The sequence below is a fragment of the Peromyscus leucopus genome, chromosome X, assembly GCF_004664715.2.
Source record: "Peromyscus leucopus breed LL Stock chromosome X, UCI_PerLeu_2.1, whole genome shotgun sequence".
NCBI lineage: Eukaryota > Metazoa > Chordata > Mammalia > Rodentia > Cricetidae > Peromyscus > Peromyscus leucopus.
The window spans coordinates 80990491-81062579 of NC_051083.1; the positions used below are offsets into that span (position 1 = coordinate 80990491).

At 37.1% G+C, this 72089-nt stretch overlaps 1 protein-coding gene across 1 annotated transcript; it reads left to right on the forward strand.

Annotated features, from left to right (window-relative positions):
- The first annotated feature begins 19473 nt into the window (after positions 1 to 19473).
- Positions 19474 to 45313, forward strand: LOC114685247 (vigilin-like). The gene is made up of 3 exons (XM_037199282.1): positions 19474 to 19511; positions 38758 to 38895; positions 41436 to 45313. The coding sequence occupies exon 3, from the start codon at positions 41532 to 41534 to the stop codon at positions 45264 to 45266; it is 3735 nt and encodes a 1244-aa protein (XP_037055177.1). The 5' UTR covers positions 19474 to 19511; positions 38758 to 38895; positions 41436 to 41531; the 3' UTR covers positions 45267 to 45313.
- The last annotated feature ends 26776 nt before the right edge of the window (positions 45314 to 72089 follow it).

Here is a 72089-nt window from a genome sequence, read left to right on the forward strand (position 1 = left end):
ATTTCTCTGCTTAGTTTGTGGCTGGATGATCTGTCTGTTGTTGAGAGTAGCATATTGAAGTCCCCCACTATCAATGTTTGTGAGAATAACAGGAGAATAATACAAGCATAGAACATAAATTATAGGCTACTTATTGAAACAAATTAATATATTCAAGGGATTTATAAAAACACATATTTTATAAAGGAATATATTTTAAAATGTTCCATGATAATCAAGTAGAAGTTACAAAATAATTTGTAAGCATTCCCGAGATGGCTCAACAACTATGAGCATTTGCTTGAGTTTATACTCAGGTCCCTAAAGGTGACAGAACAAAACCTAGAGGAGTTATTCTCTGCCATTCACCTGTGTTTTGTGACATAGGTGTGCCTGAACTCACTTACATACACAGGAAAAAATATTTTTTTTTTGGAACTGAGGATGCAAGTTAAAGAAATATGCCATACATGAAAGAAGATGATCAAAGCATCAATATTTGGTCACTTTTCTACAAAATTTCAAAAGTCAAAGTTAGAACACAGATATCCCCACCCCATAGAGTAGAGCAACAAGATCAGCTTTCTTCTGTTTGGGCCTAAGGCAATCTGATTTATGTGTCTGTAGCCCATATGCCACATCAGAGATGGGAAAGAAGCTGCAGAGGCATAGACCTAATTTTACCTACAGTGGCACATCGGATATTTTAGGGTTTTTTCACATGTGAAAAAGAAACATTAGGCAACAAGAGTTATAGCAGTGGTTTGCAACATTCCTAGTATGACCCCTTAATACATTTCCTCATGTTGTGGTGACTCCCAACCAGAAAATTATTTTTGTTGCTATTTCATAACTGTAATTTTGCTACCATTATAAATAATAATATAAATATTTTTGGAGATAGAGTTTTGCCAGAAGGATCGCACCCCTCAGGCTGAGAGTTACTGGATTATAGGGAGGCTGGGCCCAAGGAAGTTATGAGTATTGACTTCAGTTAAGGATTAATTAGTGTATTGTAAGGTCACCATTCTTCATATATGGTCAAACCACTGTTCTTCATATATGCCAGTAGGCAAGAGATTGGTATCTCTATTTGTGCATTAAAAGTGCACTATTCATGTAATTTGTGTGGTGTACTGGATGTTGATTTGGATGATTCCAGCTAACAAACTACAGAGGGCCTTATGGGCTTAAAAATCAAAATAACTATTAACTCTTGATAACAGATGTGATCCAGGAGATCTATAATGAGTTTTAAATCTTTCCTGTGACTTGTTTTCCTATTGTCTGATTGTTTAGGTATAAACAGCTACTTTCTTACTACATCTCTGTCCACACTTCACAAAGAAGCAACATTTCTCTTCAAAAAAGAGGCAAAGCGCCCCCCCCCCCCCATTTCTGTTTCCTGGAGATCTAGGCCCTTCTGTTTTGGAGAGTGATTTTTGATAAAGTCTACCTGATCTTGAATTTATATTAGGATTTGTGAAATTTCATCAAGGCTATCTTGTATGTCCTGGGATAAATAATGATAGTAATTTTCTGATGTGGTTAAACTTACTTACTCTTATTCTGGTGCTTACTGTTGTTTCTAGGGCCAGAAGATGGAGAATGAGAATTTTTTTTCTGCATGTGTGGCCAGTTAAGAAGACAAGAAAACTTGTTGTTAGGAGCTACACCTCTGTTTGGGAATAAGTGAATCAGGATCCAGGATCCAGTTTGGTTTGTGAGAATCCATAGGTAAACTGAAGTATCACAAAATCTGATACCCAATTTGAAAACAAAACAAAACCTAGACAGATAAATTTTATATAGAGTGTCTTCGATGCCCATCATCTTCCTTGACATATGTGATGCTTCCAGGAGCAGATATGTCTCATTGTCCAGAAAGTCTAAGTTTTTAAAACATTTAAATGCCATATTCTGTGGCTCTTTGAAGTGTTTGAAGATTACCTACCTAATTGAATTATATCTATATATACCTAGAAAACTTAATATGACTACAAGTTTGATTATCATGGATGACTAATTATTAATCTGTATTTCTTAATTATCCATTACAATTTAAATGAGTTACATAAACATAATACCTCCAAAGAGAGTAGAAATATATTATACAGTATAACAAAATTAAGTTTAAATTTGTATCAATAAACTAAAATCCATAGCAATGTAAAACATTTTAAACAAGTTGCTCTTTAAAAGTAGGTTCAATAATCCACCCTTTTATCCTATCATATTTATATCCTATATTTCCATATCATATTCTCCTTTCTTCTTTTAGAAAGATATTGACTATGATTAATAACAATTTGTAACCAACAACCTAAACAAAGACAAACAACCATAATCCATTTTTTGAGAATGTGGACATTGTTTTCTTGGCTTCTTTCTGTTGATAAAGGGCATTGTATTCTTATGGGGATCCTGAGAAAATTCAAGAAAATGGTCAAGTCCTTACCTGAATAGTCTGTGATATTATATTTTTTGAGCCAGTTGCCTTGAAGCTGTTTAGATGTTGGATCATCTGGGCCATGGTGTCATTGGAGACCTTTCAGAGAGTCTTGGCTGGTCAAACCATATTAGCCTGGAAGCAATCCACAAGTTCTCATCTTATGTGGAAACAACAGCAGAACCTCTTTTCCAAAGAAATGTATCCTTAGATATAGATTTTGAAATCAAGATATCTTTAAGATAGATAGATAGATAGATAGATAGATAGATAGATAGATAGATTTAACTCCACAGCTTTTACAATCAAATGTCTTTCTGTAGTTAAAAAATCCCCAAAACAACACAATTCAGATTCTTTGTGTAATATCCATCTTTACATGGCTTATTTTTTATATTACTTTTACTGTCTCTTTAAAGACTTTATTTTTTAAAACTATTTCTTTATATAACTGCATATGTTACTTTTTTTTCTCTCTTTCAAGCCTATGTATATTTTTCACACATTGTAAACTGTTTAGAGGTTTATCCCATCTGTATCTCTTATTGTGAATCTATTGTCCTGTAGAATGTATGGCAGTTTCCTCTGCAAAGCAGGAACCTGAAGGACCATTTTGCCAAGCAAAGTTCAGTGGTCACCTATGGGTACTTCATGTCCAGTCGATCAAGCCGTCTAGGCAAGAACAGTTTCTTGCCCAAATGGCTATTTTTGCCAAGAAGAAGATAAACTTCATTCTTCAATTGATGGACATTTAAGCTGTTTCTGTTTGCTGGCTCTTGTGAGTAAAGCAGTAATTAACACAGATGAGCAAGTATCTCTATAGGAGAACACAGAATCCTCTGGGTGTATGTGCAAAGAGGTTCAGATTCTCCATACTGAACTTACATATAGGCTGACAGACAATAAAGCATTGAAGAATCAGGTAGTAGAATTGAAACATTAATTAGAAACTTCAAAACATAAATGTCTCTAATAGTAAGGAACTTTCTGAAGTAGTTTTGTAAACAAAGAAAATAAGCTCTTTGAGAATGGAATCTTTGATATAAAAATTTAACAGCCTGGGGAGTCCTAGCTCAGGATTATCACCTAATAATTAAATTAGTGCTTGTATCAGTTACTTTTTTGTTGCATTTACAAAATGTCTAGCAACTTAAGGAAGGAAAGGTTTACTTTGTTTCACCACTTGAGAGTATACATGGCAGAGAAAGAACTGTGTCCCAAATTGAGGCAGCTAGTCATATGGCTTGGGAGTCAGGAAGCAGAGAGAAATGAAAGGTACCTGTCACATTCAGGGTTGTCTTTCTTCTTCAGTTAAATCTTCACATACACCCTCATAGACATATCCAGAGGACTGTTTCAACTTTGATTCTGAGTCTGGTAAAATTAACAACCAATATTAATCATTACAGTTCTGAGAACTGATCTTCAGAAAATAACTCAGCAGATTGTGAAAATACTTGCCTGATAAAGACAAAAAGAGATTTTATGGACTCTGTCAAACAACTCTAGAAGAAATAATTAAAGAAAAATAATTCAAAGTTATATATTATGAGAAAAATCAAGAACACTTTCTTTTAGGAGCTTCTGATTTTAACAAAGGTCAATTGTATGGATATTGAAGCACCGTGGCATGTCTACATATATCCTGTTCTAGTGATAGTGAGTCTAAACTGGAATACTGGAACCAAACCAAAATATTTCAGGCTCTTTTAGAAGACATATTACTAAAATGTTACTGTAGGGAAAATCTACAAGCACTTGAAATAGACAGAGAATATCTTATTAAACATGACTATGAATGGGAGCAGAATATAAAAATATAAAACTCAGGCAAAGCTTTCTCTTGGTGAACAGTCAAGAGCCCCACAACAGCCGTTAGCATCCAGTAGTGTCATTGGCAACATTCCTCATTTAGTGTGTCAATGGATAAAACATCGTTTTTTTTTTCATCTGTACAAAATATACTCATTTATAAATATATGTGTTTCTATGTTTGCAGCATGGGCTTTGTTGAAACTTGTTTTATATGGTTCTATTCAATTGCTTGTCAATGAAGCTAAATATCTTCAGTTGCTACTAGCCACTAAGTGCTAAATATTACTACAAAAGATTTAAAAACCCTTCTCTATAATTATTCTCTAATTTGCTTCTCTTTTACTGTGATAAATACCATAACCAAAAGTAACTTGGATGGGAAAGAGTTTATTTCATTCTATGCTTCCAGGTAACAATCCATCACTGGGGAAAGTCAGGGGAGGCACTTAAGACAGGAACATGAAGACAGAAACTGAAACAAAAAGCATGCATTCTGGCTTGCCAACTCTGGCTTATTCAACGAGCTTTCTTATATAGCCTAGGACTAATTGCCCAGCGTTGATATTGCCTACAGTAGTCTAGGCCCTCCCACATAAATTAATGTTTTAAATGCCCCACAGAGTAATACCCACAGGACAATCTAGTAGAGGTAATTGCTCAATTGAAATTCTCTCTTCAGAGGTGTTTCCAGTTGAAAACAAAACTAACCATGATATCTTCCCTATAAAACATGAGAAAAATTATTCAAGTCTTTAAAATTATGTATGTAACGATAGGTCTCTACCAAGTAGCAATTACTTTGGCAATACTACAAAAAACAAAATAATGGGTTTTGTTTGGGTCTGGGCTGTTGTATATATTTGCATTCTCAGTTACTTAGAATTAAAATAAGAAGATCTCTTCAGTTCATGAGTGAAGTTGGGTCATACCTGAGAATCATAACAATATTTCCCCTTAAATACATTTTTTGGCATTCCCAAATAGCATTTTGTTGTGTTTTAGGATGCTCCTAAGTACTTATATCTTTCAGTTTTAGTTTTAAATATTACCGTTCATTAGTTTTGTTTTTAATTATCATATGAACTACTGGATTTCAGTAAGGTATTTTCATACATACTTTGTTTCTGTTGATCCTTCTATTATGATCCTCTGTCCACCTGCCCTACTCCCACTGGTCTCTTTCCTCATTCTAGTCCCAGTATCTAATATTTTGCTCTCATGTCACATGTATTCTTTTTTTAACCCTTTCTTGCCAAGATCTTGTTTTTCCCCCTTTTATGGTCCACTATTTGTTTTGTGACCTACAATCATTCAATAAATATCCCCAAAGTGATAGAATTAAACTTATCCAGAGAGATAATTGGATCCTACCTCTCATTGTATGGAAAACATCAATATCTGGAGCCCCTATATTTTATGCAGATGCAAACAAACAAGGAAAGGCAGGTTACAAATCAGAAAATTTAAGTAAATTGATTCAAAGTCCTTATAATCCATTTCAAAAATCAGAATTATATGCTATTCTGATGATATTAATAGATTTTTCAGAAAATTTCCACATAATTACTGACCCTCAGTATGCTGAAAGAGTGGTTTTACATATTGAAATAGCAGAATTTATCCCTGATGAGTCATAATTAACTTTGTTATTTATTCAGTTACAAGTTATAATCAGGAATAGTAATCATCCCTTATATTCAACTAACATCTGATCCCATACAGGTCTGCCAGGACCTCTAGCACAAAGTAATGAAGAGATTGATTAACTATTGTAAAGATAAAAAGGTAGATTATTGAATCTACTTTTAGAAGACAACTACTAGTTTTAAATATTTTACATTAGATTGGATTTTTGTATATTGTATACAAATTATGTATATTGATACAAATTTGAGATAGATTTTGTTAGAAAATATTGTATATATATATATGTGTATATATATATATTTCTAATCTTGTTCAAGGTATTGTACCTATACAGTTCATTTAACAATGTAGTGCAATTTGCTAGTCCTTGAAAAGTTATTATTACCAACTATTTAGGATAGTAAAGAAATGCAGGTTAGTAGTTAGTCATTACAATTGGACTTGTAGTGATATTAGATGTGTTTTCAAGATCAAGCAGAGATATAGTTTAGATATACAGGTCATCTTCAAACATTTCAGAGATCTGCAGAATATGTCATTTAATATGCTTTAACAACAGATTTTTTTTTCTTTTTTTTTATGGTTGTGAGACATGTCTACACCTGGCAGCACCAATCTACTTCAGAGAAAATGATAGGCTTTGAAGAAACTCCATAAGTAGTTCACTTTCATTGTGGAAAATGTTAGCCACCGGGCAAAAAAAGTGCTCTCACTTCGACTGCTGACAGTATGAACAAGCAGGACACAAGAATTGGCGATCCTTGTCAAGACAAGGTAGGAAAGCTCTTTAGAAAATACTGCTTAACAGATGAGTCTGTCAGATATGCTAGGTCTATAGGCCAAACAGGGATACCCTAATGTTGTAGAGAAACCTCAGGTGACTGTCCAGGTAGCTAGCTGATTCTGTCATTTCCCAATTTTTTTGGAAGTCACTTGTTTGTACTTCGTGTTTTACTAAGTAGTATTACTTTTAGATTGTATCTGAGGCCCACTCAAAAGAAGGCATTTCATGCATGATATGGTAATGCTGCTGAAAAGCCTGTGGCTAGAGAGATCATAAGCCTTAGCACAGATCTGCTGCTGTTGTTTTGCTAAATAGTCATTCTGTCAAACTGCCTTCTACATATTTATATTTATACCCATATATTTGTTCTGTTCTCAGTTTTGGTAAGAGAAGATTCTTTCTATAATATGTAAAATTCATAACATTTCAATATGCTGAGGATAAGTATCTGTGAGTGCTGAGATATAGATGAGTTACATAAGTCTCCTCCCATGAAAGACTGGGTAAATATTGTAGAAGAGGAGGCAGAAAGAATGCAAGAGCCAGTAGATTGGGAGGAGGGCTGTGAAATTCCATCCTCTAGACTTGACACATTAACTCAAAGCAGATGTGGTTTACTGCACATGATTAAGCCAGGTAATATCTCAGAGGCCCAATTATGGCAAAGGTGTTATTGAAAATTGATGGTAGCTTGGTGGGGGGGGAATCACTCTCCTTTGGAGATGTGTTTGCTGTTAGATTGCCCATGCTCTACTGGATAGACACACACTTATGCACATGGAGGCCTAATTTGACTAGGGAATATTGATAACAAAAAATATAAAAAGACATGAATCTTGAGAGAATAGTTGGGGACCACTAAGGGGAGTTGGAGAGGAATAGGGAGGGATATATGCTGTGGATATCGTTCTATATAAATAAAACAATGATGGCCAGTGACCAGGCAGGAAGTAGGTGGCCAGGCAGGAAGTAGGTGGGACAAGGAGAGAGGAGAATTCTGGAAAGCAGAAGGCTGAGGAGGGAGACACTGCAGCCACCGCCAGGATAAACAGCATTTAAAGACTCTGGTAAGCCACCAGCCACGTGGCAAGGTATAGATTTATAAAAATGGGTTAATTTAAGATATAAGAACAGTTAGCAAGAAGCCTGCCACGGCCATACAGTTTATAAGTGATATAAGCGTCTGAGTGATTATTTTATAAGTGGATTGTGGGACTGCGGGGCTTGGGGAACCTGGAGAGAAGCCCTCCAGCAACAAATGGTGCCCAACGGCTCGAGTTTCCACCTTAAACCTGAGAATGTTTAATAACCAATTCTAAACAGAGCCAAAAACAGGTTCCTGCTTCTTGTCTCATATGGGCAGCTAGAGGCCTCAAAATGCACGTTTGAACACTGGCGGGTTCCTAGCGTGTGCGTTTGACCGGCAGTATGGCAGGAATGAGGCGTCTGCCAGCGGCACATTACGCTGTGTGGTAGATTTAGTCCTTACTAGTATTAAAAAAAAAAAAAAAAAAAAAAAAAGAGGTTTCTGGGCTACACGCTGCTTTGATAAGAAGCATAGACCCACTATTTCTGAGAATTGATGGCTCCCAGACCTGGTGGAAAACGTACCACTGCCATGTTGGGAAGCTGAAGTGGGCGGAGCCAGCAGCCAGAGCGCCGTTTCAGTCTTAGAATGGTACAGTTTAAAACAATAGGCTCAAGGTAATATAAAAAATAAGCCATGTAAAGATGGCTACCACACAGAGAATCTGGATTATGTTGTCTTTGATATTCGTAACTAAAGAACAACATTTGATTGCAAAAGCTGTTGATTTATGCCAAAATGTATATTTTAAAGGTACCTTGACTTCAAAATTTGGATTTAAAGATATGTTGCTTTGGAAAAGAGGTTCTGCTTTTGTTTCCACAGAAAGCCAGAGGCTGTGGATTTGTTCCAGATTAAGATACATCAGGTTTCACCAGCCAAGACCCCCTGAAAGGTCTCCAATGACACCATGGCCCAGATGATCCAACATCCAGAGTGGTTTCAAGGCAACTGGTTCACACAATACAGCTTCACGGACTACCCCATAGGCCTAAAATTTTCTTTGCATCCCCATAAGATACAGCACCCCTGTCCAGCAGGAAGTAGTAAGAGATGCTACGCCCAAATTCCCAAATATACCAAGCTGGCTTTGGAGGTGGAATTGGCTCACTCCCCCTCTAAACCCAGACATATTGCTTTAAAAAAATGGTTAAGAGATTCTTGTGTCCCAAATCAGAAGAGCCCTCTGGTGTGGGACAGAGAAAAACCAATATTTTTATTTAAAACAGGTTGATTATAAATGTGATCTCTTTCTAAAAAAGAAAAGGGGATATGATATAGATATATAGGAGGATATGGAGATGATAAGATAAAAGGGTAGATTAATGAACCTACTTTTAAAGAACAACTTGTTTAAAATGTTTTACATTGGTATAGATTTTAGTTTATGTTTAAAATGTTTTACATTGGTATAAATTTTAGTTTATTGATACAAACTTGAAGTTAATTTTGTTATACTGTATATATATTCTTTTTTGAGGTAGTATGTTTATGTAACTCATTTAAAATTGTAATGGATAATTAAAAATAGATTAATAATTAGTCATCTATGATAATCATATCTGTAGCCATGTTAGTTAAGTCTTCTAGGTATACATAGATATATTTCAGATAGATAGGTAATCTTCAAACACTTCATAGACCTAGAGAATATGGCATTTAAATAACTTAAAATTCTGTTGATGTGAGACACAATTGCTCCTGGCTGCACCAATTGATCCCGAGAGAATGTTGGGCTTCTAAGACATTTCCATTTGGAAGTTTGTCTTTTTGGCACAAAATGGCCTACTGGGCAAAGAACTGCCCTTGCCTTGATGGCCGACAGTACAAAGATAATGCTGTCCTTTCTGGACAAGTGGGACACAAGGAAAGCGACCACTGTACTCTGCCAAGATAGGGTAAGATGGTCTGTCAGAATTCCTGCTTCTAAAAATGGTCTGTCAGATACTCTAGGCCTGTAGCTAATTTAAATGCACCAACAATGCTGAGAAACATTAGGTGACTGTCCAGGCTGCCAGCTGTCTTGGTCTACTTTTGCAAGATTCCCGAAAGTTGCTTGCATCCATCTACCATTTCTCAGGTACCATTATGTTCCTTCTCAGGTCTTTGATGTGGTTGAAAACTAGATAGTTGTATGCTGTGGGATGATTTGTATGTCCTGTGGGAGCCCTTCCTGGGTTCTTTGTGGCGTTACCCAGCAGGTCCGTATAGAGGATGATTAGGACCATGGGCCTGAGTGCAGGTGTTTGAGATGGTCTGCACTTGGCTGTGCTGGGGGATGGTCTGTATGTCAAGTTGTTCTGATTGGTCAATAAATAAAACCTGATCGGCTGTGGCTAGGCAGGAAGGACAGGCGGGACTAACAGAGAGGAGAAATAAAAGGACAGGAAGGCAGAAGGACTGGCTGCAGCCGCCGCCATGACCAGCAGCATGTGAAGATGCCGGTATGCCACCAGCCACGTGGCAAGGTATAGATTTATGGAAATGGACTAATTTAAGCTATAAGCACAGTTAGCAAGAAGCCTGCCACGGCCATACAGTTTGTAAGCTATATAAGTCTCTGTGTTTGCTTGGTTGGGTCTGAGCGGCTGTGGGACTGGCGGGTGACAAGGATTTGTCCTGACTGTGGGCAAGGCAGGAAGACTCTGGCAACAGTTGTAATTTCCTCAGTTATGATAAAAGATAAGTTAGATATAAAACCTTAAACTCACAAATATAAGATAGATAGGACATCTTCTTTAATATTGTAACTGTAACTCTTGCTCGATAAGTTTTGTTATATGTAATTTTACCATGTTAAAGTTAAAACCTTACTTTTTAAAAAAAAGAAGAAAAGGGGAAATGCTGTGGATATCGTTCTATGTAAATAAAACACTGATGGCCAGTGACCAGGCAGGAAGTAGATGGCCAGGCAGGAAGTAGTTGGGACAAGGAGAGAGGAGAATTCTGGAAAGCAGAAGGCTGAGGAGGGAGACACTGCAGCCACCGCCAGGACAAGCAGCATGTAAAGACTCTGGTAAGCCACCAGCCACGTGGCAAGGTATAGATTTATAAAAATGGGTTAATTTAAGATATAAGAACAGTTAGCAAGAAGCCTGCCACGGCCATACAGTTTATAAGTGATATAAGCGTCTGAGTGATTATTTTATAAGTGGATTGTGGGACTGCAGGGCTTGGGGAACCTGGAGAGAAGCCCTCCAGCAACAGATATATAAAATCAAAATACATTGCCTAAATTTAAGAAATTGTTTATGAAAAATAGAAAATATTACTTAGAGAAAAAACAGTAAGGACTCTGAATGTTGATATTATGATGCTAAATTTTAATAAGTATTGATATTTTAAAAGCCAAATTGTTTAAAATATAACTTGCTGAATCTTTTCTACAAACTTACAACTTTGAACTGTTTTAACAGACTAAAATTTCAAGTGGTATGTTGTTGGGGTCCACAGAGATTTCCTAGCAGGATCTGAGCTTGCTTTATACAATAGGGCTCCATAAGGGGATGGATTGACCATGTGCATATTTACCAGGTGTTTGGAGTGGTTTTCACTTGGCTGTGTAGTGCTGTATGCTTTGATCTAGCAAGGGGGAGGTCTTTTGCTCTACCCTTTGGCATTCCTTGAAATGCCCTTTAGCAGAGACATAAGCGGCCATCAGGTTTTGATCCAGGTCCTCCCAAAGCTATCCTGTATTTCTGTCTCTCTCCCTCTATACTTCTATCTAAATATTTCTCACTTCTCCATGTTCAAGAGTACCCTGGGGAAAAAGTGATGGTGGATCCCCCACAGTGGATAAAATGGAATTTGTAACATATTCTTTTAACTTTCAAATTAAAACCTATTATTCATATAATAGTTTGAGGCAATCCTCAGCTACACAGTGAACTCCAGGCCAGCCTAGGCCAAAATGTAAATTATTTTATACTTAGATTATTAGACCTTATTTAGCACCAGTTGTGGGGTAACATATCTAAAAATTATCAAAGGTGAGTAAGAGAAATGAAAAAGTATTCAAAATGTGAATTGTTAGGAAAATCAATGAAAATCACAAATACATATTTAAACTGTACATCCTTGTGTATAGAATTCATTTTTAAATGTGTATGGATGTTCATTTTGACAGTGATAATGACACTTGTTTATCTTCCAGAGAAAATTTAAATGTGCATTGTATAGATTTTTAACTTAATTATACTGCTCATTTAAAAATTAAATTTTTCTATATAATAGTCCTTTCAAAAAGATTGTATGCATTTACTGTATTTACAAAATAGGTAACACAAATTATTTGGCATCAGGCCATTATAATGATCTTAGAAATGATAACTCTCTTATTTAATTCACAGGCTATGCTAGTGTCACCATGATTTCCAATTAAGTGGAGGTCATTGGTGTGGAAGAATTGAATTATTTAGCTTGTAAGGACAAAGTAGAGAGAATGAAATCCTATTAGTTATTGACTGAAACTTTGTTTCTCACAAAAGGTGGCTATTAGTGTATCCCTGACACTATTCAATGCAGTTGAGGATCTTTGACCGACTGGTGATTTTGGAGTCAAGCAGACTTACTTTTGAAAGTCTATTTCTGTTTAACATGAGGGGTTTGAAGAGAAATGCTTACTAAGTGTTTTCCAAAAGGACATATTGGTGATTGGAGACAAGAAAATGTTGCAGCTCCTCCAGTGACATAGATGCTTGTAGCAAATCCTATGTCTGCTAACTGTCCTATGCATTTAATACACTAATGCCTACTGGATAGAAAGCCTAACTACTTAAAAGTTATTTCATTATTGCTAAGGTTCCACTGCAATGAGCTATGAGACAGAATCTATGGTAAGCATTTGCTGTGGGATAATGATTTTGTACACTGGTTTAATAAAACGCTGATTGGCCAGTAGCCAGGCAGGAAGTATAGGCAGAATAAACAGACAAGGAGAATTCTGGGAAGATGAAGGCTGAATCAGGAGATGCCAGCCCACCGTTCAGGGAGCAACATATAATGGCACACAGGTAAAGCCACAGAACACGTGGCGACATATAGATTAACAGAAATGGGCTGAGTTTAAGTGTAAAAGCTAGTCAGTAGATAGACTGAGCTAATGGTCAAGCAGTTTTAATCAATATAATCCTCTGTATGTTTACTTTGGTCTGAGCGTCTTTCGACCAGGCGGGACACAGGAAAACTTTCAGCTACAAGCGTTTACCATGAAATCACCAAGAAATGAAGTAGAGGCATTGTTAGTATTTCTAAAATCTTTATGGGGCCCTGGTACATTTCTCTGGAACAATGAATTCAGAATTTCTTAGGTAAAAGTTAAGACACAGAGTGCAATTTTATTTGGAAAACCTCTCTCTAGTAATTGCTGTCAACAGGTCATCCTTTTTTCAGATGTATCTGAAAGGGCTAAACACATTTATGGGCTGTTTGAAGGAGTCAGCAAAAATAGCAGATGCCTTTAATAAGGAAGCCTCGTCATATACAAGGGACACTGGGGGAAAGTGGCTACCATTAAATTGTCAACTCTTTTCTTCACAAACATTTTTTTCTCCACAGCAAAAAGTAAATGTCCAGCCAGCATGATACTCTAACTTGAAGCTTTTGTTTTCTCCTTATTGAGTGGTGCAATATACATTCTTGAGTTCCTGAAAGAAATGTTTACATTCTTAACATACTTGCTTAAGATTTTACCTGGCTTCAGCAAATGTACTTTGTTTAGAAAAATGCCAAAAATCAGTTCTGCTTACTTCAAGGAGACTAGAGCTATGTACAATATCAGAGTTATTGTCTCATTACTCTTTTTAGTCAGATTTGAATTTACTAAACAGAATAAAGTTTTTATATTTAATTTTATATTTAATTTCTATACTTCAATTTTAACCAAAGCAGTCTAGTATACCAATGGTATTGGATAATTATACTTCTTGGAGAGTCTATGGCATGTTTCAAATTTTTTATGAAGAAGAAAATTTATAAAAGTACTATAAGAAAATTTAAAACTTATTAAAGTAATCCTTTTCATGACATACCTTGTAAATCACATCTGAGCACTTTATATTTCATACCTAAGTACATTTTAGGTTGAAAAACAGCATTAATATTACAATAAAATATAAATTTTCTAAAATGTTTAACAATTAAGAAAGAAAACTGTAAAAAGGGCACATAGTTTCTTGAAAGTTAATCATATGACAATCTTGAAATTTTTAAAGACTTTTTAAATAAAAAAGGATTACACTTATTTTTAAATTGTGTGTTTATTTGCTTGAAGACAGGGTGTCATATACCCAGGCTATTGTACAACTTTCTGTGGTGATATATTGTGTATCCTAATTAACTTGCCTGAGGATCAGAGAACAGAGCCAGCCATTAGATTGGATATAGAGGTCAGGCAGTGGTGGCACACACCCTTAATCCTATCACTCAGGAGGCAGACATCTGTCTGAATCTCTGTGAGTTCAAGGCCACACTGGAAACAGATCCAGGCAGGTGGCACACACTTTAATCCCAGTACTGGGAAGCACACACAGCTTTAATCCCAGGAAATGATGGCAGGGTGGAGAAAGGTATGTAAGGCATGAGAAAACAGGAACTAAGGTAGTTTATCTGAGACACTTTCAGGTGAAAACTCAGAGGATTTCAGTCAGAGGATTCATGGAGTTGGTTAGATAATAGGTGGTGGCTGTGGCTTGCTCTGCTTCTCTGATCCTTCAGCTTTTACTCCAATATCTGGTACCAGGTTTTTTATTAAAAACATCTAGAATCCAGGTTCTGGCTATTGCAAATAGTGCTGCTATGAACATAGCTGAGCATGTATCTTTATGGTATGAATCAGCATTCCTTGGGTATATGCCCAAGAGTGGGATGGCTGGGTCTTGAGGTAGTTCAATTCCTAATTTTCTGAGAAACTGCCATACTGATTTCCACAGTGGTTGTACAAGTTTACATTCCCACCAACAGTGGAGGAGTGTTCCCTTTGCTCCACATCCTCTCCAACATTGACTGTCATTGGTGTTTTTGATTGTAGCCATTCTGACAGGTGTGTAAGGTGGTATCTCAGATACCTAGATGCCCATCAATGGAAGAATGGATGAAAAAAATGTGGTACATATACACAATGGAGTACTACTCAGCAGAGAAAAACAATGAAAGCATGAAATTTGCAGGCAAATGGATGGAAATAGAAAAAAATCATCCTGAGTGAGGTAACCCAAACCCAGAAAGACAGACATGGTATGTACTCACTCATAAGTAGATTCTAGATATAAAATATAGAACAATCATACCACAACCCATAGAACCATGGAGGCTATATATATAGCATGGAGGTCCCTAGGACGACTGTGGCTTATAATGAATTTTAGTTTTACTCAATTATTGAAAAAAAATAGCCAAATGAATGGAAACACATGAACTATGAACCAAAGGCTGAGGGGCCCCCAGCTGGATCAGGCCCTCTGAATAGGTGAGACAGTTGATTGGCTTGATCTGTTTGGGAGGCATCTAGGCAGTGGTACCAGGTCCTGGGCTCATTGCATGAGCTAGCTGTTTGAAACCTGGGACTTATGCAGGGACGCTTGGCTCAATCTGGGAGGAGGGGACTGGACCTGCCTGAACTGAGTCTATCAGGTCGATCTCAGTCCTCAGGGATGGCCTTGATCTAGAGGTGGTGGGAATGGGGGGTGGACTTGGGGGGAGGGGGGCAGGAAGGGAGAGAACTGAATAGTATTGTAAAATAAAATAAAAATAAATAAATTACCTGCTATCAATTACTGTGTCTGTTTATTTGACACTGTTTTATTTTTATAAAACATTATCTTAAAATATTTATTAATTTTTTTCATACAACATGGTCATAGGGTCTGCTGTGGAGGGTAGTTGCTATATTCAGTTGCAGTCCATTGGAGAAAACTGATTTTACCTTTCCCAACATGAAACAACTGCAAATAGTTTCTTAGGGGGACTTAAGGTATACTTCTTCTCAGTGCTGGGATTTTGTCTGCTTTGAACCTATGTGGGTCTTGTGCATGGTATCACAGGGTCTATTAATTCATTATGTACATCAGTCCTGTTGTATGTAAAAGATGTAGTTTACTTGGAGTCACCCACCACTTCTATCTCTTACAATATTTCTGCCATATCTTCTACATAGATCGCTGAACCTTGAGGGGAGGGGTTTGATAAAGGCATCCCATTTAGGTTTCAATGATCCAAACTATCTCATTCAAGGCTTCATCTTCATAATTTCATACAATCTCCCTGCAGGTCATTAGATTATGACTGAACTTATCAACTTTGGCAAACCTTATTGAAAGCATCCACAGCCTTGTAACGCTTGTATTTTGCATGCCTACAAAATCAGCAGCATCACATGGACAATTCTGTCAAGTTCTCCTGTAGACTTGACAGTGAATTTGATTCCTTTTTCCTACAGTGGCTTCTGTATGTTCTTGGAGGTTGAATCCACACAAATTCTTGCTTATGCAATTGATTTTGAGCAGTGGACCACTTCAGTAATATCAGTTCACTTTCCTCCTTTTCAATTGAATTTGCATTTTTATACTGGAACCTTCAGTGGATTAGGTTTCACAATCAAGACGTCTTTTCTGCTGTCTTAGTGGACCTTTTAATCTTTCCTCTTGATTGTGCTAATCTCTTTAAAGATATTTGTTTTCATTACACTTTCCTTGTTCACAACTTTAAACTTTAAACTTGTCAATATTCCTTTCTTCACCAAATTGCACACTTGACAAAGCTTTCACAACAAGGATTTGATTTGTTGCCTGTAAGATTAATCTTAAAAGGTCTTATTAATAAAAAAAAAAAAAACCAAAGCCAGATATTGGGGTGGAAACTGAGAGATCAGGGAAGCAGAAAGAAGCCAGCCATATTCTTAACAACTAGGACATCCTCAGCCAAAGAGAGATCTACTTACTGTATCCTTTCTGTACCCTCCATCTCACTTCCTCTCACCACCCAGGTACATATCTTCCTCTTTCTGACCAGCTCTATCACTTCCTATCTGTTTGTGCAGACCTCCAGATTCTTTATGGTTCACTAATGCTGGGAATTAAAGGCATGTGCCACCATGACTGGTTCTGTTCCCAGTGTGTCCTTGAACTCACAGAGATCTGGATGAATCTCTGCCTAGGATTAAAGGCATGTGCTACCATTACCTGATTTCTATGTTTAGTATAGGGGCTAGCTTTTTCCTCTGATCTCCAGATAAACTTTATTGGGTACACAAATAAAATATCACTGCCATCACCTATAATTTTTCTCCAACAAACAAATTTTCCAATTCTTTTTAATTCAGCTTAATTTAAGCTTTCAATACAAAAATAGAATGAAGTCAGGTTCTTTGCCAAATTGTGATGTAAATGGTCTCTAGCCCAATTACTGATGGAGTTTCTGTTCCTGTCCTCAATTTTGTGAGCTGAGAATTCCATGTTCACAGTTCTATTAGCATTCTTGTCTTCTTACTCTCACTAGCAAGGCTTATTATGCCTTCTCTAAAACACAATTCTAAAGCCCCATTTGTTGTTCCTATAAACCACCTCCCAACCCCTAGGATCATATGAGTAAGTTTTCTTCAGCAACAACCCTACTTCTCAGTACTCATTTCACCTGTTAGTCTCTTTTCTCTTGTTGTATCTAATATAACAAAAAGCAACTTAAGATGGAATGGGTTTATTTTGGTTCATAGTTTGAAGGTAGAGTCCATCACAGTGGAGAAGGCATGGTAGTGGGAGTGGCTTAGTTTCTCACACTGAATAAGAAAATGGAGAAAGAGAAAAGCCATTTCTCATCTTGCTTTCATCCTTTTCCCTTTTTATTCAGTGGCACAGCCATGTCTGAATGTAATGACAGAAATCATAAAGCCAGCACAGCTGCTTGACAAACATCCAGCAAAGCTGAGTTGTATGGTGGGTGACATGCCAACTTTGGTTTTTATCACCACCTGTTGCATACTTGAAGGCCTTTTAATATTTGTACTATTTGGGGATATTGGATTGATGGAAAATTCCTTATCAATCATTTATGCCTTCTCCCAGTAATGTTGGTTCTAAGCTTCCCCAGGACAGTCCTGAACATACTATTCCCCCTGCTTTTAGGGAGATATCCTTATCTATTTGAAGGTCTTCCTTATGCCTTGGAGGTTGTGACACATAAAGAAGCCAGAGGTCTCTTCATGAGGCTATGAGACATTCCTGAAACATCTGTCCCTGTACTACACAGGAACAAGATATTCAAAACAAAGTAAACTTAAAAAGGTCAACAAGATTTGGTGGGCTAGAGGAATTGGACACAATTCAGATTACAAGCTTCTTCCCACTGTACACTCAGACAATTACATGCCATATACCTCTGCCCTACACAGAAACATATTGATGAGCAAAGTATGGAGTGGAAAGATGATAAAAAGAATGAGAAGTCAAGACTTCCCTTACTTTGAAAAGTTAGCACACACAGAGCCACTGTGGTGTCATATGACCAAGGAACAACAAAATGCCAAGATTAGACACACAAATTCTATAAAGATATAAATGTGAACATTATATTATGCCAGAATTGAATAATAACTTCAGTAGCTTTGGCCTGAGGATTTTTCTTGGGCACTCTGACCTCAAAGAGTTAATAATATACTGCTTGGGACATGCCAAAATGTCCAGGGTAGCTTAAAGATTTTGTTTTGGTCTAGTGTCATTGAAGCAACCAAAGCTACCAGCCTGAGAACAGGCTGTCATATGTTTCTAGATTCTTAAAATTGGGTTATGGGGTTCATGAGCAAGAATGATAACTCTGTTTATTAATGATGTCAAAATTTGAGGTAAAAATGATTGAAAATGATAAGTAAGTTCTGTCATAGTTTATTAATGGTGACTAAAAGATGAGCAAAAGGAAGTAAAACACATGTCCAAAAACATAAATGATAAGATCTATGTTTTGGAACATCATGAATGTATCCCTGTTTACTCAATTCTATATAAATAAAGCCTGTGAGAGACACAGTTTGTCAGAGTAGGACAAGCCACACAAAGATGTGCATCTTCTCTGTCCATATCTCCTAAAACAAAACTAAGAAGTGTCCCATGTCTGATTGCTCCCATCACTGCTCTTGCATCCACTCATCTTCAGACCCTGCCCTCATCCACAGCTGGACTGCGGCAATCCAGACTGCAATTCCAGCCCATAGGATGCTGTTGTTAACATTCAAGGTAGGACTTTAAACCTCTATGGAAATTCCATCAAACATATGCCCAGAGGTGTGTCTCCAAGGTGATTTCAAATCTAATCATGTTTGTGAACCATGGAAATTAACCATCTTCTTGGCTTATTTTATTATTATTCATTATGTGTGTGGAAATTATTATGGCACTTAGAATTTCTACATTTCTGTATTCATATTACTTGTATTGCTGTAATTTTCAGTAAACTTTTATGTGTTTATTTGCTTTGCTCTTCTAAATTATTTGAAAGTGATTTTAAAATAACATATTTGCTTGCTAGTATATGAATATAATTTTTTTAAAAATTGTTTGCTTTTAACCCTCAATTTATATCATTCTCTTGTATAAAATGCTGATATTGTTTACTAGAGTCACATTGACACTTGAGAAAAGTGGCCATCTTTGTTGGCTATTTTACTGTGAGGTAAGAATGTCCCTCACAATTCAGTTGTCATGGGAACCTTCATGTAGATTCAGAAAGCTCCAGCTTTGTCCAGTCTGGCAGTTCACCCTTTCCAGGTATCAAATTTCTTTTTAACTCCTCTGAATTGTTATGTGACTTTTCATTGTCTTTTGGCTGTTTCATTAGATTACATTTGAGTTGGGCAGCTATCCTATACAATTATTTAATTATGTGGTCAGCCATTGTTTAAGTATTGCCTCCTAAATATCTTATATTTTATGTGAATTTCAATGGTCTAATTTTCAACACTCTCTCATGTCTACTCCTTTATTATTTTTTCTTTCTGAATTATTCTTATCTAATTGTAATAGTAAAATTTATACTCATATATGACAATGTACTATGTGTTTTAGTTTAATATCTTAGTGTACGCTCATTAAGACATGTGACTATCTTGGTTTTCTATAAATTTGTGAAGTCAGAATCTTGATCTCTTATAAAAAGTGTTTCATTGCCAACTTTTATTGGAATTTGACATTCCATCTTTTCTTTTTTTTTAATTTCAGGACTTTTAAAGGATTAGCTTTACTTTGGCTATTGAAAGTATCCAACAAATTATTCTAAGGATATGTGTTTCTACTAATGTTCTACTTAAAAATCATAAGTGTTGAACAATCTTTACTTATCAAAAGCATATTATAACTTCAGTTTTGGTACAATGGACTGTTTTTCAATATATTCATGAACTCTAGTTTTGATACCATTACTTTAAAAGTAATTTTTTAAAATAACAAATATTTTATACCATATTATTTATTTGACTTTCTTGTTCTTAATTATCAAAACTTTATATTCATTAATTTGTTATTTGTTCCCTGTCTTAGTCTAGGCCTGCCTAGCCCTGTGACTACTTGGCTGATTGTTTACATTGAGAAGTCAAGAGAACTCACTGTTATATATGAGTTGTCCTTTCAACCTCCATATACTTAGTATTTTAAAACCATATTAGAGCAGTATGAATATTACACTTTACAGGTAATAGTGTAGAATTTTTTGTAAACTAGTGGATTTTGAAATTATCTTTGACCTTTGACTATTGCAGCAGAGTATTTTGCAAGATACTGGTATCTCAACTTTTACTTATCTCAGAATGTTGTACAGTAGTACTCCATTTACATCCTTTGGTTGTGTTTCATTTTTTTTAGAACACTCTTGCCTAATGCAGGCTAACTGTGAACTTGTTACAAAAATGTGGGTGAATTTGAATTCCTAATCCTCCTTCCTCCTTATCCACAGTGATGTGACTAAATTCATGTACCAACAGACCAGTTTATTTAAATCTTCAGTTCTATTTTTTATTGTAGAAAATTCTCAGTATTATTGCTTACTTTAAATTAATTCCACATATTTAATACTGTCATATAAATATTTCTTCTTTTTTATTTATTTTATTAACTATTTTCATTTATTTTACATTCCAACCACAGTTTCTCTTCCCTCCCTATCCACTCCTCCTCTGTCTCCATTCAGAAAGGGGCAGGCCTCCCATGGGCTTCAACAAAGTATGGCACATCAAATTGAGGTAGGAGCAAGCTCCTTCCTCTAAATAAGGCTGGGCAAGATAATCATGCTGGGGAAGCGGTTCACAAAAGACAGCTAAGTGCCAGGGGTAGGTCCTGATCTCAATACTAGAAGCCTTACAAATAGACCAAGCTACATAACTGTCACACATATGCAGAGGGCCTAGGTCAGTCTCATGCAGGCTCCCTCATTGTTGATCCACTGTCATGACCTTGACACCCACCCCCACCCCAGCTCATACAACCTCTCCTCCATTTCTTCAGAAGGACTCTCAGAGCTTGGCCCAGTGCTTGGCTGTAGATCTCTGCATCTGCTTCCATCAGTTACTGCATAAAGGCTCTCTGATCACAATTAGGGTAGTCACCAATCTGATTACAGGAGAAGGCCAGTTCAGGCACCCTCTCCACTATTGCTAAGAGTCTTAGCTGGGGTCATCCTTGTGGATTCCTGGGGATTTCCCTGGTACCAGTTTTCTCACTAACCTAAAAATGGTTCCTCTTATCAAGTGTCTCTTTTTATTATTATTATTATTATTATTATTATTATTATTATTATTTTATAATTTAATTTAATTTTACATATCAGCCACGGATTCCCCTTTTCTCCCCTTTCCTGCCACCCCACCTCTGCCTTCACCCCAGCCCACCCCCCATTCCCATCTCCTCCAGGGCAAAGACTCCCCTGGGGATTCAGTTCAACCTGGTAGATTCAGTCCAGGCAGGTCCAGTCCCCTTCTACCAGGCTGAGCAAAGTGTCCCTGCATAAGCCCCAGGTTCCAAACAGCCAGCTTATGCACTAAGGACAGGTCCTGGTCCACTGCCTGGGTGTTTCCTAAACAGTTCAAGCCTGCTGGATAAGTGTCTCTTTTGTTAGTCTATACTTCCTTCCCACCACCAACCTGCTTCCTATACCCAGGTACCACCAACCTGCTTTCCATACCCAGGTCCCCCAAACTGCTCCCTCAAGTTCCCATCCCCCCAACCCTGCCCCCAGTTTACCCAAGAGATTTCTTCTATTTCCCCTTCTGAGGGAAATCTATGCATCCCTATCTGGGCCCTCCTTGTTATCTAGCCTCTCTGGGAACTTTGGATTGTAGGTTGGTTATCCTATACTTTACTGCTAATATCCACTTATGAGTTAAGTACCTACCATGTTTGTCTTTCTGGATCTGGGTTACCTTACTCAGAATGATTTTTTTTCTAGTTCCATCTTTTTGTCTGCAAATTTCATGAGGTCATTGTTTTTTTACAGCTGAATAATATTCCACTGTGCAAATGTACCACATTTTCCTTGTCCATTCTTCAGTTGAGGGCCATCTAGTTTGTTTCCAGATTCTGTATATTGTGGACAATGCTGCTATAAACATAGTTGAGCAAGTGTCCTTGTGTTATGAATAAGCATCATTTAGGTATATGCCCAAGTGATATAACTGGGTCTTTTAGTTGGATTGATTGCCACATTGCTGAGAAACCACCAAATTGATTTCCAAAGTGGCTGTACAAGCTTTACTCCTAACAGCAGTGAAGGAGTGTTCCCCTTACTCCACATCCTTTCCAACAAAAGCTGTCATCAGTTTTTGATTTTAACCATTCTAATAGGTGTAAGTTGGTATCTCAGAGTCATTTTGATTTGCATTTCCCTGATAACTAATGGGTATTGAACAATTTTTTAAGTATTTTGTCCATTTGAATTCTTCTGTTGAGACTTCTTTGTTTAGATCTGTACCCCATTTTTTTAAATTGGATTATTTGATATTTTGATATTTAGTTCCTTGAGTTCTTTATATATTTTAGAGATCAGCCCTCTGTCAGATGTGGAGTTGGTGAAGAACTTTTCCCATTCTGTAGGCTGCCATTTGTCTTATTGAAAATTTCCTTTGCCTTACAGAAGATTTCCAGTTTCAAAGGGTCCCATTTATTAATTGTTGATCTCAGTGTCTGTGTTCCTGGTGTTATATTCAGGAACTAATCTCCTGTGTCGATGCATCCAAGGTTATTTCCTTCTTTATCTTCTATCAAGTTAAGTGTTACTGGATTTATGTTGACTTCTTTGATCCACTTGGACTTCACTTTTTTGCAGGGTGATAGATACTGATCTATTTGCATTCTTCTACATGCTGACATTCAGTTATGCCAGCACCATTTGTTGAAGATGCTTTCAGTTTTCCACTATATAATTTTGGCTTCCTCGTCACAAATCAGGTATTTATAGGTGTGTGGATTTAGTTCAGGGTCTTTTATTTGATTCCATTGATCCACATGTCTATGTTTATGCCAATATTAAGCTGTTTTTATTACAATAGCTCTATAGAAGAGCTTGAAATCAGGGATGATGTTACCTACAGAAATCCCTTTATTGTACAGTATTGTTTTAGTTATCCTGGGATTGTTTGCTTTTTGATATGAAACTTAGTATTGCTCTATTGTGGTCTGTGAAGAATTATGTTGAAATTTTGATGGGGATTGCATTGAATCTGTAGACTGATTTTGATAAGTTTGCCATTTTTGTTGTGTTAATCATACCTATCCATGCGCATGGGAGATCTTTTCATCTTCTGATATCTTTTTCAATTTCTTTCTTCAAAGAAATTATCATACAGGTCTTTCATGTGTTTGGGTAGAGTCACCCCAAGATATTTTATATTATTTGTGGGGATTGTAAAGGGTGTTTTATCACTAATTTCTTTCTCAGCCCATTATCAACTAGGAGGACTACTGACTCTTTTGAGTTAATTTTTTATCCTTCCACCTTACTAAAGGTGTTCATTAGCTTTAGGAGTTCCCTGGTAGAATTTTTGTGGTCACTTATGTATAGTATCATATCATCTGCAAATAAAAATTTGACTTCTTCCTTTCCAATTAGTATCCCCTTGATCTCCTTTTATTGTCATATTGCTCTAGCTAGAACTTCAAGTACTATATTGAATATATGTGGAGAGAGTGGACAGCCTTGTCTTGTACCTGATTTTAGTGGAATTGCTAATTTGATATTGGCTGTTGGCTTGCTGTATATTGCTTTTATTATGTTTAATATATTCCTTGTATCCCTGATCTCTCCAAGTGCTTTATCATGAAGAGATGTTGGATTTTGTCAAACATTTCTTCAGCACCTAACAAGATGATCATTTTTTTTCTTTCAGTTTGTTTATATGGTAGATTACATTGACAGATTTTTCATATGTTGAACTTTTCCTACAACTGTGGAATGAAACCTACTTGATCATGGTGGATATTTTTATGTGTTTTTGGATTTGGTTTGCCAGTATTTTATTGAGTATTTTTGCACCAATGTTTATGAGGGATATTGGCCTGTAATTCTCTTTCTTTGTTGCATCTTTGTGTGGTTTTGGTATCAGGGTAACTATAGTTACCTTATGCAAAGAATTTGGCAATGTTCCTTCTGTTTCTATTGACTGGAACAATTTGAGCCCTATTGATGCTCAAACAATTGAGCCCTCTTCTTTTAAATTCTGGTCGAATTCTGTGCTGAAACCATCTGGCCCTGGGCTTCTTTTGGTTGAGAGACTTTTAATGACTACTTCTATATTCTTGGGGGTTATAGGTCTATTTAAATTGTTTATCTGGTCTTGATTTAATTTTGGTATGTGGTATTTATCAAGAAAATTGTCCATTTCCTTTAAATTTTCCAATATTGTTGCTGGCTTGCTGTATATTGCCTTACTATGTTTAGGTATGTTCCTTGTATTCTTGATCTCTCCAAGAGCTTTATCAAGAAGGGGTGTTGGATTTTGTCAAAGGCTTTTTCAGCATCTAATGAGATGATCATGTGGTTTTTATTTCAATTTGTTTATATGGTAGATTACATTGACAGATTTTCATATGTTGAACCATTCCTGCATCTCTGGAATGAAACCGACTTGATCATGGTGGATGATATTTTGATGTGGTTTTGGATTTGGTTTGCTAGTATTTTATTGAGTATTTTTGCATCAATGTTCATGAGGGAGATTGGTTTATAATTCTCTTTTCTAGTTGGAGATTTGTGTGGTTTGGGTATCAGTGTAGCTATAGCCATGTAAAAGGAGTTTGGTAATACTCCTTCTGTTTCTATTGTGTGGAACAATTTGAGGAGTATTTTGTATGAGCTCTTTGAAATTCTGGTGGAATTCAGCACTGAAACCATATGGTCCTGGGCTTTTTTTGGTTGGGTGGATTTTAATGCCTGATTCTATTTCCTCAGGGGTTATAAGTCCATTTAAATTGTTTATCTAGTCGTGATTTAATTTTAGTATGTGGTACCTATCTAGAAAATTGTCCATTTCTTTTACATTTTCCAATGTTGTGAAGTACAGATATTTGAAGCATAACCTGATGATTCTCTGAATTTCCTCAATGTCTATTGTTATGTCCCACTTTTCATTTCTGATTTTGTTAATTTGGATGTTCTCTCTCTGACTTTTGGTTAGCTTGGATAGGGTTTGTGTATCTTGTTGATTTTGTCAAAGAACCAACTCTTTATTTCATTGAATCTTTATGTTGTTCTCTTTGTTTCTATTTTATTGATTTCAGCCCTGAGTTTGATTATTTCTGCCATCTACTCCTCCTGGGTGAGTTTGTTTCTTTTTGTTCTAGAGCTTTCAGGTGTGATGTTAAGTCACTAGTGTGAGATTTCTCCAACTTCTTTATGTAGGCATTTAGTGCTATGAATTTTCCTCTTAGCACTGCTTTCATAGTGTCCCATAAGTTTAGGTATGTTTGCATTCATTTTCATTGACTTCTAGGAAGTCTTTAATTTCTTTATTTCTTCCTTGACCCAAAGGTAATTCAGTTGAATGTTGCTCAGTTTCCATGGGTTTATAGGCTTTCTGTAGCTTGTGGTGTTGTTGTTGAATTCTAGCTTTAACCCATGGTGATCATATAAGATACAAAGAGTTATTCAATTTTTTTAATCCATTGAGATTTGCTTTGTAACCAAATGTGGTCAGTTTTAGAGAAGGTTCCATGACATGCTGAGAAGAAGGTATATTCTTTTGTGTTTGGGTGAAATCTTCTGTCTATATCTGTTAAATTCTATTTGACTCATATCATCTGTTAGTTCCCTTATTTGTCTCTTAAGTCTCTGTCTGGCAGGAATGTCCATTGGTAAGAGTGGGGTGTTGAAGTCTCCCACTATTTAAGTGTGATGTTTGATGAATGATTTAAGCTTTAGTAATGTTTCTTTTACAAATGTGGATGCCCTTTGTGTTGGGGGTATACATGTTTGGAATTGAGACTTCATCTTGGCGGATATTTCTGATGATGAATATGAAATGTGCTTCTCCATCTCTTTTGATTAATTTTAGTTTAAAGTCTATTTTGTTAGATATTAGGATAGCTACTCCAGCTTACTTCTTATGTCCATTTGATTGGAAATTTTTTTCCCAACGCTTTACTCTGATGTATGTCTTTCTTTAAAGTTGAGGTGTGTTTCTTGTATGTAGCAGAATAGATCCTGTTTTCATATCTATTCTGTTAGCCTATGTCTTTTTATAGGCAATTTGAGTCCATTGGTATTAAGAGATGTTAATACACAGTAATTGTTAATTCATGTTATTTTGGGGTGTTTATTGCTAATAATGGGTGTGTGTGTGTGTGTGTGTGTGTGTGTGTGTGTGTTTCTCTTATTTGGATTTGGTGGTGTAAGATTATATATTTATGTATTTCCTCTGTTTTCATGGGTGTAGTAACTTTCTTGGGTTGGATTTTTCCTTCTAGTATTTTCTGTAGGGCTGGATTTGTGGATAAGTATTGTTTAAATCTGGTTTCATCATGGAATATCTTGTTTTCTCCGTCTGTGGTGATTGAAAATTTTGCTGGGTATAGTAGTCTGTAGAGGCTGGCATCTGTGGTCTCTTAGTGTCTGAAAAACATCTGTCCAGGACCTATTCGATTTTAAAGTCTCTACTGAGAATTTGGGTGCAATTCTGATAGGTCTGCCTTTATATGTTATTTGCCTTTTTTCATTTTCAGCTCTTAATATTCTTTCTTTATTCCATATATTTAGTGTTTTGATTATTATATGGCAAGGAGACTTTTTTTGGCCAAGTCTATTTGGTGTTCTCTAAGCTTCTTGTATCTTCATAAGCATATCCTTCTTTAGGTTTGGAATGTTTTCTTCTATGTTTTTATTGAATATAATTTCTGCGTCTTTGAGCTGGAATTCTTCTCCCTTTTCTATCCCTATTATTCTTAGTTTTTTGTCTTTTCATGGTGTCCTAGATCTTCTGGATGTTTTGTGTTAAGAATATTTTTGATATAGCCTTTTCTTTAACTAATGAAACTATTTCCTCTATCCTATATTCAACATCTCTTCCATCTCTTGTATTCTGTTGTTGATGCTTGCATCAGTATTTCCTGTTCACTTACCCAGATTTTCCATTTCCATAATTCCCTTGGTTTGTGTTTTCTTTAAGACCTCTATTTCAATTTTCAAGTTGTGCACTGTTTCCTTCACCTATTTGGTTTTTCTTTTGGGTTTCTTTGAGGAAATTATTGATTTTTCCCCCAATTTTTTATTGCATTTTCCACAATTTCTTTAAGGAAATTTTTTATTTCCTCTCTAAGGGCCTCTATCATCTTAATAAAGTTATTTTTAGAGTTGTTTTCTTCTGAATCATCTGGCATTGGGATGCTCAGGTCTTGCTGTTGTAGCACCACTGGCTTCTGATGGTGCCATATTGCCCTTATGTTGTCAATATATTCTCGTACTGGCATTCATGCAGTTTGGAATAAATATAGGTACATGTGGTCTTTTGTGATATCTTTGTTAAATGAGTCTTTTGTTCCTCTATTATCTGGTTCATTTGTTGTCTTTTGGCCTGAATGGCCAATGGTTCTGGTGATTGGCCCATGATCAGGTTCAGTAGGATTGTCTCAGCTAAGAATTGTGGAGGTTTGGGTGCCTAAATCCAGCATCTGGCTGCTGCGGGCTTTACTTATGCCTATGGAGTCTGTTCTTCCAACTGGTGTGGGTAGTACCTGTGCCTGTTCTTCCAACTGGTGTAGGTAGTGCTTGTGCCTATAGGGTCTGGTGTTCTTCCAACTGGTAGGGGTGGCACTTGTGCCTATATGGTCTGCTAATATTTCATGGGAGCCCAGTACATGGGGAGGATGTTGGGGTAGCTGAGTAGGGTGGTGGATTGGGTCTTGGGGGAACAGAGTCCAGTGGATGACAATTGTAGTGTTGCAGCCTGTCTGCAGGTCTTTTACCTACTGACAGGCTGCTGGAGACTGCACCAGCACAGTGGAGTTCCACCAGATTTGGGGGCAGGGCCCAGCTGACTTTCTGGAACTGAGATGGGAAGGGGAGGGACACAGGATATAACCTGGTTCTTAGGGCGTAGAGATTGGGGCAGTTTAGCTGGGAGACCACTCACTCATCTGTTCTTAAAACTCATGTAGGTGGTGCTTCACATACAGGGGCTGCTGTTCTTCCAATTTGTGTAGGTGGTGCTTATGTCTATAGGGTTTGCTGGTATTGTGAGGAAGGGCTGTCCACTGTGAGGGTGCTGGGTTAGGTAGGTTTGGGTGGCAGTGTGGGTCATGAGGAAACTCTCCAGTGGATGGAAAGGGTGGTTGTGCATCCTGCCTATAGGTCTCTCATTTGCTGACCAGATGCTGGGGACTCAATTGTCTCTTCATAAAATGATTAATACATTTATTTTTATTCTGTATATATTCTATCTTATATCTTTGTGCCTACTTTGAGTTTGTGTTCATCATTGAATTTGTATCTAATAATTGCATACATGTTTAATATTCCAGTTTTAGCCTATCTTAATCCTTAATTGTTTAGGATGCTACATGTCTTTAATTCCAGAAATTGATAGATGGGTTAAAAGAATCAGAAATTCAGGGTCATTCTTTGCTACAAAGCAAATTTTAGGTCTATACATGAGATACTGTCTCAAGCATAATAATATTTATAAAAACAAATCATAACCATATATAAATGTTTCAAATATAATTATAATTAATATTAAAGTTACTTGTGCAAATATCAGTACTGGGAAGCACTTGTTGACATGTTGCGGGTTCATCTGTCTCCTAACAATGTACTGTAGAGAGACAAATGGAAAATTATGAGAAAGGAGATAGTTATTTAAGAGAAAAACAAACTAGATTGAAATTACCCCAGAGCTGGATCACAGTTTTGCTCCCAAAGAGGGAAAGATGGGGATCCCATGACTTTCTATGAGTAGTTTACATTTGTTTGTTTGTTGGTTGGTTGGTTGGTTGGTTCGTTCGTTCGTTCGTTCATTCGTTCGTTCTTGCTTTGCTGTTTTGTTACACATAAACAAGATCATTCTTCCAAACTTCTGGTGCTATTTTCTTTTACATGTTAATCTATGGATTTTTGTCTGCTGCTTATTCCCTAGTCTCCCTCAGGCCCTCCCCAAAGAGTTGGAGTACCAAAAATCTTTCCCTTCAACAGAAACATGACTGACTGCCTTCTGTGTGAAAGGGCATAGAGCTTGCCTAATAGAGACCATAGAATTTTCTTCCTATTGTGCCTTCCATTGGACAGAATTCTCCTTTTCAGGTTCAGGATATTCTGGGTCAGGAGAAGGATAGCTCTGGAGGGCCAGTATCTTTACTTGCAGAAGTTGCTGAATTCTAGAAGATACTAGTTGAATTATTAGGTTTAGAATACAAAAAACCTTTAGTGACAAGCTAGAATCAGAGGCATGGATAATAGTGCCACTGTAGGTATTATTCCCCATAGCAAGTTCCTTATTGATTCAAAGACAGATGAATGTCTATTAGGCATGATTCCTAATAGATCTTAGAGTTTAGATTTGAGTATATCCTAATCATCTCCTCTAATTTTATTGGACTATGATGAACTTACAGTGAATCATTACTCTAAAAGCAGTATATTTATTAGACATTATGCTAACCCCTCCCACTGTACTTCCAAAAGCTAAAGCCCTGTAATTCTGAATGAACAGTTGTGTAAGGGAGTGAAGGCTTTCTCAATATAAAAGTAGCCTTTTGTGTCTACTATAGTAGCAGAGACAGGTTCTATATTGATATTTCTAATGCTGCAATTCCCATGGGGAATTCAAAAGTGGGTTACCAGTATTTAGAGAACCAAACTCTGTAAGTTTGATAACCCCAGTGTTGTAACTCTCTCTCTCTCTCTCTCTCTCTCTCTCTATATATATATATATATATATATATATATATATATATGAAGGTCTTGACAAAGGATCCCAAGTAGCTTGGGAAAGTTTAGAAAAATCTCTCTAGTACACTTTAGTTTCTGAAGGTAGATGCTGCAGTATATGGACCTTGCCATCTCTGAATTAAAACAGAAAGTATCCTTCTTATACACACACAAAAAAAATCTGATGGCCGGTAATTTTATAGCAGTAGAGGGTCCCTGGGACCAAATATATTTATGAGAAAAAGATATGGGAAAGTTTTTGTGTTGTTCAGTGATCTCATACCTCTGAATCCCTAAGTGAAAGGGGTCAGTTTCCAAGTATCTTCTTTGCATATTGAAGGAGAGTGGGTATTGTATGACATGCTTGGCAGGTCACATTCTGGATGACAGGCATAAAAAGTTTGAATTATGGACAACTGTTTGTGTAGCCTTTGTATCATTATGTAGTGATAAAATGCTGTTATTTTGACAAGGTTGTACAAACAGTAAGATTAGTTTAGCAGATTCAGAATGGTTACTGGGAAAATAGTTAAATTTCCTGCTTCACAAGGACACAGGAAAATTGGAATCCATAAGACTTATAGTCTGAATCATCATCTTTCTCTGGTTCCCAGGACAGTTTTTATCCTTCTCAAACAAACTATCCATTGGATTTATAGAGAAGACATTTAGAATACTTATGAATGGTTCAGTTCCAACAGAATGAGAAAAATCAGAAACTGATTTTTTAAAGGAAATTTATACGGCTTTTTGGCTTGAAGTCCTGAAGGAAGTCTTTCAGTTTTGATATTTAGTTTTCAGTCTCTCCGCCCTATCCCTCATTCATGGTTTCACTTTATGGGGTATACTTCAAACATGTCTATGTGGTATTAGTGTGAGTCATTTCTTTTATACTAATTGAGAAGCCTAAAAAGAATTGCTTGTGGTGCATTTATTACATTTTAGGACAAAGTCATCAATGGAAGGAGTTAATGATATCTGCTACTTCCTTTAAAATAGGCACAAACAGATTACTTCTTCCTCTAGGAATAGGAAAAATGAATACAAGCAGAATAAAGTATTTTATTTCACCTGGAGCACATAAACTGTTCTGTATTGGTTTAGGATTATAAGAGAAAAATAGGATCAGGAACTGTTCAAACCATTTAAGGCACCAATTATCAAGCTGTCACTTCTCTTTGTTTGTTGAAGAGAATTTCTGAGGACTTCCCACCAATTCACAGGCATAGGTGTTTTCTTCTGGGTCTTCAGGTAGAATCAGTAGGTTTGAGGTTTCTGATTTTAGACTGAATATATGAACCAAGCTGTCCACTTCTTGTGGTCTGACAATTACAAAGATGCTCAGGACCACCTGGAAAAATTACTTCCATCAAAGGTCCAGTCAATTCTATTTTTTTTTAGGATGTCTTTGAGCACTTCAGAAGCTAGGGCTATCATCACTTTAGATATATTACAGAATTGCAGGAATTCTACAAGGTAACTCAACAAATCCCTCAACTGGGGAAAGGGACATTGAGAGACAATCAGGGTTGGATGAATAAAAACCTGGTGTTCTGATTGACACATTACCTATGAAATAAAATAAAATAAAATATTGTCTTTGGGGCATTTCTACTACCCCAAATTTATCTGTTGACCAGAAGAATACATTTCCAGGGAAAGAGCTAATAAGTAGCTTGTTTTTTCTTATGTACTACATCTAAGGTAACCCAAAGTTCTTTGGTAAGTATGAGGAAGTCAAGGTATGAAATCAGCTTCCTCCCTGGGCATTATTAGTCCTATACAGTCTCTATAATATTGGGACTGGCCCCTCTATTCTAAGAACAGGAACAATCTATATTCCAGTGTCATGCCTCAGAGAACATGGCCCAGAAGATGAGGGTGTGTGTTGTTTGACCACCAACCTAGGCCCTTGTACATGAAGTGTCTGAGCATTTGCTGGATAGGCCTGGCTAATAACTCACTCAAGGGTGAACATAATCAAATGAAGTCTCCTTATTTCCTTTCTTTCATTCCAGATGGTCATCATTTGGTGTGCAATAGCTAAATCTGAGGAATCTAATGACTAACCTGTAGTTTCTGAAGCCATCTATGTATGTCCAAGACTGACTGGTTATTAAAATGTTAATCTAAAAGACTTTCTTCTTCTGGAGATAAAGGAATCAAGTTGATGAATTTCCTGAAAGTCTCAGCTAACATATTGAGATATAAGGCAAATTTTTTGAATAACCTCTCTGGTCTTTTCAAAGATAACAAGTTTTTAATACATCTTTGTATTTTTGTAATAAGGCTTTCTGTCATCAATCTATGATTATGGCTTCATACTGGGTTATCACAATTATAGTTAGTGAGTTTGTGGTCTTACAGGTTCTGTTCACTGTGAAGACGAGCATAAGGATTTTGACTAAATCGTTCATCTACATGCTTTTCATTTCTTTCAAAATTTTCTATTGCCCCATCCCAGTCAGGGATACAATCAAGTAGTATAACCTAAAAATGGTTTTGTGTAAACTTATAAGCTAAAAATAAGGTCTTTAAAATGCTGATAAATCAAGATGAGTCATCAGAGATATATCAGTGCATCTCTGCTGTGGATATCGCTCTTTATAAATAAAATGCTGATTGGCCAGTAGCCAGGCAGGGAGTATAGGTGGGACAAGCAGAGAAGAGAATGGTGGGAATAGGAAGGCTGAGGAGGAGATGCCAGCCTGCCGTTCAGGAAGCAGCACGTAAAGGCGACAGGTAAAGCTACAGAACACGTGGTGACATATAGATTCATTGAAGTGGCCTGAGTTTAAGTGTAAGAACTAGTCAGTGGTAGGCCTGAGCTAATGGCCAAGCAGTTTTAATTAATACTGAGTGATTATTTTATAAGCAGTTGCAGGGTCCGTGGGGCTGGACAGGACTGGAGAAAACTTCAGCTACACATCTCCTTGTACTATTTGAGGTCTTTGAAAAATACACATGGGCTTTGTTTGTTCCACAGTTCCTAGTACTTCCCCTAAGTAGAATGGTGTAAAGATAGGAAAGTAATGCATTTATAAGAGTCTACACGCTTAGTATGACTTGTAATACTGGGTAACTTTTGGCAAATGGGATAATACTGAGGTAGTATAGCTCTGTAGAGTTAGGAGAGATAGTTCACAGGAGTTATGTTGTCTATTATTTCTTGTTTGAAAAGGGGTGTTGGCACAGATACAGATATCATTTAAGATATTGCATGTTGCCAGGTGGTGGTGGTGCATGCCTTTAGTCCCAGCACTTCGGAGGCAGAGGCAGGTGGATCTCTGTGAGTTTGAGGCCAGCCTGGTCTATGGAGTGAGTTCCAGGACAGGCTCCAAAGCTACACAGAGAAACCCTGTCTCGGAAAAAAAAATGTATATATATATATATATATATATATATATATATATATATATATATATACACAAATATATATCACATGGTTTTGCATTTTTATTGTTTGTGTTTTTTCTTGCTTTTTCTTTTTTCAGCTGCACTTGAATCAGCCATTTTTGTCATCTTGGCATGTGTCTGGGAAGATGAAAGGAAAAAGCAAAGAACCAGAGAAGTGAAATTTTGTGGGGTACTCATGAATACAGTTGACGCAGGAAAAGTCTAGATATGAAGTGATTTTCAGAGGGCTCAGTGGCATTGGGGAATTTATGTAGTCATACAGGAATCACCATATTGGTTAATCTGGTGACTATTTCTGTCTTGACTAGTCACTGAACTGTTGATATCTTGGCTAATCTTGTGAATATGTGTGTTGGAAACAGTCCCATGATAATTTAGACCAACTCACCCTCAGGACATAAATCCTCATTTGTAGTGTATATCTCACTAGCTTAAACGTCACCCATTACCAGCAGCTGGTTTCCCACTTTAAGTCATGGCTTAGCAGCCTCTGCAAAGAAATATACACTTCCTTGTCTTGACATAAATCCAGCTACTGAAGAATGGTGGGATGGAGAGAGTATAAAGGCATGTTCTTGGCCCTCTAAAAGAGGGTGACACAGCTGTAGAAAGGAAAGAGAAAAGTTAAAGTTTGAACTTGGTTCTCCTATGCTGTGAACAAATCTGTCTGTGGTTTCTAAGAGCAAAAGGAAGGAATTGTAGTGCATTGGATCATTTTCTTAAGGACAAAAGAAGACTACAGAAGCATTTCATGCTTTTCTCCTGGCTGGCTCTGCCAAATTTCATAGGCACAGATTAGAGTCTCAGAGGGTAACAGCTGAAATTTTCATGCCTCATATTTCTTAAGAATTAATTATATATAGACAAGTGAATAGTTACAGGAAATGAGATAGGTTATTAAAAAAGAGAAACAGAAATGTAAGTGATTGTTCTAGAGCTGGACAAAACTGAAGGGAGAGAGAGGCACCCCAAGACTTTTTCTGGGTTATTTCAGTACTATATACCTTAAGATGTTTTCTTACAGGTAGCCAGCATAAGTAGCACGAATCTTAAAAAGTTCTTATTAATAAGATCAAACCCAGACCAGGTATTGGGGTGAATTCTGGAAGATCAGAGATCCAGAACAAGCCACAGCTAGCTCACCTCGCCAGATCCTCAGCTGATCTTGTTTCCTCAGACTGGAGGCATCTGAGTCCTCATCCAGAATGGGTTTCAGTTGAACTGTGCTGCTAGAAGGCTGAAAGCTTAACCAGCCAAATGCTTAACCATGCCAAATGCTTCTAGTTTCTGGTCCTCACGCCATATATATCTTTCTGCTTTCTACCATCATTCCCTGGGATTAAAGACTCACACCCTGGGATTAAAGGCGTTTGTCACCACGCCTGGCTGTATCCTTGAACACATGGATTTTTGCCTCTGGAATGCTAGGATTAAAGGTGTGAGTGCCACCGTTTTCTAGCCTCTATATCTAGTGGCTGTCTGTTCTCTGACCCCAGATAAATTTATTAGAGTGCACAATATTTCGGGGAACACAATACCACCACAAGCATACAACAAGGATTTCAATTTTCTGCTAACATAACATTCTTTCATATGTTATTCTCTGTAATGTCATCTTTTCCCTATTTCCTATTCTTTATTTCACTACAAGAATCAAAGAAGATTACAATATTAATCTAAATTGTCTTTAAATCACAATATAGAGAAGTGCTATCTTGACTCTGTCTCATAATTCAGTTCATCATTTACTACAAAACATGCACAAAACAGACTCTAACACATACATACATACATACATACATACAAGATGGTCATTTTATATCTCATCAAAATTTACTAGTTATAAAATTTAAAATATAGTTCATAGTTACTTAGATATAAGTAGTATTCATATTAAATCAATTTTAAAATAATATTTTTGAGGTTTCATATAATCAAGTCAATTTTTATTATCAGATTACAAAGTTTTAAAGTATTTCTGACCAAAACTATATATACATAATCTTTATTCTAATTATCAAGCCATAACATTAAAAAATAAAATAAGAACTAAGAGATGGTTCAGCAGTTAAAGGCACTTGCTGCTCTTCTAGAGAATCAGAGTTCAGTTCCCAGCATATGTGTCAGATGGCTTACAGCCACCTGTAACTGCAGTTCCAGAGGATTGGGCAGCCCTCTTCTGGATCCTACAGGCATCAACACACATAGCATGCACACATATACATGCATATACATAAAGTTCTTAAAAATTACCTTCTGTCTCTTCAGATATAGTAGACAATTCTAAATCAGTTTTAATATGCCATGAATTTAAAAACAAATAAATCATTGCTCCAGTCACCAAAGTAGACCAGTCCAGGCACCTTCTCGACCGTTGCCCTTATTCCAAGGTGAGGTCATCCTTGCAGATTCCTGAGATTCTCCAGCACCCTGCTTCTTCCTATTCCCATGATGTCTTCATTTATCATGGTATCTCGTTCCTTGCTCTCCCACACTGTCCCTGTTCCATCTCAAACGTCCTATTTCCTTATGTTCTCATCCACCATTCTTTGCCCTCCATTACCACCCCCCACTTACTCCCAGTTTGCTCAGGTGGATCTCATTTATTTCTCCTTCGCTGGGCTATCTATATGTCTCACTTAGGGTCCTCCTTGTTAGCTAGCTTCTCTGAGCTGTAGGTTGTAGTCAGGTTATCATTTGCCTTACATCTACTGTCCACTTATGAATGAGTACATACCATGTGTGTATATCTGAGTCTGGGTTACCTCACTCAGGATATTTTCTAGTTCCATCCATTTGCCTGAAAACTTCAGGATATCATTGTTTTTTTTACTGCTGAGTAATACTCCATTGTGTATATGTGCCATGTTTTCTTTATCCATTCTTTGTTTGAGGGTCATCTAGGTTGTTTCCAGGTTCTGGCTATTATGAATAATGCTGCTATGAACATAGTTGAACATATGTCCTTGTGGTAAGATTGAGCATTCCTTAGGTATATGCCCAAGAGTGGAATAGGTAGGTCCTGCGGTAGATTGATTCCCAATTTTCTGAGAAACCACCATACTAATAGAGCCTTCATCCAGTTACTGATGGAAGCAGATGCAGAGATCCATGGCTGGGGACCAGGATGAGCTCCGGGCATCCAATCATGAGAGAGAGGAGGGATTCTGTGGGCAGGGGATGTTGAGATCATGATGGGAAAATATGCAGAGACAACCAGCCACACTAGTGGAAATCCATGAACTATAGACCAATAGCTGTGGAGGCCCCATAGGACTGGACTAGGCCCTCTGGATACATGAAACTGTTTGGGAGACCCCCAGGCAGGGGGATTGAGATCTGTCCCTGGTGCATAGGTGAGCTTTTTGGAGCCCAATGCCTAGAGTGTGACACCTTGCATAGCCTTGGTACAGGAGGGAGGGGCTTGGACCTGCCTCAGCTAAGTGTGCCAGGCTCTGCTGACTCCCCATGGGAGACCTTAACTTGGGGGAAGTGGGAATGGGGGTGGGTTGTGAAGAAGGCTGGGGGGCAGAAAGAGTGGGGATTTGTGGATGGTATAAAAAGTGAATAGAAAATTACTTAATAATAAAAAAAAGAGAAAAATATTTTTCATACAATATACTCTCACCACAGTTCTTTCTTTTCCTATTCCTTCCATACCCTCCACACCTTATTTCAGAGTAAACTCTAGGACCCTTAAGGAGAGTGACTGATTAATGACCAAATTAACTATTGTGACAGAAATTCTTTCACTAAACAAACAGGGGAAAGTGGGTAGTGTGGTCATTGTGCCAACCTACATGCTGAGGTAGAATCATTACTTCTTAGCTCTGAAACAGACAACTTTCTGGAGGATTGTTTTTTTTTTTTTTTTTTTTTTTTTTTATCCAGATGATTAGCAGGCTTATTAAGATTAACTTTTGAGGGGACAAGAGTGTGTTTTTGTTCTTTACAGAACGGCTCTGCTAAATAATTTTATGTTCTTTCAGCCAGTTTGAAATGTCAATTCACATTCTTTTGACCAAAATTGTGTAAAATTGTTAATCCCACTGGTTGAGAATAAGAACAGTACCACAATTAAAAAAAATTGAATCAAACTTGTAATGTGCACCCACGAGAGTCTGTTAAAGGATATCAAGAATTTATTAAGATATAAAATGGGGATAATACACTCACGGATACAGAACCAAGTAAACAGTCATCATTGCCCTCAATTCTGCCCGGGGTGAAGGGAACCAAACATCAGGTCTCTGACCATCCAAGATAGAGTGAACACACCCTCTCCTCAGTTTTAACTGGTCAGGTACCCAGAAAGAGCTTATCCATTGGGACAGATAGCCTAAAGGTCATTGGTTGAACAGAATGAATTCCCACAACACAAACTTTAATGAAATACTGGCCAGGTAGATGGTCTCTGGCCAGGTCCATCTCTACATTTCCATAAAATGGTCCAAAATCAGGGTTTATAGTACCTTAGATATTTTCTATCAGGTCCAGTCAGAAGCAAGCATATATCCTGACATACCTCCAGCCTGTATCCAATCAGGGCAAGTGTACATACTGATATATTTCCTGGCTGTGAACCTCCCACCCACATGTGATCAAACATATGTAGTGCAAATGGATCAAACAAACTTGTTCAGGGGAGTGAAAACATGTGGCTTGTTATCTCCCATAAACAACAACTTCCAGCATTTCAGGAACTATCGGTCCTTGGGCAAGATCTTGCAGATCAGAGGCATTTTTGTTTCATGGATCTCTTAGGCATAGTAATTAAAACTTAAAATGTAACTTTGGCTTTCAAAAAATAACAAATAAAAATATTTGAAGAATATTTGAAAAAATATAAAATAGCTATGCTTCACCAGGAACAAATGCTTTTTCTTTAATAGCCCTCAACAAAGTCCTACTACCTGTTTTACCTGATATTTTAATTTTTAAAGACTGGCAATTGTCCTGAATCCTCCTTCCTTTTACATCACAGTTAAAATTCTATGATGAAGTAATTTTGATACTTTTCTCCCTAAAATGGTGTCTTACCAGGATTATAGAAGGTGGAGTCTTAGGCTGACTGACTGTTAGACCTGCCTAAAGTATTCATTTCCATTTGTGACATAGGTTTGATGACAACGATGCATTTTAAACAGTGTCATTGTACATTTCAACTAATCGGAAGATCCATGTTTTTCTTGTCAGCTTTGCCATTCACACTGGGGCCCGTCACCAGTTCCATGAAGTTTTCATCTCTCACTATTTTGGAGCCCTGTGAGCTAAGTTTGTGCTCTCAGAGATTTATCATCAAGCAGACGCCTCTGAACTGGACTAGAAGAAAAGGTAGGCTAGAACACGTCAAGCATTGAAGAAATGTATCAGTTTATCAGGTTTTTAAAGTCCCTTTCAGCAATGAAGAGTGTTAGAAAAGATTTGATGACTGCCCATAGACAATCTCAGACATAGTATTTTGAATATGAGTATCTGTGTACACTGGGCAGTCTTTCAGATATCCAAAATGCAAGTACAATTACTCCTTTAAATAGAAATGATAACCATCTGGAGACATAATCTCTGGTAAGGAAATAAAGTACTTTTCACAAAATTTGAAGGAAAATGTATGGACTTAGAGCCTATAATATTAAACAAGCTCACCCAATCTCAAACTCCATAAGTGCATGTTCTCCCTCATATGAGGAGCTTAGATTATAATGTATACATACATATAGGTGAACAAATATGTGTGGGTATAGTATAACATGTGGAAAGGACAAGAAGGATAATATTAGATGATAAAGAAGAATGAAATGCTAGTAAAGCTAATTGTTTTTTACTTTTAACTTTGTCATAGTTTTTTAGGAGATCTTCTGGGGGTGGATTAAAACATAAAATTGGAATTGACAGTGAAAGTGTAAAATGTAAAGCAAAGCTCTATGATTTCAAAATGGCTCTTCTAACTGTATAGAAGTGGACTGAAATATATAGACTTTAGATCTTGGCAGGAGCTTAATTGAATGGCTAAATTAACCTAGCTGTGTGACATCTTTATTTGCAAGTTCTTTACAATGGGGTATTTTTATGGAATTAAAACAGGAATGTTAGCATACATTCATTACTTAAAATAATTTTTGGTAAAAACAGGTACAGATATTTGCAAGTAATTGCTGAGGGTAATATGTAAGAAACTATTTAAAACTGTTTACAAATATCTATAATATTCTAGAACAAAACCAGCGTTTAGCCATCATTGTCCACAGAACTTTAATAAATGACAAATCTACATAATAGAAGAGATAGTTTCCCCAGTGTCAGTTAGCATGTAAAATCCCCTTCCCCATAAAAACATAGCAGATGCAATGGCCTTTTAATTTTATTTCAGGATGCTTATGACCTCTTATGTCGGAACCACAATCTAGAGAGTAGGAAATTGAACTAAAACACAACACCAAATATTTAGTATTATAAATGTTCCTTACTGAGAATTCACATTTGTAAGAATAGCTTTGGTGTTCTGTCCAATTCCCTTGATATTCACTTCAGGTTGCTTTCATTTCATAGTCTTCAATATCCTATATTAAGAAAAATTTGTGACTTAAAATTTGATTCATTTTTCTTTTTAAAAAAGATTAATTTCATTTTAATTATGTATATATGTGTATGTCTGTGTGGGGGTATATACACATGGGAGTGCACATGCCCCAGGGTTCTTTCTAGAGAGGGTCTCAGATCTCCTGGAGCTGGAGTTACAGATAGTTGTGAGATGCTAAAATTAGTGCTAGGAATAAAATTTAGGTTCTCTGCCAGAGTAGTACATATTCTTAACCACTGAGAAATCTCTCTAGCCTCCTGAAAATTCTTAACAAATAAAATTATATAAACAGAATAATAGTACAAGATCAGAAAACCTGTGGATAAAATTACAAATCTATTGGATGAATTTTCAAAAGACTAGGTTGCTATTGAGTAGCTTCTGTGCATAAACATGCTCAGGGATATGATTGTTCATTTGAGAAAACATCAGTGTTAATAATATTCAAAGTTATGAGTCTAAATTAAATTATACCTTGTTTTATGTAAAATTCTAGTAGAGGAAATTGTCCTAGAAAAGGAATCAACTCAGAACAGTCCTTATAATCACTTTAAATAGAAGTAGACCAGTTCAGTAATCAGAAGGGATGTATTGTGTTATGCCTTAAAATGGATGAATTTCAACAAGGAATTGTGGTTCAGTTGGACCTACAGGTTATACTATTTTTATGACATTTTCATATCAGTAAAGTCTACAGATTAAAAAATGTGATTTGCTTTGCCTGAGTGTGATGGTAGAAATGGGAGTTGTCTTCAAGTGAACTTCAGGAATTTATGTGTGGTTTTAGAAATCTGGTAAAACTGAGTTGTTCAGAATGCTAAGCTCTAAGTTTACTGAAAACCAAGAAAAAAAACATTTAATTGTGCACATGAAATTTGTGCATTTTAAGCTATTGCTCAATAAAAATTTTAAAGAAAAATAAGAATTCTAGAAAATGCAGCATCTTCTTAGAGACACTAGTGATTTGTTTTTCCCAAAGAATTATAGGTACTCAATAGTGTTGTTTGGGGTAATGGTAAAAAGTAATGACACTGAGTTGGAAAAATAAGTTATTTATGGCCAATAAAAATAAAGAAGGCTTTCCTTTGCAAAACAATGGTGGCTGTTTCCTCATAATCCTTATAATCTAAACCTTTATTGTGCTAGTAAAATAATAGAATAGATTAATAGATGAACCTTGAACATCTTATCAAATAATATTGTATATCCTAAGAATTTAATTTTTATCATCTTGAGTCTATAAACTAATTTAGAAAGGAATGATATCCTTAAAGTGTCCATTCTTCTCATACAGTAATATGCAAGAAGGCAGCTACAGGAAGTATTTGTGTTTTTGCTGTTGACATTTTATCTGCAATATATTTGGATTGAATCTACTCAAAAGTCAATAATGAATTCCAAATCAAATTCTAGTCCACACCAAAATAGTTGTGTTCAAGAAGAAAATCATGATAGAAGTTTAGATGATGTGGTTGATATGTCCACACATGAACACAAAGTCACTGAACACCTGGAGAAAACAAATAATCCTGAAGAAACTTCGAAATCATCAAGCACCAATATTCCTCTGGCTGAGGAAGTTTCAACCCTCACTCAAGCTTTCCATGTACTGCTAGAGGAAGAAAATTATTTGATTCAATTTGGTGAAGGTACATTAACAAAATTCTATGCACGTATCACAGAAAACACTGGTGTCAACTTAGAATCATCTTTTGTCAAAGAACAAGGTCTCTATATAACAGTATTTGGCAACCCAGAATCTGTCATAAAAGCTGAGAATGAAATTTTTAAATGGTGTCAAGAACAAGATTTAAGTCTCATTTCCAAACAAGAGCATTGCTTTGTAATAGACCAGACTGGAAAAAATACACTAAACTTAGAACAAGAAGCTGAAATAAATACTCATATCATAAGTCCACATAAGCAGAGCAAATGTGTGAATCGTGTTGATGTAAATCAGGCAGAGTTGAAATCTTCAGATGGAAGCCAACCTACATCTGCCAAAAGTAGCAAGGATGATATCCAGACACTAGAAATGGAGAAAACATTTAATTCCCTGACTGCTGAGCCAAACCCTGAAGCAAGTGACATTTTCAAAGAAACAAAGGGACATGTCCCCTTTCCACTGTCTAGTGCCAAAAGGACAAATACAGATATTAATAAAAGACAACTACATGTGGATCAGACCAATTGTTATAAAAATGAGATGACTGAGAAGACAATCCCTGTAACTGCAGATGTGATTATGAACTTTCACAGCAGTTGTACCATAGGTCTCAAAAGAAGTTTTCTGGAAGAGATCCTAGAAACAGCTGGAGATTCAACAGAACACTCACCCTCAGAAAGCATGTTCGATTCTATGACACACTATAGTGAGCCTGACAGTTCAGGGGAGGTAGTTAATGAAATCGATTGCAATGATGATAATGTTGTTTCTTCCATCTCTGCCCCTTCTTGGTTACACAGGTTTATTATTGGTAAGAAAGGTGAGAATATAACTGAGATAACAAATAGTGTGCCAAAGGTTCATATACACTTTACAGCTGAAGGCAAAATTATGCTAAAAGGACCAATAGATGATGTAAATTACGCTCAAGAAAAATTTGATATCATTGTCAATGACCTACTTAATAGAATGGAATGTACTGAGATCAACGGTGACAGTAAGTTTTACAAGTACCTGATGGGGAATAATGGGGAAGTCCTAAATAGAATTACAGAGAAAAACCAAGTCTCTATCTCAGTGTTTCCTGAAAATGAAACAAATCACTCAATCCGAATTGAGGGAGAATCTCTGGGTGTCCACCAGGCCAAAAGAGAACTCCTTGAGCTGGCTAATAATTTGCAAGAGGAGCACAGTCAAGACATAATCATCAAACACCAATTTCACCACATACTTATTGGGCAAAAAGGTGAAAGGGTCCGTGAAATTTGTAAGAAATTTCCTGATGTTATCCTCAATTTTCCACACCCTGCAGAGAAAAGTGATGTCGTCCAACTGATAGGGCCAAAACATGAGTCAGAAAAATGTGCACAGTATTTGGAGAACATGTTGACAGATATTAAAGAAAATAATTTTTCTGTAAGTATTCCAGTCATAAAAAGGCTTCACAAAAGGATAGTTGGAAAAGGAGGTTCAAACATAAAAAAAATCTCTGAAGCAACCAACACTGAGATTAGTTTTCCACCAGAAAACTGCGACTCAGAAGAGTTTATCATTACTGGATATCCAGAAAATTGTGAAATTGCACGTAACTGGATTCTTTCAATTCAGCAAGAGATAGTTGATACTGCAGAGGAGGAGATTTCCATTCCTCCTAATCTATACAAATATCTGACTCATCCCAAAGAATTTTTGATAAATTCAATCATAGAGGAATGTGGGAAGGTTTATCTGTATTTCCCAAAAAACAAGTCAGGCCTGCATAAAGTCATTATCATGGGCTCTGTCGAAAGTGTTGAAAAGACCAAAACAAAGCTTCTGAAACTTGCAGAAGACGAGCAAGCCAAGAGTTACTCTGGGACTGTCCATGTAAAATCACAATATCATCAATTCCTTGTGAATAAAAATGGGGGCAATATTTCCAAAATCTGTGAGGAGACTGGAACATGTGTCATTTTACCTAACCTTAAGAACAAGGATCAAGAATCCATAACTATTACAGGGACTGAAGAGGCTGTTAAAGAAGTGCAAAAACGACTAGAAGTTTTAGTTAAAGACTTAGAGAATGAGGTGGAGGATTACCTAATAATAAACAGGAAATTTCACCATTATTTTGTCATGCGGAGGGGCCAGCTTTTAAGAGAAATGGCAGAGGAGTATGGTGGTGTGGTTATTACATTCTCTTATGCAGGGAAACAGAGTACAAAAGTCACAATGAGAGGGGCAAAAGCTTGTGTTGAGGCAGCAAAGAAACACATTCAGGATATTTTTGAGCCTTTGGGCTCCCATGTTACAACACGGTATGTTATTCCCCAGAAGTTCCAACCTTTTCTCATGGGACCAATATGTTCACGAATTCAACAAATTGCTAGGGATTATAAAGTTCAAATCAAATTCCCAGACATAGAAAAGCCAGGCATAAGTATGGATCTAGGTGTGCAGGAAAAGGGAAAAGAAAAGTGGAGAAAGACCCCTAAAGATCTTGCTTCTAATTCCTTAAGGAAAAGTGACACCATATTTATCTCAGGCCAAGTGGAAAATTGCAAGGCAGCTACTGAAGCTCTTGCATCTTTAATTCCTGTCACTGCTGAAGTCCATGTGCCCTTTAATCTACATCCTTATATCATTGGGCACAAAGGAAGTGGCTTACGTAAGCTAGTAAAGGAATTTGAAGTTCATATCCAGATATTACAACCTGGAAGAAATTCTGATATCATATCTATTATGGGTCTTGCAGCAAATGTAGAACAAGCCAAGACGAAATTACAAAAGCGAGTCAAGGCTTTACAAATGGAAATAGAAGATCGGACACTAAGAAATTTTAAACTAATACTCAATCTAGATCCCAAATGTCGTGCCAAGATCACTGGTCATAAGGGCTTACTAATTGCTCAGATTTGCACAGAACATGATGTTACTGTTCGTTTTCCAAAGAAAGGAAGCCATGAGATGCAAGACCAAGTCACTATTACGGGATATAAAGAGAACACTCTAGCTGCTCGAGATGCAATAATGAGAGTGTTGCATAAGATTGAAAAAACAGTTTCTAAAGAAATCCCACTAAACTACCAGGTTCGTGGCAATATTATTGGATTCCGTGGAAAAACCATCCATAAAATCATGGATCAATACCAAGTAGATATACGTTTACCTCCAAAAGGGTCCTATAACCCTAATATCACCTTGACTGGGCTCCCTGATAATGTACAGAAAGCGATTGAACATATCCTCAATCTTGAAAAGTACTATCTGTCAGCTGACATAAGCCATGGATCTCAGCAGGAGCATAATAAGAGTGTCTCCCTTTGCAATATAGCCATGACGCCATCCAAGAGTTGTGTAAGAAAATATGTTCCCTGTTATGCTAAAACTACAACAAAGCTCCCAGATGTGGATAATTGTGAACACTTTCCAAGATTAAAACAACGAATGTCTTCTAAGACTCACCCTTCAAAACTGTAACAATGACGATCAAAACAATAAAGTGTTCCAATCTGCTTACCTGAAAATGCTGTCAAATTTTTTGATTTAATTTTTTTCTTGAAAATCCCATGTGTGAATACTGTAAATATATCACTTGTCTATCCACTTTGCTCCCTCCTACTCTACCCATGCTTCCTTAATGTCTCTCAAACTCATGATCTTTTCTTTAATTATTACTGTTACACACACACACACACACACACACACACATATTATCAAGCCCATTTAAGTATTGCTTAAAAATATATCCCTAAATTAATGTAGCTTCTAGACATAGACATAATTCTCACACATTTGCTATCCATGAGTGAATGCTTAGATATTTAAAAACATTTGAGTGAAGGGGAGATATTTAGTCTTGTGTGACACTTATAATTACTCGAGGCGTGTTCTTTACATTTTACGTTAGTCATACCTTCCAGTTTTTAAATATTTTCAATTAAATTGTTAGAGATATACCACATGCCCATTAAATTTCAGGTTCTATTCAAGACATCACTATCCATTAACTTTCATTAAGAGAACTCATCAAGTATAGCAAGGGACCTATATTGTTTCATTAACACAAGTCATAATCCCTTTGCTTCATAAATACACTGATTGAGTTCTTTTTACTTCTTACTTCATGTGTTATACACATTGCTTATAATTCTTTGGATAGAGGACAAATGATTTTGTTGTTTTGTGAGTTTCTTGTTGTTCAAAGAACAGAAAGGAGAACTGTGGTCAGTGTGTATACATATTTAGTGTGATGTTCATATTTAGTGTGATGTTATAGTACCCCCACATGAAAAATATCTTAATGGTGAGATTCTCCAATATGATGAATGCTAAAACATTGACTTATCATGTATAATTTTGTTTTCTCCTACCAATTGAGGGCTTCAGACTTCTATATGATTTTCATTCTCCAGACAGACCCTTCAGAAATCTTCCTTGGAGAAAAATGTCAAACCTAAGAAAAGACTGTTTTCATCTTCCTTCCAGTGGTTCTCCTAGGTCTGGTGAATTTTAAAGTAATGGTGCCATGTGCTGTTTTAGTGCTGAATTTCAGTGACAATCACTAACCTCTTACTTCCATAAATAACTTTTGTCTTTTATTTGAATTCTCCCATTCCCAGTGTTTTCCTTATTTGAATTTAGCTAGAAGCCAAGATAGCTTTCCCAGGAATGTCTTCAACTCATTGACTGGTCGATGTGATGCATAAATGCCAGATCCCAGAACAACATCACTCCAAAGCTAAAGCTCATCCTAAGCTCAACTATGATTGCCATGACTCCATCAAAGCTAAACTGCATATGTATCATGGAGTTTTGTTCTCACACAGTTTATCTCAGGGTCATTTCTAGTAAATTTCCTGAATTCAAATCCTCTGTTTCCCAGTATGATGGAACTGTGGTTACTATGAGAATTGTATGAAGCTCTTTAAAGTATTTGGGAATTTGTTAATGGAGATAAAGTAAAAGGAGATCTTTTCGATCAAGGATTGTGACTAGATCACAAAGAATAATTATTTTTTCTAAGTTACTAATCTTCCATATAATTGTATATTGCCTTTCCAAAACTGTATAATCTACTGTGTGTTTTCTGTTTTTTTTTTCCTTTTTGCTTTCTTCTAACAATTCAAATTAGAGGGTTTTCCTTTAATGTTAAAAATCTGACATCCTCTCTTACCTCATCAAATCAGGTTATCATTATAAAAAAAAGGTATGGGTAGCAATTTGGGAAGGCATAATGTTTAGGTTATGATAACGTGTATTTTCAATTGAGATAAGTACTGACACATTTTCTTTGCATTCAGAAAGAATATAAGAATTCCTGAAAATTCAAATCTTCATTCATAACTATTGCTATTAGTTTGGTTCAACACATAGTATTTTATAGCAGCACTGAATGATACTACTGGTGTTAATGATTATAGACTTTTAATGATTATAGACACATACTTTGGCATTTGCACATAATCTAGGGAAGTTAGTTGTAGCTAGAGTTTTCCTGCCTTGCCCACAGTCAGGATAAATCTCTGTCCCCTTCCAGTCCCACAGCCGCTCAGACCCAACCAAGTAAACACAGAGACTTATACTGCTTACAAATTGTATGGCCATGGCAGGCTTCTTGCTAACTGTTCTTATAGCTTAAATTAATCCATTTCCACAAATCTATACCCTGCCACGTGGCTGGTGGCTTACCAGCATCTTCACATGCTGCTGGTCATGGCGGAGGCTGGCAGTGACTCCTTCTGCCTTCCTGCTCTATTTCTCCTCTCTGTTACTCCCGCCTATACTTCCTGCCAAGCCATGGGCCAATCAGTGTTTTATTTATTGACCAATCAGAGCAACTTGACATACAGACCATCCCACAACACAGCCAAGTGCAGACCATCTCAGACACCTGCACTTAGGCCCTTGGCCCTAATCATCCTCTATGCGGACCTGCTGGGTAAAGCCACAAGGAACCCGAGAATGGGCTCCCACAGGACATACAGAACATTCCACAGCAGTTAGTCATTATTTTAACAGTCAATCTGATATCTATTTATCCATTTTTAAAAATGGCTACTACTAACATAGAAAACATTTCAATATACTTTTATGGGTCTCATCCTGAATATCAATCCTTGTACTCCAGAATCAGTAGACAGTAATTTAGATTCTGCCACTGTAATACCAAAATAAGTTAAATGTGCTTTACTTCAATGCCAGCTAAGTAACTTTTGACTCCATGTTCAATATCCGTTGTGGGCACAGATGTCCTACTCACAGAAAAGCACTAAGAGAACCAGGAATGTTAATGACTCAGGATTGTCTTCTCAATGGAGGAAATGCAAATCAAATAGCTGCACCCAGAAAGCTGACAGTGAATTTTATTAACAACCTGGTGACCTTTTTGTTATCTGTGGAGGGAGACCTCACCCACCATTTGCTATAGAGGCAGACCTCACCCAATTCCCCAGAATGATTATTCCAGACCTCCTTAGACCATTACTCATCTTTAGGAGAGATGTCACATGTACTTTGTGGCCTACTGACATTTATGATATAAGTCAGAGACCACATTAGATTCTAGGCCTTTTAGCTATAGAACCCACCCTCATAGTCACATGTACTTTGTAAAGAGTCTCTATGTAGTCACACCATAAGCTTTATTGTGCACGTGGAATTGGACTGATTGGGCTGATTGTTTCCTGGAAACATTTATGCAAATTGTACTATGTTTTAAATATGCTGAAAATGAGTCACCTGATATTAGACTCCTCAAAATCTGATCCAGGTTGATGAAGTCAATCTGTATCAGGTTTTCATTCTTATCTCTTCTTGCAGTTGGATACCTTGTATGACACCTGCAGAGAACCCATCAAATATCAAGTTGTTTCAAGCAATGTTTGTCAATGAATTCATTAACGTGAATATAATGAGAATAGATGTAGTGTAATGTTATATAGATAATTTTATAAAGATATCAATAGCGTAACAAAAAGCATTATGGATACGAAGAAAAGTTAAAAAATAAACCTCCTATTATACATTCCAAAAGTAAATTAAACTTCAAAGATAAAATAAATCTGAAATAGATTATATCCCCAAAACAAAATTGCTTAGTTTTGTCAGTTGTCTATTATCTGCTGCAAAGAGGCTTCTGATGGCTTCCATAAATAGGTATAACAAATGAATATCTGTTTATAGATCAAGTCTCTATGAGAGAATGTTAGTCAACTGGTAGGACTCTGGCCCACTGAATAACTGAGAAAACATCTATATCATGAGTGGAAGTGGAAGCACACCAGGCCTAGGGATTGTCTCAATCACTTTACCATATAGTCTTGAAAGGAATCCACAGGTCTGTCCTCCACCTATAGTTGCCCAGCTCAAAATCTCCAGTTTGAAGTCCAAATTTACCTGCTCAGTGAGAAGAGAGAATGTAACATACAGTTCTCTCTCTATCCCAGAGGAAAAGTGGGGAGATTTTATACAGCCACATAAGCACTTCCAGGGATTTCATCTCCTAGAAGAACTGTAAAAAACAAGAGCAAATGTGGTGTTATCACAAAAACAAATAAACAAACAAACAAAAACCTTGCAAGTTTCTTATTAGACAAAGAAGCTGAAGCAAATTGCTCTTCAGAATGAGCTTCATTAGAAGAGGAAGCCTTGGATTCATGGGGGGAAGGAGTAGGGTATGGTCAGACTTTGAAGTAGGAGAGCAATTAGAAGAGATTGAGTGTCATCACAGTGGAAGGAAAGAAAGGAAGGAGGAAGGAGGAGGGAGAGAGAGAGAAAGAGAAAGTCTTTCCTTCAAAATATGGAAAGGCATTTTATTAGGAAAGATGGTGGAAAGTGGGAGAGAAGGAAAAACAGAAACCATGTGCAGCATGATGGGATTGCAGTGGAGAAAAAGGAGAATACCTTCAGAGAATCACATAGATAATGGGAATTCCTAACTTCTATAGATTTTTTATGGGACACTAAGCATGACATAGGCAGGTAATGAGTAGGGTCATAAACTTATCTTGTAGTTGCAAGAGACGACTGGGCTTGCTATAACTTCTACCCTTAATCCCATCACACTGGGATCTGTGCACTCCATTCTTCACAGCCAACGCTGTTCATTGCAGGGATCAGTGGTGTGAAATGGCTTTGTTTAAAAAAACAATGGCAGATAGTCTATAAGCAGAAATGAACAAGTTTCTATTTCCCACTGGCAGAGGCATATGACACATAAAATCCCTGATGCAAATTAAATGGAAGCCAGATTCTAAGTAGCCACTGAAGCAATGAGGGAAAAAAAACCACCCACATGCCAGCAGCTTATGAAGCAGTCTAGCTCTTTTCTCTCCCTGACCTGCTCTAGCCACAACTCCAGGTCTTCATATTCCTCCTGGGCACTGTGTTCACACTGAATCTCCCAGCTTTCACATTTTCCACCCATGGGGCTTCAACCTAATAATCAAGTTCTAGGAACCAAAGGGACCAGGCATTTGTAAACCATACAAGCCCACAGCAATGAGAGTGTTTAAAATCAAAATGCATAGAAATGAAGAGACAAGAGTCCATCAGAGAATAATGTAGTGACATGATTAAAGAAAGAGAAGCTTCAAAGTGTGATGGAGGATCAAGGACTATAAGAGGGGTCAAGGACACCACAAGAAAATCCACAGAATCAACTATCTTCAGCTCATAGGAGCTCACAGAGACTAAACCAACAACCAGGGAGCCTCATTGAGACTGATGTAGGCTCTCTCTCTACATGTTATAGTTATATAGCTTTGTCTTCTTGTGGGACTCCTGACAGTGGGATCAGGGGATGTCTCTGACTCTTTTGCTGACTTCTGGGTCCCCACTATTCATATTGGGCTGTTTTGTCCAGCCTTAAAAAGAGGGAATGTCACTAGTCTTACTGCAACTTGTTATGCCATGTTTGGTTAATATCCATGAGAGGCCTGCAGTTTTCTGAAGAGAAACAGAGGAGGGGGAGATAAGGGGAAGGTGGGGCTAAAGGAGGGAGGGGAAACTGTAATCTGATGTAAAAAATAATAAAAATTATAAACAAAAAAGAATCAAGCACAGTACTCTTAGTGGTGCTAAGGAAAGTCCCATGTGCAATGAAATCTGCCTTTGTTCCAAATGTAGGGGGGAATGTCAGGATGTTTAAAAATAAACACTATACAGAAGGTATTAATTTGAAAGCCTATAGCCAATTTGAATCCAACCTTTAATATTTATTACTACAGCCCTTGGGAAAACTATCATTGTTCTTTAGAATTTCATTTTACCCATCTGTGAAATAGAAATGATAATAGTTCAAATAAGGTAATTGGGATTTAAATGTCTACCATCCCAAGGACTGAATGAACTAAGGTGTTATTGTAAGATTTACGAGAATAGAAACTCATGCTTATAATTAAGTGAATCTTTAAAAAAAAAGAGGAAAAGGAAAGTTTCTTTTTTCAAAGTATTATATGACTCAAGAATCTAGAGGGAAAAAACAAACAAACTCAAGTATGGTAGAGAAGAGAGAGAGAGATAAACTTTCCGTTCCTCCACAGAAATTTTTGACATTTTCATGCAGTAGCTGTTTGATGGCCTGGCTTCTAACTCCCATGCATATGGGAGTTAAATGGGTAGATACAAAGTATCCTTGGCTTCAGCTTATTTGGGAGTGTAGGTCTGACGTGGCATTGGCATATCTAGGAGAGTATATGTGACTTGCCTTCAGTATACGGAGGTATGTACATATGACCTGATATTGGCATGTACAGAAGTGCAAGTGTGACCAGGCACAGCATATCCAGGAGGGTACCTGTGACTTAAAATCAGCATTTTCAGGAATGCACATCTGACTTGGCATTGGCTTATCCAGGTGTGTACATCTGACTAGGCATGAGAGTATCCAGGAATGTGCTTGTGACTTAAAATTGGCAAATCCAGGAATATAGTCTGATTTGGCATCAGCAGCCTGAACAACAACTTGCTACTTTCTGAGCTTTTACATAAGCACATGAAGTATTTACTTTAGGTCTACCTAGAAGGAACTTTTCTACACTCAATTGAATACCCTAATTTTTAGATTTCCAGTCACATGACTGAATTTCAGTTCCTATTAGTTCTGGACATTGGAGGTGCTGTGCAAATGTGAATCTTTCTAGACCACAGAAGAAAGGGGTGAATTTAAAAGAGCTTCAAAATGTATCTCTCATTTTCTTCCCAGAATATATTTAATGCAGCCTTCTTGTATTTCCTTTACAGCCAGGCTTTTTATTTGGGTCATCGGACTAACAATACTAGACAGCAACTTCAGCTATGCAAGGTAGTTACAATCTATGTTGGGGTGCAACTTTCCAGTGATGGCTGATTTCAACTTACTTCTATAAGTAACTACTTACCTATTCTCTATAAGTAATCCAGGTAAACTAATTGATTCATCAAGGTGGTCTTTGGTGGAAGTGCTTCTTGGTTTTCATCAACTTGACAAAAACTTAGATTTATCTGGGAAAAGAAGCTCTTAACTAAGAGATGCCTCCATAAGATTGGCCTGCAAGCATATCTGTGGAATATTGTCATGATTAATGATTTATGTGGGAAGGCCCAGTTTACTGTGGGAGGTGCCACCCCTGAGATGCTGGTCCTAGGTTGTATAAGAAAGCAGGCTGAGCAAGATATGAGGAGTAAGCCAGTAAGGAGTATTCCTCCATGGATTTTAGTTCAGTTCCTGCCTCCAAGTTTCTGCCTCAAGTTCCTGCCTTGACTTCACTTCATGATGTACTGCAATCCTTATGCCAAATAAAGACTTTCCTCTCCAAATTGCTTTTGGTAATGATGTTTTATTTTGTTTTGTTCTGTTTTTGTTTTGTTCCACAGCAATAGAAATCTTAACAAAGACAGTGGAATCATATTTCATTCTGTCTTTATGCCCTATCCATGGTTAATATATATGTTTATTTTCCAGGTAAAGATCACTCAAGATTGGCTCTTGTCTTTTATATCATTATTGATAAAACCTTCCTTTTTGAAAAAAAAAAGGAGAAGGGGAAGTTCTGTGAATGTATTGCTCTGAATGATTGATAAATGAAATGCTGATTGGCCAGTAGCCAGGCAGGAAGTATAGTATAGGCAGGATAAGCAAAGAGGAGAAGACTGTGAAGTGTAAGGCTGAATCAGGAGATGCTTCCAGATGCTGCCACCATGAGAAGCAAGATGTAAAGTACCGGTAAGCCACAAGCTACATGGCAACTTATAGATGAATAGAAATGGGTTAATTTAAGATGTAAGAACCAAGTAGTAAGAAGCCTGCCACAGCCATACAGTTTATAAGTAATATAAGTCTCTGTGTGTTTACTTGGGTCTGAGCTGCTGCAGGTGCTGGGTGGACACAGGAAAACTCCAGCTACAGATAAAACAAGTTTTTTGCTCTAAACCAAATTTCATTCTTGGTCTTGTTTACCTATTTTCTTTAGAATACTTAACAGTAGTACATAGTAAGGGAAATATGTCTCTACACATCTGTTTCTAGATAGATACACAGATAGATAAATAAATACATAGATTTTTGTTGATCTACAATCCTTGCTATATCTTTCAAAAGAATTCCAACATGACTCCAAGTATAATGTAGAATACAAGATTCTTTTTTAGATCAGGAAGTACATATTCATGAATTGAAAGTACAGAGGGACCATTGCTGAACAGAACACTCTGAAGGAGTAAAGTCAATAATTGCCAAGGCAGTCATAGTAAATGGTCAAATATACCAATGTCACAGAGCAAATGTCCTGGGGGTTAGAGTATAAACATGCTGCCATGAATAAAAGTGTTATAAATAGACATGTGTACTTTCCATTTGGCTATCAGATTATTGAAACACTGATCACCATACAATTGGAATGTTCCTAGGAATCTCATGCTGGGACAATTCTGGCATCAATAATGGACAATGGTTAAATAAACAATTGTGCTGAGATACATTTTAGATTTTAGACTGTTTCTAGAGTGTCTAGAGCAGACAGGTTTTCATGAGCTTTTCCAGCTGATTGACAATCCCATTTTGTTTACTTGCTTTAAAATATATTGTATTAATTCATTGAGAAGGCAATGTATTTTGATCATGTTTGTCTCTATTTCTCCCTCTGACACCACCACTTCTGTATCTTCTATCTTCTTATCCTAATTTTTTAATAACTTCTAAATTCCAATTTGTGCTGCCCACATACTGTCTGTATAAGGACATCTACTGGAGAGTGGTAGGCCTCTCTACTTCAGAAACAAGCAGCTCCTCAGTAAGGGGCAGGGGCTCAGGAGCCCCTTCCAACTCCTTGCTAGAATGTTGACTGGTTTGATCTTTTGCAGGCCTTGTACAGGCAACTACAGATGCTGTGTATTCATGAGTACAGCAGTGTTATCATGTCCAGTACACTGTTTCACTCTAATGCTCCCATACCTCAGACTCTTAAAATCTTTCATACTCTTTGCTAAATCTTGGGGGTTGGGTATTGGTGGAGTGGTCAGTCACAAATGTATTGATTTTTAGAGAAGGGACAATGGCATATCCTTGTTCTTCACACACACACAAAAAAAAAACCCTCTAATTTTATAAAGTTTTCATAGTTGTCTATTAATATCCTCTCAGAAAGTTTAGACTCTCTTGTATACCCAGGGCCAGAGATACCACATATATCTTGTTCTTTTACCAGTAATCTGAGTACTGCATCGCCAGTTCCTGGCTTTACAAGCTATTGATTATGAGAGAGGGTCTACCTCCAATTGACCTTTAGGTATGTTAATATCAAGCTAGGTATCTAAAAGTTGAAATACATATGCTGGATTTTATTAGGTAATATTACTGTTCTTAAAACCAATTGGAAAATATAAAACTGATAAATATTTCCATTGAGTATAATATTTTAAAATCTCAAGAGTTTTTTTCCTCAGTGTATTGAAAGCACATATATTTGGCTTTTAACTTCCATAGTATCTGCATGGTGGGTTTTTTTTTTTGTAGATTTCACTTTAATTATTTCAGTCATATTTATTTTTCTGGAGAAAAGGAATGACTAAATACCTGGTGCCAGTGAGAGGAAGAACTTGTCTTCTAGAAGATATTCATAAGTAGTGGCAAATTGTCAGACTAGTTTGAAGTAGAGACTGGAGCTAAAACAATGATGGACCCATGATAGATAAGATTTTACCTTGAGCAGAACTGCTTTGTTATACATACTTATTGCTCTCCATTTAAATCTGAACCTCAAGTTAGTACACTGCAGATGGACTTGGAGATCACTGAATCTCTTAAATTGTATGTCTTCCCTATGCAGCTTCAATGACTAAACCTTTCTCTTTTTTTCATTATTACTTGTCTCTTTAATAGGATTGATAGCAGAATATAGATAATTATGGTAAAATACACCCAAATGTTATTTTGAGCTTTATTTGTGAAGATCATCAAGTGAATATTTGTTCTTTGTTATTGTCATAAGATAAACAAGATACTCAGAAAGGTGCAGTTTATTTGATTCAGCGCATATACTGCATGCAGTTCCATTATCTTCTCACTTGCCATTCAGCAGATCAAATCTAAGGATCTATTTAAGAAGGAATTGATCTTCTGTTAATATACAACTTGGAAGAAATTCATAAGAGCTAATCTATATATTGTCATTTGGAAACATTAGGAAAAAAAGACATAAACAAATTAATGACAGTTGGTTTGGGGGCCTCCACTTTTAATCTTTTTTAATCACTTGTGAGGCCAAAGAGGAGGACTACTGTGCATTCAGGTGCACCCTGTACTAAATAGTGAGTTCTAGACCAGCCTGGACTATATAGTGAAGCCTGGAATTAATCAATAAAGAAATCAGTTTGTCTAAAACAGCCTGCCCTGTTTTATTAAAACTCTGATATAAAGTGCTTGTTGTCTCTGAAATTTGTATGTCACCTAGTTGGCCTGGACTTCAGAGTCCTCCTTTCTCAGCATTAAAAAATGCTTGGATTATAGGCCTGAACCACAACATGTAGCTGTCCAAGAATATTTTTAACCTAATATTTTAACCTAAAATATATAAAGAGAATCATAAATGTAATCAGTGCCTTATTCAGCCATCATCAGAGAATCTCTCCTTCTCTCTCTCTCTCTCTCTCTCTCTCTCTCTCTCTCTCTCTCTCTCTCATGTTACAAATGGGGACAGAGACCCACCACCAGACATTACACTGCGGGGAAGAGAGAGAAAGAGAAGGGAGGGAGGGAAGAAAGGAGGGAGAGGGGAGAGATATCAGAATACATAGCTCTAATTGCAATGTCTTCATCAAATCCCTCCCCTCAGAGCTCAGGGTCCCCAAGGAAGAGAAGGTTGAAGAAGTGTGGGAGCCAAAGTGGATGGAGAACAGCAGGAGACCAAAGACCTTAAAATAAACATTAGCAAAGCCAATATAAACTTACAGAACCTGCACTGGCATCCACATGGCCTGCATGGTCTACACCAGGTTGTTTATGTATATATACTATAGCATTCAGTTTAGTGTTTTTATGGGACTCCTAAGTGTGCAAGTGGGTCTCTAATTCTTGAGCCATCTCCTGGGGTTCTTTTCCTTCTGTTGGTTTGCCTTTTCCAACTTCAATCTGATAGTTTTTGTTTTATCTTAATATATTTTATTTTGTTAAAATATTGGTCCTAGATTTTTGCAATAAATAAAATTTATTGAAGTAAAAAAATAAAATAACCTTTCTAAATGATAAAATATTCAGTGAATTTAACACAGAGAATTGAAACTAAGATATCTCAATTACCTCGCTCTCCTTAAATTTTTATTTTAGTTTTTATTTATTGTTATACTGCTATAAATGTCAGTATGCTATGTGTAGCATTGTTCTACTACCACCACTTAGTATTTTTTTTTCACTAAAAACTTGTTTTGGCGGGTGGTGGTGGTGCACGCCTTTAATCCCAGCGCTTGGGAGGCAGAGGCAGGTGGATCTCTGAGAGTTCGAGGCCAGCCTGGTCTACAAAGTGAGTTCCAGGAAAGGCGCAAAGCTACACAGAGAAACCCTGTCTGAAAAAAAAACAAAAAACAAACAAACAAACAAAAAACTTGTTTCAAATGAGTGAAATAGTCTCATTTTCTATAAATTACAAAAATATTCTCCCCTTAGTAACAAATATTAGCTTGTTAATTATTCATTGTGTGTTATCCAAATTCAAAATTATATGTGATTTTTTTATATATACACTGTTTAATGTTAAAATCAAAATAAGACTATTCCTTATTAATCCTTACTCATTCCACCAAGTTCAAAAATGATTTCTTCTGATATTATGCAATGTGTAGTATAACTATCAAAGGTCAACATTCTTTGACTTTGAGCACCAGGACTTATTTCATAATCTAACTGTAACTTGCTACCTCCTAATCAACTTGGTAATCAATATCTACTGTCCACTTCTATGAGAGGAACTTTCTTCAGATTCTACATAGAAGATTGTAAAATATTTGTTTTTCAATTACTTACCACTATATTTTCCAAGTATATACATTTCTTATAAACGGCCAAATAATTTTCAATTGTGTATACACATTACATTATTTTTTACCCATTCATCAACTGATTGACACATAGATTGTTTTCATTTCTTGGGTATTAGCAATAGCTTTGGATTAAATGAGGGGATGCAGATGTCTCTCCAAAATATAGATTTTTTTCAGGGGGTGGGAATCTACAAGCAATAATGAAATTGCTGGATTTCATTATAGGTTGATAATTTTTTTAAATTCTTTTTTTTTACTCATAATAATGTACCATATTACCTTCTACCAAAAGTATGCAAGGATTCCGTTTTTCCCAAATCTTCATCATCCTTTGGGAATCGGCCATTCTAAGTTGAATAAGGTAAAATCTGATTTTGATATGATTTGCATTTTTCTGATGTTTGGTAGTACTGAGCATTTTAAAACAAATCTGTTGGTCATCCATATACCTGCTTTTGAAATATATCTACTTCTATCTATTGTCTCTTTGCTAAATTAAATTTGTTTTTATGTTATTATGTGGAGCCGGAGTCTTTTCTCTGTCCTGCTTGGTCCCATAGTAGCTTATAATAATCACTCAGAGGCTTAACATTAATTACAAACTGTTTGGCCTATGACTCAGACTTAATACCAGCTAGCTCTACATCTTAAATTAACCCGTTTCTATTAATCTATGTATCACCATGTGGATGGTTGCTTACAGGCACTTCCACATCTTGCTTCTTGGGTGGCTCACTGGCTGATCTCCGACCCGCCCTCTTCTCCCTGTATCTCTCCTTGGATTTTCTGCCTGGTTATATCCTGCCTTGCTATAAGCCAAAGCAGCTTCTTTGTTAAGCAATGGTAATAAAATATATTCATAGCATAGAGAAAGACATCCCACAGCAATTGTGTTCTTCATTTCTTTATATCTGATGGGTATTTGTTTTGCTTTCATATGTATAGAGTTTGCAAATATTTTCTCCAATTCTTTTTTTAAACTTTTGTTTTCAGTTATTTTGTATTTTTTCTCTCCCTGTTTATTGTTCTCTCATCCCATACATGCTGACCACAACCTCCCCTCCCATCCATCCTCCAAGTCTCTGCAACTTTTCCTCTCTCCCAGATTCACTGCTCCTCCATTTCCCTGTAGAAAAGAACAGGCCTCCCAGGGATATCAACCAAACACAGCATAAGATATAGCAAAACAAGGCATAAACTCTCATATCAATGCTGAATGAGGCAACCCAGTAGAGGAAAAGTGTCCTATTCCCATTCCCACTGTTAGAAGTCCAACAAAAATCCCGGCTAAACAACCACAACATATATGCAGAGGACTTAGTGCAGACCCATATAGGCTCTGCGATTGCAGCTTCAGTCTCTTTGAACCCCTATGAGCTGTTTTGTTGATTTTGTGGGTCATGTTCTCCTGGTGTGTTTGATCCCATGGGCTTCTACAATTCCTCCCCCCGCCTTCTGAAGGGCTCCTGAGCTCCACCTAATGTTTGTCTATGGGTCTATGTCTGCTCCCATTAACTGCTAGAGGAAGCCTCTTGGATGATTACTGGACAAGGCAATGATTTATAAGTATTGCAGAGCATCATTAAGAATCATTTCATTGACTTTTTTAGGCAGTCATGTTTGGTTTTACCCTAGGTCTCTGAGCCATCCATCTTCTGGATCCTGGCCATCCAAGCAGTGTAGGGCATGTGCTGTTTCTCTCATGGCTTGGGCCTCAAGTTAGACCCTTCATTGGTTGACCAGTCTCACAAACTCTAAGCCACCATTGCCCTAGTGCATCTCGTAGACTGGACAGTTTTTGAGTAATAGGTTTTGTGGCTGGGTTGATGTCTCAATCCCACCACTAGGAGCCTAGCTTGGTGACAGAAGTTGGGTGGGTCAGGTTCCATATCCTCAATTACTAGGAGTCCTTGATGGGGTCACCCTCATAGGGTCCAGGAAGTTTGCAATGCAGTGTTTCCACATTGCCCCATAAATGCCTACCAATTCTAGTCTCCTCTCCCCTTTCTCTCCCTGTGTCCCTCCATCTCCAACCTGATCTCCCCTGTTCCTGTTCCCAACATCCCCCCTGTCCACCTTGAAAATGTATTTTTTTTCCCTTTCCAGAGAGACTCATGTGTTCCCAAGACCTCCTCTTTATCTAAGTTCTTGGGATACATGGATTGTAGTGTGATTATCCTTTACTTAACTTAATATCCACTTACATTCACACATATCATGTTTGTATTTCTGTGTCTGGGTTGCCGCACTCAGGATGATTTTTTTTCCAATTCTGTCCATTTCTCTGCATATTTCACATTGCCATTTTTTTCTAATAACTGAGTAATACTCCATTGTGTAAATGTACCACATTTTCTTTATCTACTCCTCAGCTGAAGAACATCTTGGTTGTTTCCAGTTTCTATCTTTTATGAACAAAGCAGCAACGGACATAGTTGAGCAAGTGTATTTGTGGTAGGATAGGGCTCCTTTTGGGTATATTACCAAGAGCTGTATAACTTGATCTTGAGGTCAAACAATTCCAAATTTTATTAGGAACTGATATATTGATTTACATAGCCACTGTACTACTTTGCACTCCCACCAGTAATGGGGGGGGAGTTCCTCCTTGCACCATACTCTTGCCAGCATGAGCTGTCATTTGTGTTATTGATCTTAGCCATTCTGACAGTTATAAAACAGAATCTCAAAGTAGTTTTGATTTGCATTTCCCTGAAGGCTAAGGATGTTGATTATTTCTTTAATTGTTTTTCAGTCATTTGAGATTCCTCTATTGAGAATTCTGTTTAGATCTATACTTCATTTTTTAATTAGATTTTTTTACTTTTTTAATTAACAAATTTTTTTAAATTAATTTTACATACCAAAGATCCCCCTCTCCCCTACTCTTGCTGTTTGGTTTTTGATGTCTAGTTTGTTGAGTTCTTTATACATTTTAGATATTAGCCCTCTGTTAGAAGTGGAGCTGGTGAAAAACTTTTCCCAATCTTCAGGCTGTTGTCTTGTTCTATTTATGTTGTCCTTTGCCTCACAGAAGCTTTTCAGTTTCATGAGATCCTATTTATTAATTGTTGATCTTAGTGCCTGCACTATCAGTGTTTTGTTTAGGAAATTATGTCCTTATGCTGATGTGTTCAAGGCTATTCCTTTCTGTTCTCTATGAGGGTCTGTGTCTGGTTCTTTGTTAAGGTCTTTAATTCACTTGGACTTGAGTTTTGTGCCAAGTGATAAATATAAATCTATTAGCATTCTTCTACATGCAGATACCCAGTTTGACCAGCACTATGTTGAAGATGCTGTCTTTTTTCCAATGTGTCTTTCTGGCTTCTTTATCAAAAATCGCTTATCCATAAATGTATGGAATTATCTCTGTGTTTTCAATTCAAGTTCATTGATCAGCATGTCTGTTCTTATGCCAATACCATTTGTTTTTATTACCATAGATCTGTAGTAGAGCTTGAAATCAGGGACAGTGGTACCTGCATATGTTATTACATTGTTCAAGATTTTTTTTAGCTATCCTGTTCTTTTGTTTTTTGACATAATATTGAGTATTGTCCTGTAAAGGTCTATGAAGAATTCTGTGAGAATTTTGATGGGAGTTGCATTGAATCTGTAGGTTGCTTTTGGTAGAATGATATTTTTATTATGGTAATTCTACTGATCCATGGGCATGGAAGTTCTTTACATTTTCTTATATCTTCTTCAAGATATCTTCTTCTGATATTTATTTCTTTAAAGACCTGTCATACAAGTCTCTCACTTGCTTGATTAGGGTTATCCCAATATATTTTGTATTTTTGTAGATATTGTGAAAAATAGTTGCAAACCAAAACCAAGAGCACATAAAAAAGATCATACAACATGATCAAGTAGGCCTCATCTCAGTAATGTAGGGTTGATTCAGTATGTGAAATTCCATCAATGTAATCCATCATATAAACAAACTGAAAGAAAAAAACAAATGATCATCTCACTAAATGTGAAAAAAAAGCCTTTGTGACAAAATTCAACACCCCTTCATGATAAAAAGTCTTTGAAAGATTAGAGATATAAGGGACATGCCTAAACAAAATAAAGGCAATATACAGCAAGCCAATAGCCAACATCAAATTAAATGGAGAAAAACTCAGCAATTCCATTAAAATCAGGAACAAGAAAAGGCTGTCTGTGGTGGTATTGTGTTCCCCAAAATATTGTGTACTCTAATAAATTTATCTGGGGTCAGAGAACAGACAGCCACTAAATACAAAGACTAGAAAATGGTGGCACTCACACCTTTAATCCTAGCATTCCAGAGATAGAAATCCCTCTGGATCTCTGTGAGTTCAAGGCCTCATTGGAAATAGCCAAGCATGGTGACACACACCTTTAATCCCAGAAAGCCAGCCTTTAATCGCAGGGAGTGGTGGTAGAAAGCAGAAAGATATATAAGGCGTGAGGACCAGAAACTAGAAGTTTTTGGCTGGTTAAGCATTTGGCTGGTTAAGCATTCAGGATTTTGAGCAGCAATTCAGCTGAGAGCCATTGGGATGAGGACTCAGAAGCCTCCAGTCTGAGGAAACAAGACCAGCTGAGGATCCAGCGAGAACTTTTAAGATTCCTGCTACATCTGGCGCCCAACGTTCGTATTACGAATTCATGAAAAAGCTGTTTGCCTGTGGCCTTGTGAGCCCCAACTCAGGCCCAAGCTACACTCAGCTGGTTGTGGTGGCGCACGCCAGTAGGATTTGCTGAAGGAGACAGAGGCAGTAGGATCCCGAGTTTGAGCCGGCCTAGGAGGCTTGGGAGAAGCTTTGGCCCAGACTGAGCCACAAACAGTGGTGGGACCATGGAAGCAGTGGCTACTGCTCCACGTTGCCAGCTCCTTCTCATCATGTTGGTGACTGCGGTGATGCTGCTACCTGGGACGAAGGGTTTACCGCTGCTGTTTCAGAGAAGAATTGCCAGGACCATCGTGTTACAAGAAAGCATCGGCAAAGGTCAGTTTGGAAAAGTTTGGCAAGAAAAATAGTGGGGAAAAATTGCTGTGAAGATTTTCTGTTCTAGGGAAGAATGTTCATGGTTCCGAGAGACAGACATTTATCAGACTGTGATTGCTCCAAACCACAGAGGAGGCACAAAAAAAAAAAGTCTGCATGGAACCATGACCACACCTAACAGCAACTTTGAAATCTTCAAAAAGACTATGGTAAAGCCATTAAGCTGATTAACACCACGGAAAGATCTGCTTTGGACTACAAACTACTTAGGACAATTTTGAGATGGCTAGCTGAGATGATCCAGCCTGACAGACTACTTGAACAAGGACTTGAAACAAGCCCTGAACTTTCCTTTTATGCAGATACTGGACAAATGATACAGGACTTGACAATTAACCTAATTTTTTTCTTTTCAAGATTCCCTAAAGATATCTTCACCCCTAGAAAACAAAAAGAAAAAGAGGAAATAGATATGAGATAGATCATCGAATCTACTCTGAGAAAAAAGATAAAGAATTAATAGGATAAATAGGTGGATCGTTGAATCTACACTGAAGAAAAAGGGGAAGATATAAAAATGACAAAAGGTAGACTACTGAATCTATTATGAAAAGAAAAAAGAGAGAATATGGATATGATAAGATAAAAAGGGAGATTATGGAATCTACTTTTAAAAAGGAACTACTTGTTTTAAATAAGATAAGTAATGAAAATTTTTTGGTCTGAGTTTATCAGATGTTACTGGACTGGACATTGTTAATACATATAATGGAGTTTTTTGTCTAGATCTGTCAAATGTTAATGGACTAGACATTGTTAATGTAATCTTGACTGTATATTGCATATACTTATTGAAGATAGTTTTTCTTGTATTAGTTATAAGCTTTTTTAATTTTAGACAAAAAGAGAGGAAATGTGGTGGTATTGTGTTCCACAAAATATTGTGTACTCTAATAAATTTATCTGGGGTCAGAGAACAGACAGCCACTAAATACAAAGACTAGAAAATGGTGGCACTCACACCTTTAATCCTAGCATTCCAGAGATAGAAATCCCTCTGGATCTCTGTGAGTTCAAGGCCACATTTGAAATAGCCAAGCATGGTGACACACACCTTTAATCCCAGAAAGCCAGCCTTTAATCGCAGGGAGTGGTGGTAGAAAGCAGAAAGATATATAAGGCGTGAGGACCAGAAACTAGAAGTTTTTGGCTGGTTAAGCATTTGGCTGGTTAAGCATTCAGGCTTTTGAGCAGTAATTCAGCTGAGACCCATGAGGACTCAGAGGCCTCCAGTCTGAAGAAACAAGACCAGCTGAGAATCCGGCGAGGTAAGATAGCTGTGGCTTGTTCTGTCTCTCTGATCTACCAGCATGGACCCCAATAACTGGCCTCGGGTTTGATTTTATTAATAAGAACTTTTAAGATTCATGCAACAGCTGTCCCCTTTCTCCATATCTATTCAATGTAGTACTTGAAGTTCTAGCTAGGCCGGGCGTTGGTGGCGCACGCCTTTAATCCCAGCACTCGGAAGGCAGAGGCAGGCGGATCTCTGTGAGTTCGAGGCCAGCCTGGGCTACCAAGTGAGCTCCAGGAAAGGCGCAAAGCTACACAGAGAAACCCTGTCTCGAAAAAACAAAAAAAAAAAAAAAAAAAAAGAAGTTCTAGCTAGAACAATAAGACAACTGAAGGATATCAAGGGGATATAAGTTGGAAAGGAAGCAATCAAAGTATCATTATGTGCAGATGATGTGCTAGTATTCATAATCAACCCCAAAATTCTACCAAGGAACTCCTACATCTAATAAAAACCTTCAACAAAATGGCTGGATATAAGATTAAAATAAAAAATCTGTAGCTGTCCTATTTACAAATAATAAATGGGCTGAGAAGGAAATCAGGGAAAAAACACCCTTCACAGTAGCTGCAAATAATATAAAAATATCTTGGAGTTAAACCTAACCAAGCAAGTAAAAGACATGTATGACAGAAACTTCAATTCTTAAGATATGTTTTCACTCAGATGATTATTGTTATCCTCATTGTTTAAAAAAAAAACTGATTTTGTATCATTTGGAGATTTTGTATGCTTGATTTTTTTTGAAACAGAATCTCTATATATATTCTGGAACTCAGTATATAGACTGTAGCTGAAAGTTTTCCTGTTTCCCAACTGGTCTGCAGGCACTCAGACCCAAACAAACATACAGAGTCATATATTAATTAAAACAGTTCAGTCATTAGCTCAGGCCTACCACTGACTAGCTCCTACATGCAAACTCAGCCAATCTCTGTTAATCTATATGTCACCACATTTTCTGTGGCTTTCCCTGTGTGCCATTACATGCTGCTCCCTGGATGGCAGACTAGAGTCTCCTGACTCAGTCTTTCTCTTCCCAGAATTGTCCTTGTCTGCTTATCCCACCTATACTTCCTGCCTGGCTACTGGCCAATCATCATTTTATCAACCAAATCAGAGCAACACATATTCACAGCATATAGAACACCCCACATCAATAGACCAAGTTTTCCTCAATCTTGTGGTGATCCAGTTTCTTCTTCCCTTTAAATGCTGGGATTACAGGCAGATTACACTACTCCAGCTTTCTTTTCTGGCTCTTATCCAAAAATTCCTCAAATACACTAATGTTTTGAGGTATTGTGCCTATATTTTATTATCTTTTTTATGGTTTTAATTATTTCAATTAAGTATTTAAGCAATTTTGAGCTTTTGTATATAGTTAGAATCAAATATCTAATTTCTTTCTTATACATTGTGTGCCCATGCAACTTGTAGGGATATTTGGTGCCTTGGCATTTTTTCCCACTATATAAACATGTCTAATACCTTTATGCTTTACCTTCCCTCAAAGGTAGATGTGGGGCGTTTACCCACCAACCCCACAGTTCCCCAGAGTTTTCTTGAGTGTGAGCAGCAGGAAATATTAGATAGAAGGATTTATATGGCGGAGATAAACAGATAGAAAATAAAGGATAGCCTCGAGAGGGCCTGGAACCTTTTCCAACAGGACCCGACTATCTCTGCCCCAGGGTATTTATAGAAACACCAAGGGGTGGAGCAAAAGACCGCCTCCCCCAGCACAGCCAAGTGCAGACCATCCCAGACACCTGCACTCAGGCCTGTGGTTCTAATCATCTTCTATGCAGACATGCTGGGTAAAGCCACAAGGAACCCGAAAACAGGCTCCCACAGGTCCCCCTTTCTTAATATATAAAAAATAACTAATTATTAATGGCTAACAGCAATATCCATAGCTGTTACACCTCCCAGTATGGGAGTAGAGGATGATAAAGATGACATTTCTCTTTTGAATTAGGTCCAAGGTGACTACAGCAGTCTTAGCTGCCTCAAGCCCTATCTAAACCAAAAACTCTTAAGGCAACTACAAACTTAAAGAATCCCTTAGCTTCATCATTACCATTAACAGGTTAACAGAAATTGTTATACATAGTCACAATTCTTCCAATCTTACAACACAAAGCAAACTCTTAACAGAACCATTTGAATTAGCATATATGGTGCTATATATAGTTAACAATTTTCTCCATCTTACAACTTTGACTCTTAATCATTTGAATTTTTTGCTAACAGAACATAGGAAAAACTTCGATGCATTCACATCAATCTTAAATATTTCCTTAACTCCAACAACCCCAGGGTGCATTAATATCAATAGGTTAAACATAATTTCTGCAAACATAATTCAACCTCATAACTCCTCCTTTTCTTTATAATTTTTTAAACAAAATCTCAAACCTAGTTAGAGGAACCCAAACTTACACAATTCCTATAAACCCATATTGAAATTCAGTATTCTCAATCTAACCATTAACACTTTAAAAACTTTTAGCAAAACATCCAAAAGCAGTTTCATAATAAAACTCTTTACACTTTAAAAGTAGTCTCTTAGTATACCCCATTTGCATTTCTTACTAACAAAATATGACATTGATCCACTCAAACAACAAGAAAATATTTTTTAAACTAAATAGACTAAGGAATATTAACACTCCCTTTTCTTTATACTTTTTTAAGCAAAATCTCAAGCCTAGTTAGAAAACCCAAACTTTTCCATTCAAACAGTTCCATTTGTAACATAAAACCAGTTCTGTAAGTAATTCCATTTTTACATAAACAGTTCCACAAAACAATTGCATTTTTAACACAGAACAATACATGAATCACCAGCATATACACATACACAAAACTGCATCTTGAGTCAAGGTAGAAACAATAAATTTCTTCATTTAAACAGTTCCATTTTTAACCCAATTCCAGAAAACATTTTCTAGGTCATTACTATAAGTAAACTCAAAATTGTCCCAATTACAATGAAATCTATTGTTCATTTCATTAAGTACCAAAATTCAAATGATAAATTCTGGTACGAGCCTTCCAAATATGAAAAAATCCATAACCAAAATCTTTTTGTAGTTTTATGTAATTATTTTAACTTCAAAATGTTCAAAAAAGTAAATTCTGGTATCAGGCTTTCACTTCCAAATATGAAGAGACGTTTTACAACCCAAACTTTTTGTTGTTAACAATTTAAGTTCAAACAAGCATCTCTGCAACTTTTATTCTCAGGCCAGAGACCTTCTTAGGTACAGTAGTATTCTAAACCGCACCATTTTTGATGTTAGCTCAGGTTTTTCTGTGTTGTGTCGATTTTCCACGGATCTCAGCTGAGGATACTTTGTGGCGCTGGTTCTGGCATCTGCCATTCTTAGCTTCTTAGTGGCTTCTGGAACTTTTGAAACCATTCAGAATGCCTACTTTGCAGTCTACTGGGACACTACCTTCTGTGTCTCAGATTCTTTCACCATATACATTAAGCATAGATTGACACTCAATATTTACACTTTTTTTACAAACTCACATATAACATATTAACATCTACTTATTTATACTCTTTAAGGAAACTATAGAACTACTTTAGCAAATATATTTCTTATTACTTCTTATATACTTCTTAATTTATTTCTTATTTAAACTTACATTTACAACTAGTATCTTAATTCTTACAAGCTTATTACTACATGTCTTAAGACTACCTTAGATATTTCTTGCACACTTATATTCTTATAGGAACTCTATAGCTCTATTTTACAAACTTATATAGGGCTACCATTAGTATATATTTAGCAAACACCTAAAGATTTCTTAACACAGAGATCTAACAAGACAGAATAATTTCTACAAACTCACATATCTTATTTTCATCTTTTTCTACTTCTTACTCTTAATTATTTTCACTATCTCTATTAGAAGGATTCTCTTAACTAGACAGGAAGTACGTACATCATTTCTAAAGTTTAGAATTTATAGTCAGCTTTGCTATACAACACTGGGATTCAGTGAGTGTTGTCGTTACAGTGTTGTGATACTTGTTGCTAGAGGACTGTAACCTTCCCAGGACTAAGCCATACTCCAAAGTTGCCAGTTCTCTCAGCCGTTCCAGACCGGCAGAAATGCACTGTCAGCGGTAGACAGTTTTTAATTAGAGGCTGTCCCTTCACCCAAATTCGTAATAGCTCCCCTAAGTGCTTCAATTCAGACAAACATTTCTATTACTGCAGTACTTTTGGTTTGTTCTACCAAAAAACTTCACTTCAAACTGAGGGTGAAATTACCGTATTTAGCTGCTGTAAAGCTCTTCGCCAAATACTGCACAACTGTTAGGTGATATAAAGTATTTTTCTAAAGGAGCTAGTAAAGCCAAAAGCAAGAGACACAGCTCTGAACTCTATTTCCTCACTGTTTGCATTAACCAGTGACAAAACCTCAGAAATACTAATCGAGCCACTTTCATTCTGGTTCCTTTATAGGAACGTCATTGGAGCTGACCTTCCTTAGTTCCACGCTCCTTACCAAATGCTCTGGTAACCACCGAGCTTCATTCTCCTCCTGTGAAAAACACAAACATGTCCTCGACCCCATATTAACACAGGATCGGGACCCTTCCATAATCCTGAGCTGGGATCTTTCCATTTCACTTGAGCAAAAGTCACTTGGGTGCCACTGTGCTAAAATCTATCTGCGGCAGACTGTTCATTGACATCCATATTCAAAAAGTTCAGAACAAAAAGAGCATGATTAAATGCATTATGTGGCGATTGAGGGTAAATTTCTTCCTTTTTTTTATTTTTTGAAGTTGTATTTTAAGACTTCTATGAACCCTTTCTACAATACCTTGTCCCTGAGGATTATAAGGAATACCTGTTTTATGTATGATTTTCCATTGGGTACAAAATGGTTGAAATGCCTTACTGCTATATCCAGAACCATTACCAGTTTTAATAATTTTTGGTATACCCATATACGAAAAACACTACAAGCAGTGCATAATTACATGTTTTGTAGCTTCCCCAGGTTGTGCACTAGCCATTAAAAATCCTGAATAAGTGTCAATGGTCACATGTACATATCTTTTTTTTTTTTGGTTTTTCGAGACAGGGTTTCTCTGTGTAGCTTTGCGCCTTTCCTGGAACTCACTTGGTAGCCCAGGTTGGCCTCGAACTCACAGAGATCCGCCTGCCTCTGCCTCCCAAGTGCTGGGATTAAAGGCGTGCGCCACCACCGCCTGGCTATATGTACATATCTTAATTTGCCAAATTCTGCAATATGCGTAACATCCATTTGCCATAGATGATTGGGAAGAAGACCTCGAGGGTTTACCCCTAAGTGAGGGATAGGAAAGTATTTTGGACATATCCCACATCGTTTAACTATTTTGATGAAGAGCATGTGACTGTTCAGTCATTTCTCACTTGGGATAATGCTACTGTCTTTGTTAACTTATCAGCCATTGCATTTCCCAAAACTAAAGGACCAGGAAGATTGGAGTGAGCACTAATATGGCCCACAAAGCATGGCAGCTTTCTTTTGTGAATAGCTTCTTGAATTTGTTGAGACATTTTGACTTGATTGTTAAGTTCCAATATTGTCACCAAAACTGTTACTATTCAAAGGAGTCAAGAATAGATGTTCTTTCATGAAACATTTCCTTCATTAGTTTACTTTAAGAAAAAGCACTTTCAGGATTTAGTATTTTTATTTCATTAGCTTTAACTCTTTATGTTATTAGCAGCTGTGGTATTTAGCATTGATTTTTTATAAGGAACTTTCAGGTGAAGTAACTCTTTTGTAAGACAGCTAGATTTTCTGAAGTTTGCTTCCCATCTATAAAGCAGTCATTTCTTTTTGAATGCCTGTTTCCTTGTATCCTTATAAAATTTGCAAAGGAATTACTCATTGCAGGCAGTTTGTTCAAAAAGCAAAAAACTTTTTTAATTTCAACGTAAGTTTCTTCATATCTAAGACAACATTCAGTATATAAACTGCTTTCTTAAGGATTTTAAAGTGCCTTGTTTGCTGTTAAAGGTAGCTTTTTGTCTTCTAACTACCGTAAAAATTTGCACAGCTATTAGGGTAAATAAGGCATTTTACCAATGGAGCCCCAAACCACAAAGCACCTAGTTCCATATCCTTTCAATTTTTCAATGGAACTGACACGTAAACTCTTAGACGATTTTCCTCCTTATTTTTTTAAAAGTTGTATTTTAAGTTTACCATGAACGCATCTTCGAGCTGACAAAAGTGTTTCAGGGCAATGTCGCCATCTTTAGCAGAAAAACTACCTTTCCCAGAATGCATTTGCCTTATATCAGTCCCTTATTGCAAGCTAGCTTTTGGACTTCATTTTCCATCGTTCTTTTCAGGTCTCAGAGTCAACTGGTTCTCTTTTACCAAACTTGCTTACAAATTCTTGCCCGGGAAGTTTGAACAAAGTTTTTGCTTTTGCAATGGAGATTTGAACAAACATTTTACATTTTCAGCTATGGCACACTGGGGGGTTTCTAGTCTCTTCTCAGCTGGCTTCAACAGGTGTCTCTCCTTCATTTGACACTGGTCCCGGATCAGAACCGCACCTGCCTCGTTAACTGGCATTGAGGCTGGCATTTCTGATAGCAACTTTCCTCGGGGCTTGTGTTTGTTTTAGCTAGTCAGTGAAAAACAAAATCATGTACAACAGCTTTTCCATAGCTCTTTCAGAGAGATTTTCTCCCACTGATCTTATTCTCATTTTGCTTGTTCCTTTCCCCCTCCCAGATGCAGAGCTTCAGATATCTCAGGCTGCTCTGTTCCTCTGCTAGCTGGCTTTGGAGGTATGGGCTTCCCCCCTCCCCCAAATCTGCCTCAAATTCTAGCAGCTTTTTCAGGTCATATGTTTTCTCGGGAGGAATCTGTCCCTTTTCCCTTTTTTCAGAGACTTAGTTTCCAGTGTGGTCTCAGTTTATCCCCTCTATTCCAGAAAGAGTTTCCCACACTACAGTGGCGGCTTTCCCTGCTACTGAAGGTAGGGGCTTTTTATCTGCTTCTGTTTTCGGGGTCTGTGTGGTTTGCGTAGAGACTGAAAATCTAACAAGGGAGGTTTTTGCCATTTCTAAACTCCCATTAGGACAGGTGTTTTACCTCATCAGGCCTTCACCTGGCCCAGTCCCCCAGTGGGTTGTGTTTGCTTGTCTGGGTGCTCAAGCACCCAGAGCTTATACCAGAAGTAATCACCCCTCAGGGTTATACTCCCTCATCCCACTGGTAGCCAGTTGAAACAAAGCTTTTCTCAAAGAGATTCTTTCTCTGATGGAAAAGAAAGCTTTATTCCTTTCTGCCATGGCTGGGCTCCCAGACAGTGTTCTGACTCGGCAGCACAACTGCTTCAGACACAGTTCAGCTTTACTGTTTTCCCAGAAAGGTCCTTACTCTGATAGGAAAGCTTTTCTCAGATTTCTTTTTGCAGCTGTGGACCTATCAACCTGGGACTTGTAGGAAAGCAGACAACTGTGCCATTCCCACCGGCTTTAGCTTTGTTTGTTCATTAGCAATCTTCCCCTGGGTCCTGCACCTTCCTGTCTCAGCTCTGTGCTCCAGGAAGTTTACAACTGCAGGAACCCTAGTATCCCGGAAATGCACTCCAACTCAGAGACACTGGCCAGTTGCACCTGGGTTTTTGGTCAGAAGCAGGATACAATGCTAACAGAGTTTGCATTGCTTCAGGGGATCTTTGCATTAAGATAATTAGGAGCATCTTTTCATTCTGAAACTGCTCACTCAAACAGAACCCCTGATGACTCAGCTCTGCTGTAACTGAAAAGCTTTTTGCTTTTCTCAGGTAAAGTTTCCTGCCCTTTTGGGCTCTCTGTAGCTCTTTACCCACACTCTCCCAAGTGTTTCCCTCAGGGAACTTTGACCCACTGTCTTTTACTAGCTTGAAGAGACAGAGCTTAGAAGACGTTTTTAGGAACTTGTCCCTGCCTCCTGCATTGCAGGGAGGATTGTTAAAGCTTGAAAGAACTTAGAGAGGTTTTGCTGTCTTAAGTTTGTTGTTTTCCCTTAGAGCTAATTTCAGGTGGTCCCCATACTAATATCTTCAGGTGATTCTAATTTTCGTCCTTCTGAGAGAGAAAGTTAAAGGCTTTAGTTTTAAGTTTAAGTTTAAGAGAGCTTTTGAGAAAGATTAAGGCTTTTTAGAGAGATTTTCCCCCAAAATTTTCCAAGAAAAGCTTTTTAGTTTAAGAGAAAGATTTTTTTCCCCAAGAGAGAAAGACCAACTTTTCCCAAAACTTCTGAACTTTAAACTTTTTGGCTTTTTACACCCCCATTTTTGCCTCAGAGAGGAAACAGTTTCTTCTGCTGCTTGGACTTAGCATTTCAGCTGTCCCCAGGTCAAAAGCTTCCATAGGAAACTTTCTTCCCCATAAGCTCAAAGAAGAGCTTTTTTACTACTGG

Excerpts from the sequence above, each read along its gene's own strand:
- LOC114685247 (XM_037199282.1), top strand. The coding sequence starts at position 41,532 with ATGAATTCCAAATCAAATTCTAGTCCACACCAAAATAGTTGTGTTCAA.